A 72,089-nucleotide genomic window follows, 5' to 3' on the forward strand; every position below is an offset into this window, starting at 1 on the left:
TCATGCAAAAAAAAAAAAAAAAAAGATATAAGTGTGTGTATGTATGTGTATTTATGTGTATATGTATATATGTATGTGTATATATATATTATATTAAATGAAGGGGGAAGTGCAGAGTGGAGACCCAAGGCCCAAGTGTCAGCCAATGGAGATCCCCTCATAGAGGGGCTTAGGAGAGGAGATGGGTTAATTAGGGTGTGAGGTAGTATCGATGAAGAACACAGCTTTCCCCCAGATCCTGGATGCTTCCTCCCCCCAACTACCATGATCCGAATTCTACCTTGCAGGGCTGGATAGGACAGAGGCTGTACACTGGTACATAGGAGGGTTGGAGATACAGGGAATCCAGGGTGGATGATACCTCCAGGACCAAGGGAGTGAGGGACGATGCTGGGAGAGTGAAGGGTGAGTGGGTTGGAAAGGGGAAACTGATTACAAGGAGCCACATGTGACCTCTTCCCTGGGAGAGGGACAGCAGAGAAGGGGGGAAGGGAGACCCCGAATAGGGCAAGATATGGCAAAATAACGAGGTATAAATTACCAAGGGCATATGAGGGAGGGGGGAAAAGGGAGGGAGGGGGGGAAAAAAAGGAGGACCTGATGCAAGGGGCTTAGGTGAAGAGCAAATGCCTTGAGAGTGATTGGGACAGGGAGTGTATGGGTGTGCTTTGTACAATTGATGTATGTATATGTATGGATTGTGGTAAGAGTTGTTGGAGTCCCTAATAAAATGTAAAAGAAGAAAAAAAAAAAAAAGAAAATGATTAGGGCAAAATATGTACAGATGTGCTTTATACAATTGATGTATGTCTATGTATGGATTGTGATAAGTGTTGTATGAGCCCCTAATAAAATGTTTAAAAAAAAAAAAGAAAATAAATAAATAAAATTCAAAAGACAAGCATATTTTGTAATTTTTTTCCATTTGAACACATGCTAGTTACTTTTCATTCTTTACCTTTTACTTCACTGTATTTTTGTGTTTTGAAGTGATGGTCTTGCAGAGAACTCATTGAAAAACAGATGAACAAAATCACTATTCTTGATTCTATTACTACTCATAATGACTTTACAAGTAGTTTCTGAAATTTTATGAATCTTTATAAGATCAGACTGCCTCATATTTCCATGAAGTGAGTGATGAGTTTGAACTGTTAACCTTGAAGTTAAAAGTGCAATACTTAATCAATGGCTCTGCCAGGATTCCTAGTTTTTACATATCTATTTTTTCACAATCAGTAAACTTCTCACTTTTAATTGAAGAATTTCATACATTTGCACTAATTATAAAAATTGCCCTGCTTGGTATAGTAATTTATTGGTTAATCCATGAGTTTTCTATTTAGTTAGGTAGCTTAACGTTTTAAGGTGAATTGGATGACAGCTACAGATCATATAGCACTTTTGCATTCAATAGTTTATACATATTTTGTTTCATCTCATTCACTCCGACCCTCTCCCTGATCCTAGGCCCCCTGATGCTTCCTGTTTCCATGCTTCCATTTCTTGACCTTTCTGCACTTTCTTTGAGTGATCGCTGCCATCTTGACTCCATATGATTATCAATTTTCTGTCTGTTTCAACTACTTTCCTCCTGCTCCTGTTTTGCTCAATTATTCTTTCCCTGATTTTAAAAGCAATTGAATATTTTGTTAATATTCCATATTTGTATATTTTATTTACTTTGTAACTAGACCTCCCTTCTTAACGTTTAGTCGTAGATCAAAAGTTAATGTAGGAGTTTGTGATAAGCTGGCTCCAACCTCAGCTTCTTGTTTACTGTTCTCCCCTCCTGCCAATTTTCTTCTTCATCCCTGTCCTTAGAAACCACTCTGCTGGGGGGAGAGGTGAGCTTTCTCCATCTGTCGGTCTCATGTCTGACAGACCCTCTTCTGCATGTTGTGCACGACAGACTTCATCTAGACCATCTATAACACATGGGAATAGAGAGTGGTGTGCTATAGTCTTGTGCATTTTATATTATACCCTCTTAGCTTCAGAAACAAAGATTTTAAAAATGCAATCAGGAACATTATACAACACAAATTATTCATTAACTGGTGTTGCCATTGTGGGGCAGAGACATGGTATGTCTTGATCAGCTGCATAGGAAAGATCATTATTCTACTCTTTAAGAAAGAAAAAGACAAAGAAAATTTAAATTAAGACTACTGTCAAGTTCAAAGAAGAATCTTCTTCTGTCTATCACAGAGCTCTCAGCATAAATAGGATAAACACCGGTAATTTAAAAATGTTAGAAAATGTGATTACGCTGTGTGATTAGCTTCTGGATCCCAGAGTTGGAGTTAAACCCCAGAGAGATGATTCACAGTGGGAGGCTCCTCACTGCGGCTCTGCAGTTCTTCTGAGATTTGCTGCTGTGAGCAGGACTCCCCTCCCTCATCCAACTATAAATATAATTTCATTTTGCAGCAGAGATAGGCATCACGAAGGGTCCTTAATGAGAGGCTGAGGAATTCAGTGTCTATAAGAACTGGAAGTAAGTCTTTGGGTCTTTATTTCTTTTACGTTTTAGTTAAAAGGCAACTGCGATGAAGGTACTCTGAGGCCTACAACATCATATGCGTTTTCATGCTTAAATACCAAGTTTTTGTGGATTCTGCAAGTCAATGGGGAACAGAAAAATGATTTTTTCTCTCTACAGAAGAACACGTGTTTCTCTCGGTGTTTATTGGTAAAGAACTAGAGGCGGTAGAGAGAACTATTTGTGAAAGTGTTAATTAAGTCTATCTCTAATAGCGCTCAATATGTTCTTACTGTATGTAATGCTTCAGTGATAAGCCTTACTTTATCACTCAGTTAAAAACCAGTTTCCATTATTTTAGAGCTGAGAATACAGCAGCAAGCCAGGTTAAGTTCCTTGCCAATTACAGATAGTTCAAAACTGGTAGAAGTAGAATTAGAATCATGGATTAGAATTTGATTCATAAAAGTTTGACTTTCCAAATACTGAAGTGCTGACTTTTTCAACATTCTGGATTTTAGATTTGGAGCTGCATAGCATAATCTAATTTGATTAATATATTTGACAAATGTCGGTTCTGAAGTAAATGTTACTCAAGTTCACCCAGCGTTGCCTATGGAAACAGCTGGGCATAGTTCTTAATTCGTTCTAGATCTTTTGTTTGCTTGAGGTAATTCTTCTCTTTGCACAGATCTCTGAGGAAGCACACACCCTCCTGCACACACACAAACACACATCACTATCTAGTACCAAAGGTTGAGTACACATGGTGTCATTTCACCTGTTATGCATTCCTCAAGAATATTTGTCTATAGCTAGAATTATTACTCATTTTTCTTCTAACTGTGATTTTTTGCTTTTAAAGTCACCTTTTCAGTGAGCCCCTTTGTGATGCTCCAAATGAAATTTGAATCCTTTCGGGCACCCACACTCTGGTTTGTTTATTTCCCCATTGCTTGTGCTATCACTGAAGCACCATTTGCTCACCTACTTACTTACTTCCTTGTTTATTGAATGAAATATCCAGAAAACAAAAGAGCTTTTTGGATTTTTTCACTTCAGAAACAAGTCTATTGAAAAATGTTCAACATCATGAAAAAGCAATAAACACTTAAGAATATCCAATTTGAAGTCCATGATAACTTACAAAATTTAGGAATGCTATCATTATACCCACGTATACTTGGAAGAAAATAGTTACTTTTTCATAATCAAAAAGCCACTAAATTGAAGTAACACTATCTTAATGCATAGGTTCCCATCCTAATCCCAGTCTTTGTCAGTGATTCTAGGTATGGCTCTGGTAGAAATCCTTGCTCTACAGGCGATAACAGCAGTGAATCAACAGCAGAGAATTACATACCCATGAATACAGAGAAGGGGGGTGATAACATCTGCTTCATAGTATCCTGTGTTAAGACGTCACATTTGTCCTTGCAACCCTCTCTTCCTTATCTTCTTAATCTGTAAAATGTGCCGGCTCTGTTTATGGAATCATTCAGGTTCAGGGAGGCAATACTGTAACTTACAAAGGAGGTTCTCAAGTCCGATGACTGAAATCTGCACTCACTGGCAGTATGAGCTTGCTCCAATCACTTCATCTGTCGGTACTTGACTGTAATGAGCACAGAATAACATCTGCACAAACAGGCTTGAAAACTTAAGTCTATTATTGCATGCTAAATCTTGGAGGAATATCCATGTTTGTGGTTAGTGATCAAAACATGTTAGTATCCCAAAATTACAAATGTATTCAACAAATACTTATTGATTGTTTATTGTTCTTCATGATGGAAATACTGGCACAAAAAGACTTGGTTTTGACTGTAAAATGAGAGCTATAAAATAAGATGAAAGTTTGGCAAGTAGGGGATTAAAGAATGGAGGGCATAATGGAAGGACAGTACATATATTGAAAGAAAGAAGAACAGGTGTGAAGAAGAAGAGATATAAAAAGACAGAGGCAATAGCATAACCGCAAAGTACTCAAAACGTGAATTCTTTGTGGTGGTGTGATTATGTGTTGGGCTGCTAGCCTCAAGGTCAGCCCATTGAAACCACCAGCTGCTCCACAGTTCAAAGAAGAGGGTTTCTACTCCCCTAAAGAGTTACAGTCCGGGAAAAACACAGGAGAAGTTCTAGTCTGTTCTCTAAGGTCATTATGAGTTAGAATTGACTTGATGGTGGTGAGTTTTTCGGGAAACGAAAGCTCAGTTTCTTTCTTTAAAACCATGTTCCCAATGCTGGAGCCTCATTCAAGTAGGTTATGAGAATCCATTTGATGTCAGGATATTTTGTTAATTCCTTTACTATAGGTTTATTAGAGCACTGTTGGTTGGCTCTGTTTTCTAGATGTGGTTGTGGAACACCAGCTGGGTTCTAGATTAGAATCCTCTGAGTGATCGACATAAAGAATCATGTGTTTCATTGCTCATCTCCTACTCTCAGAAGCAAGTGATTATAGTGGGCTGCTAATTTGCTTGATTAGCAATATTCCCATTTGACAGCTTTGCACCTTATAGGCTAAGTAAGCACTACCGCCTAAGTATGTGCCATCATATACTCTAAGGAAATATATATGAGAAAGATGCAAGAAAAATATATATTCTCATTCAGTCATCCATCCATTATTTCTTTTTAAAAATATATAAATATGAAGTGATGAATCATAATAAAAATGAGCTACATACTATCTTTTACCTTGAATAGTTACCATGCATTGATGAAATGCACCATTAGCCTGAAATATGCTTACGAACAAATTAAAGTAGAGAGAAGTTCTGAAAACGCAGAACAAAAAGTTATTCATTCCTTTTGAAGAATGAGGGAGTAGAGTGAGGTGTTCTCCACAAAGGTGGGGATTTTCCATGGCAGCTTCATAGGAAGAATAAAGTGTGCAGTGTGTGAAGAATAAAGTGTGTAAAGCAACAAATAATGCAGGAAGAAAGGACATGTGTAACTTGATTTCTTTGAAGGTATAAGTGGAAGTAGAGGTATTGGCATAGAAATAGAAATAACACATCATTAATATAAAAACCCACTGCCATAAAGTAGTTTCTTATTCATATGGGGCTTGGAGGCTATACATATATACTGGAGTAAGTAACTTTATCTTTCTTCCTTAGAAAGCTTGTGCATTTGAATAGACATCTGGTATATTTGAATAGGTGACCTTGCGGCGAGTAATTCAAAACTCAACCAATGAATCACCACTCTCCTACTTTAAAGCAAAATTAAATAATGATTTAATATGGGTAAGAAATTATTTTATAGTATAATAAGAGTGAAAGATATTATTGACAATGTATGGAGATATGTCGAGAGAGAAATTATTGCATTTACAAATCTGTCCTTTCAAGAATGATATTTTTTTTTTAGGTGCAGGCACATACTCTGGAAATGCCCATTGAGAATGGCAGTGTGATCACAGAATTCATTCTCCAGGGACTCACAGATCGCCCAGAACTCCAGCCTCTCCTCTTTGTGGTGTTCCTGGTGGTTTATCTTGTCACCCTCACAGGCAATCTGGGCATGATCACATTAATCAGACTGGACTCTCGCCTTCACACCCCCATGTACTTCTTCCTCACTAACTTGGCTTTTGTGGATTTGTGCTACACCACAAATGCGACCCCACAGATGCTCACTAATTTCTTATCAGAGAAGAAGACCATTTCCTTTGCTGGCTGCTTCACACAGTGTTACATTTTCATTGCTCTTCTCCTCACGGAGTTTTACATCTTGGCAGCCATGGCCTATGACCGCTACATGGCCATCTGCAGTCCTCTGCGCTATACTGTGAAAATGTCCAGCAAAGTCTGCATCTGCTTGGCAACATTGCCTTATGTCTATGGTTTCTCAGATGGTTTGTTCCAATCTATCCTGACCTTTCGCTTGACCTTCTGTAAGTCCAATATCATTAACCATTTCTATTGTGCTGACCCACCACTCATAAAGCTTTCTTGTTCTGATACTTATATTAAAGAATATGCTATGCTTATTTCAGCTAGCTTCAATCTTTCTACCTCCCTCACCATTATCATGGTGTCCTATGTCTTCATTATCGCGGCCATCCTGCGGATCAAGTCAGCAGAGGGCAGACACAAAGCCTTCTCCACCTGCGGCTCCCACATGATGGCCGTCACCCTCTTTTATGGGAGCCTCTTCTGCATGTATGTAAGACCACCCACAGATAAGACCATTGAGGAATCGAAAATAATAGCTGTCTTCTACACCTTTGTAAGTCCAGTCCTTAATCCACTGATCTATAGTCTTCGGAACAAAGATGTAAAACAAGCCTTGAAAAATGTCCTCAGATGAAATAACGTCACTAAGATGGGAATGCCTTAATTTCCCAATAAACCATGACTCTAGAAGTTTGGCTCAAATGTGTTCATATGATGAGGATGAACTTTAGATTTCTCTATGAAATGCAAAACGATATACAACCATATATTGCTACTCATATCCACTTTATAGTGATCTTCAATTTATCCCAATTCCTAGTCAATATGTAACTATACTGATTATTGAAATGCACCACTGTACAGCACATTTCCCCACTTGTGATGTCCTAAGAGTTACTTGCAGTCAGTCAATAGTATCTCACTGGTCTGTTGAAGAAGATTTAAAGAAACACATCCTTCTGAAATACCGTATTCTGACGATCTGTATTAAAATATAACTGGAGAGTCATGATAGCAGTTGATTGCTCCTTACCAATGTGGTTGTGTATTTGGTAGGTTGAAAATAAAGAGAAGAGAAGAGAGAAATCCGTTTCTAGACTAGAATTTATAGATCCATATCTCTGAGTTACAGGCACCAACTCCATCCCTCTACACCTCCAGCCTAAAGAAAAAGGATATTCTTTCATATTGGCTTTCATGATTATTGCTCAAAATTATAAAGTATAAATAAAAGGTTCTGCTCTCCCACACACTGAATATTTTCTTACCCATTACAATCAAGTTGATACATGTACTCTCATAGGACAAAGAAGAATTGGGTTTCTATGAATGTATTCTTTATGGAATCAAACTGTGATATTTTTCTTCTAAAGATTAGCTTAGATTTTAACTACCATGTCACCAAGGATTCTAATGACTTCTTACTATCCCAAATGCTCTTCCATTCTCAGAAGACAAAGCTTATCATTCCATCAGTATAGAATAGAACAACATGAAATGCAATATCTACACGTAGATAGCTACTAACTTGAATATAAAATAATATGTAAGGTCTCTGTATATATCTCTATGTATTCTTTCAGCTAACAAAAATTCCTTGAACTATGTAGACATAAATGACTTTATTATTACGTAGTATATAGCAATATATCATAACTTCCAATTATAGAAGTCCACTGGGTCTTAGACACCAAATCACATGGGAATTCTACCACCATGAGAGCATTTATATGTTAATATTTCTCCCATATCTATTTGTTGCTAGGAAAATTGATTTTCTGATATGGACTTTGAATATTGGCCTATTATCCTACAACTTCACTGATTTGTTATTGATTATAATATATTTTATTTTTATATATTTAGTATTCCATCTTGTTCTTAAAAAAGAGAGAGAAGTCCTTACATAATTTTTTGTTGTTTATGGTTCTGTATAATTTTCTTTTTACTTCTCTATTTGCACTGACCTAGCCTGATAGTTGAGTTTTGAATAGAAGTACAAAGAACAAATACCTATGCCTTCATTTTCAATTTATAGGAAACATTTCATACATACTCAAATATTATTAAATTAATTACATATTGTTCATAGGTATCATTTATTAAATTGGTCATCATCTCCAATTTTTCTTTCTTTTTTCATCTTAACCATGAGTGGATGTTGACATTTGTTAAACACATTTCCTGAACTTAATATAATTTCTCTGCATTTATTCTCCTTTATTCTTCCAATGTGGTAAAATGTCTTAAACCTATCCCGCATCCTTGAGATTAAATCAAATTGGTGATGTTTACAGCATCATTTTAATCTGTGATTTAGGAGGTGTGTTTTGATATATTTGGTAATTTTTCATCTATACTTAGGAAGATTTGTCTATGGTTTTCTTTGTTGGTAATTCTTTTGTGATGATTTACTATTAGAATGCTACTAGTCTCATAGGATAATTTGGTGCTTTTTATTCATCTGCTTTTGAAAATGGTTGAGTAGCGTGAGTGCTATTTCTTTCTTAAGCAGGAAATTGTTAGAATTCACCAGTGAAATCACTGTGTGCTATGATTTTGTTTTATTTCATTTTTAAATTGGGAATTAATACACATATCATATCATTCCACAGTTCAATCACATTGAGTAGAATCAAACAATTGCTACCACAATCAGGTTCAAAACATTCTTTTCATACATGGACTCCTTGACATCATCTTCCTTTTGCCCCCGCCACCAAATCCCAATCCCCCAAAGCCCTTTTCTACTTGCTACCCCTATAGGTTCATCAATCTTGGGTTTCATATACTGAAAAACGTAAAAGCATATAACACATCTTCAAGAGGGTGACCTCAAATGACATGACACCTCTGAGATACAGTCTAATACGAACAACAAAAAATGCAAACCAAAAATATCGAAAATTTTGGAAACCAGATTAGGCTCAGCCAGTACAATATGAGGGAATCTACTGACAAAGTTTTAACTGTTGAAATCAGATGTATGCTTTTGATCTTCTTTATGCCTCTTCCCAAGCACTCTTGTTTAGTGACCACTTTCTTCCCATCCCTCAATCATAGAGTGGAGAGTTCTCTGGAGGTTTATTCCTAATGTAGTTCCACAAATGAAGATTGGGCTTCCCCTGTCATCCACTGCTTTCTGTGTACCAGATTCTCACAATTTCACCTCTGACACTGAGCCCTCCTTTGTCTTCAGGTTATATGGTTTACAATCCTCTGTTGACTGATGATGGTGTGCTTCTTCCATGTGGACTTAGTAGACACCCCACATAGATGGCTTCTTGTTTGGAGATAAATTTTAAGGCCTCAGATGCTATTTTATCTGATAGTGGGGCACCATCTAAATTCTTCGCCACATTTTGCTATAGTACACTCAGTTTCCTAAATTGGAGCTAAGATTTAGTGTGAGCCCAAAGCCCATTCCTCGATCTATGATTTTTTTTCCCTTTTCTTTAAATTTGCTGTAACCTGGGAGTTGATGCATATGTCATGTCATTCCATAGTTCAATCACGTCAAACAGAAGTCTACAATTGCTTCATAAACAGTCTCCAAACATACTTTTCCTTCCTTTACCCTTTGATATCCTCTCTCATTTTACCTCCCACAGCCCCTCTTCATCTCCCTCCCTGGAAACCCTTGTTCTATTGCTTTCACTTTAGGCTCAACTCTCCTGGGCTTCATTTACCGAGAAACAGAAAAACAGATAACATAATTTCAAATTATTTTATTTCATTTTTGCGGAAAACTTAAATTGTGAATTCAACTTCTTAAATGCCTGTGATGTTAATGAGGTTTTCTACATTTTCTTATGTGTGTTTTGGTCATCTGAGTCTGTTAAAGAAATTGTCTGTTTAATTTACATTAGCAAATTTATTTGTATGCTTTTTTCTATGATATTTCTATCACCCGATGAGATGATATTAAATAATTTTTCCAGCTTTCTTTGATGAATGTGTTAATTCGGGCTGACTAAAGAAACAAATTCATAGACACTCATATGTGTATAAGAAAGAGCTTTATATAAAGAGTAATTACATATTAAGGAAACATTCCAACCCAGTCCAGATCAAGTCCAAAAGTCTGATATTAGCCCATCTGTCCAATAACAGTCTGTAAATTCCTCTTCACACTCATGCAACACATGCAATGATGCCAAATGAGGGAAGACACAGACCAGTGCATGGAAAGTTTTCAGGATCTAGAGGTGGTGGAAATATCTCAGTGCTGGCGTGGGTCTCCATGTGGCTTCTCCAGCTCTAGGGCTCTGGCTCCATCAAGGTAGTTGCATGTGGATTGTGAACAGGTGTGTCTCTCTAGGGGAGTATGTGTCCCACCTCCCAGGAGGAAGACTGGAGTTCCCAGAATCCTCAGGAGATGGCAATGCATTTACAGAGACTTCATTGGCTACAACCTGATTGGTAAGCTAGACTCTGCCACTTCGCTCAAATTGACAGTAGATTATGTGACTGCCACAATGAGCAATTTGTCTTCTCACTCTCTGTCTCTGCATTTTCCTCTCTTTCTTGATCAGTGTGATGAGATTTATCTATTTACAATTTTCACAGAATCAATATTTTTAAAATGTCACTGAGTTTGCTACTTAATTTCTTCAACTACCTTGATGTTTGGTTTCATCTCCTCTTCTAGTTTTCAAAAAGGAAATTTAAATTTTGATTTGTAATTGTCCTCTTTCCTCAAATAAATATTTAAAGCTATGCATTTCTGCTTGAACGTTGTTCAGTGCAAACCACTAATTGGCATATCTTTTTGTGTTATTATCTTTGCAGTATTTTCTAGTGACTTTTCAAACTTATGGGTTATTTAAGAAAGCATACTAAATTATCAAGAACTTTTAGTTATTTTATTGTTATTGACTTGAATCCCATTGTGCCACAGAAAATTTCCTAATGATTTTAATATTTAGTGGTTACTGAAATTAGTCTTATTAGGCTTTAGTAGTGAATGTTTTGTGCATAATTGAGGGGGACGTGCATTTTATACTTACTTACTGTCACTTTCCAGAGTCTACTTGTTAAAGTTCATTAATAACAGTGTACAAATATTCTATATCTTTACTGATATTTGGTCAACTTTTTCTAATAATTACTACTCTAACCTTTACTGTTGTTATTGCTGTGACTGTTGTTATTGCTGTGTGCTGTACAGTTAATTACAGTTCATAGCCACTCGTTGTTGTTGTTGTTGTAGTAGTTAAGTGCCATTGGTTTAGTTCCTTCCCATAGTGACTCTAAATACAACAAAGCAAAACACTGTGTGGCCTTCAATCATACTCACAATTGTTCTTATGTTTGAGCCCATTTTTCCAGCTATTCAGTCAATCCATCCTGTTGAGATCGATTTTCCCCTCATTGTCCTTCTATTAATCAAGGGTGATGTCCTTCTCTAGGGACTGGTCTCTCCTGAGACTCATGAGCACACATCCAAAATTCATGAATGAAATTTTGCCATCCTTGTTTCGGAGGAGCATTCTGGTTGTACTTCTTCCAAAACAGATTTATTTGTTCTTTTAGCGGAACGTTCAATATTCTTTACCAGCACTATAATTCAACTGTCTCAATTCCTCTTCAGTCTTCATTATGAAATATCTAAATTTCACATGCATATGAGGTGATTAAAAACATCATGGCTAGGGTCATATGCACTTTAGTCCTCAAAGTAACATCCTTTCTTTTCAGTACTCTAAAGAGGTTTTCTGCGGCAGATGTACCCAATGCAACACATCTTTTGATCTCATGACTGCTGTTTCCATGACTACTGATTGTGGATCCAAGTAAGATAAAATTTCCTTGACAACTTCAATCTTGTCTCGATTTATCATGATGTTACCTATTGGTACACTTATGAGATTTTCATTTTCTTTAATGGCGTTATAATCCATATTTAAGCCTGTAATATTTGATCTTCATCAGCAAATGCTTTAATTCCTCCTCTTTTTCAGCAAGTGAGGTTATGTCATCTGGATATCAAAGGATATTCATCAACTTTCATCCAATTTTGACTTTGTATTTTTCTTCATATAATCTACTTTTCTGATTATATTGGTCAATGCACATTTTGAAGCCTCAAATATCAAATTTTCTTTGTATATTTGTATGCTGGTTCCAAAAGTAGCACATTTTCTGCTATCAACTCTAGTTGATATACAGAATATCACACCATATGCCACTTTCACTCAGCTTGCCCATAAAAAAGTAGGATATTCCAATGTGTTAGGTTGCCTGATATAGAGGGATTGCACTATGGCTGTATTTAAAGTCATTAGTATTGTTCTAAATATTTAGGTCCAGTTATAGGTCACATGGTGCCGTTTGATCCACAGATATATCTGAACAGTGCAAATTACGTGCTTGGAATTTTCCCTGCGTGTTAATTCACCTTTATTCTGAACCAGAAATTAAAATTACTCTAAAACCAATAAGGAGTCTTGATGGCCTAGTGGATTGTGTGTTTGGCTGCTGACCACAGTGTCAGCCATCCTAGGCCACCGGGAGAAACCTGAGAGTGGCTACCATGGAAGTTTACAGCCTCAGAAGTTCCACTTTTTCCTTTAGAGTCATTATGTGTCACAATTGATTGAATGTTAATGAGTTTCAAATGTTCAGAATCCAGAGTTTGGTCTGTCAGTACTCAATCTCCTTGAAAATTCAATTGGTGCAGTATTGTTTTAAGATGGTGATTTGCTCCACAACTTCTCCACCTGGGCACAGAAACTCTTAAAAGTTAGAATTTTTCTAATAAAGAAGCTTGGAGTCAACCTTATCTCGGAATCATGTAACATGAATTTTCCATTGACTTCCTTAGATTAAAACATGCTCTGAAATGTTTACTGCATAGTTTGAAGCAAAAAATTAGGTCTTCTAAATATTTTTGAAAATTGTTATGAAATCTTGCATTTTTTACACCCTAAGTTGCCCTCCCACCTTCCTTATGCGTGTCTTTCAAATCTCCTTTTTCCTTTCCCAGCCGTCTCAAACTGTGTTTGGGCTTTGCAGAGTTCACTTGTAGTCTCTCTACATATTGCACCTCCTCTCATACCAAAAAGGAAAACTTGCTGCCCTCTAATGGATTCTCACTCATAGTGACCCTTTGGATTTCCAAGCCTTTAAATCTTTTAAAGGTTGCAGAGTGAGTGGTGGGTTCAAACCACTGACTGACTCTGTGATTGGCAGCTCACTGTGTAACCAACTAGTCATCCTGGGTCTATCTAAGGCTTCCCGTGGAATCCCTTCATAGCTCATTTTTTTTTCAAGTCTTTACTTTTTGCGGTCTTATCTTGTAATTTGTGGCTCTGAATTCTTTTCATATTAAAGTAAAGATGACTAGTTAATAAATTAGTACGACTAAATAGCTGGAATCCTAGTGTGGAACATCACAGCTGAGACTAGAGCTGACTTGGTTCATCCAGTGCAACTTTCAGAATCTGTGTTCAAATAAACACCATGAACATCCCTAAAAATCAAGACACCAAGAAAAAAAAGTCTTGTTTTTGAGCTGTGTTATTTGCTCACAGTGTTATTTGCTGTTTTATAGCACAGAGTAAAATTGCTCCATAAACTTTACTAGGTGGCAATCTATATGGCAGCAAGTCACCAATCTTTCTCTAAAAAAAGCAGTTAGTTGGTTTAAACTCCCTGCTTTTTGAGTCACTAACCTATTAACCAAGCACATAATCACTGTGTCACTCAGGCTCCATTACGCTTATTAAGAATGTTCAAGAATGTCATTCATTACGTTTTAGTCCTGGTTCATAAAATTTGAAAGTTCCTCATTAAGTGATTTTAAAAAGGGGCAATTCTATTCCATTTTAAAGGGTCACTATGAGTTTGTATGGACTTTATCTCAGTGCGTTTTGGGTTGGTTTGTTTTTTAATCACTAATTGAGGGTATATTTTAAATTTTTATGCTTTTCTATTGAACAGACTTTCTTCCACTATGAAATACTCTTCTTTGTTTCTGGCAAGATTTCTTGTCATACTTATTTCCTTTGATAATAATAGAGCTATACCAGCCGGGACAGTGTTTCGTTCTTTTGTGCATATGGTAGCTATGATTCATTGCTAATGTCAGGACCTAAGAACAATAATACCATCTTTTATATGTCCATCCATTGCCATAATTCCACTTTAAATCCATCTGTATTTTTGTACTTTTAAAGGAAATGTCTGAGCAACAGCTCATGGTTGTTTTGCTTTTGTTCTATCTATAACTGTTTGACTTTTAATTGGTGTATTTAGTCTATATTTAATGTAAAATTGATGTATTTTAATTAAAAACCAAACACACTGCCATCAAGTCAATACCCATTCACAGTGACCCTACAGGACAGGGTAGAACTGCAACTTGGAGTTTCCAAGACTGTAACTCGTTTTGGAGAAAGTCCCATCTTTCTTCCTTGAGCAGCTGGTGATTTTGACCTGCTTACTGTGCAGATTACAGACCAATGCTTAACCAGTATATGAGCAGGGCTTCTATATTGTGTGTGTGTGCGTGCATGCACACGTGTGTTATGCCTTTCTTCCACAGACTGGCTGATAGGTTTAAACCATTAATCATTGGGCTAACGGCCTAGTGCTTAACGAATGCAATACCCTGAGTAGTATTATAGAAAATTGATTGTGAAGAACGGAATGCCAGCTTAACTAACAATGCACAATTATTTTGAATCTCAAAATTGCTGTGATGTCTTGGTGCAGTTACCAAAACACACTAGCCAAACAACACCAACTGCCAGCAAGCCAATCCCAACTGATAGACCCATTCTGTAGGACAGAGTAAACCTATTCCACAGGGTTCCTGAGAATGCTAAGCTTCAGGAAAGCAGACAACCTCATCTTTCTCCCGTGGAGGGGTTGAGAGGTTTGTGCTGCTGATGTTGCCATGTTCAGCCTAATGCACAACCCATTGTACCACTCGGGATCCTATCAAAAGACACTGTGCATTTATCTCTCATACATAAGGATACTACCATTAATTTGTGACTTTTGCAAACAATTCCAGAGGGACCCCTCATGATGTCTCATGGGTTATTTTTTGATTAATTCCTCAGGGCTGACTGTCCCAAGGTATGCATACTCTCATTCAAGTATAAAAGCTCTCGTTTTGGAGAACTTTGGGGAGGCTTAACAATCGTTATCCCATAGAAATCATTATCAGGTAAGTCTGAGAGTTCTGAAACTTAAAAAAATACATAATAATTACTGTTTGAAATTTTACAATTTATTCTGTGAAACACAGACTTGAATTAATATTAACTATAAAACTTGCCATCACAGGACAAAACCATAGACAAGAATACATGGTATGGGTCTGACTAAAGAGCCCATACATTTTTATGTAGGTATTAAAAGGTCAGGCAGACATGGAAACCATCCCTGTCCTCATTTACAGAGCCAGCATGCATGCAGCTACAGTTTAAAAGAATCTGAGAGATGGTTGCTGCCTTTGTGAACTCAAAATTCAAAACATCCATAAATTAAACCTTTCTTTTCATTTAAATAGACCTTCCCTAAGCTGAGGGCTCTGGAATTTAGCTTAAGAAACCTTGCCCACACCATTATGCCTTTCATAAAGTGATACATTTATTAAAAGCTTAAGCAGAACAATGTCTAAATGGCAGGCTACTGATCAATTGGTGGTTCAAATACACCAGAAGATTTCTTGGAGAGAGATATGGCTTTCTGCTTGCATCGTGATTAGTTAATCATTAATATTGTGGAAGCTCTAATTCTTTCCATTTTCTAGCTCATGTTTCTAGAAGGAGAGTGAATCTCTCTGATACAGGTGCTTGACATTGTGAGGTTTTTTTATTGGGGGCTCATACAATTCTTATCACTATGCATACATACATCCATTGTGTCAAGTGCATGTGTACATTTGTTGCCATCATCATTCTCAAAACATTTGCCTTTCACTTGAGCCCTTAATATCAGCTGCTCATTTTCCCCTCTTTCCCCACTCCTCATGAACACCTAATAATTAATAAATTGTTATTATTTTGTCATATCTTGCACTGCCCAATGTCTCCCCCTGCCCTCTTCTCTGCTGTCCATCCCCCAGGGAGGAGGCTATATGTAGATTCTTGTAATCAGTTCCTCCTTTTTATTCCACAATCCCTCCACCCTCCAGGAATCGCCACTCTCACCGCTGGTCCTAGAGGAGTTATCTGTCCTGGATTCCCTGTGTTTCCAGTTGCTATCTGTATCAGTGTACATCCTCTGGTCTAGCCAGATTTGTAAGGTAGAATCGGGATCATGATAGTGGGGTCGAGGAAGTATTTAAGAACTAGAGGAAAGTTATATGTTTCATCATTGCTAACCTGCACCCTGACTGGCTCATCTCCTCCCCACGACCCTTCAGTAAGGGAGTATCTGGTTGGCTGCCGATGGGCTTTGAGTCTCCACTCTGCACTCACCCATTCACAATGATGACTTTTTTGTTCCTTGATGCTTGATACGTGGTCCCTTTGACAGTTCGTGGTCACACAGGCTGGTGTGTTTCTTCCATGTGGGCTTTGTTGCTTCTGAACTAGATGGCCACTTGTTTATCTTCGAGCCTCCAAGACCCCAGAAGCCAGGCACCATCAGCTTTCTTCACCACATTTGCTTATGCACACATTTGTCTTCTTTGATCATATCAGGAAGGTGGGTAACCACCGATATGATTTTTAGTTGTTTGATGTCTGATAACTGGTCCCTTTTACACCTCATGGTCAGTCAGGCTGGTGTGCTTCTTCCATGTGGGCTTTTATTATCAGCTACATGACTGCTTGTTTATCTTCAAGACTTTAAGACCCCAGATGCTATATCTTTTGATAGCTGGGCACCATCAGCTTTCTTCACTACATTTGTTTATGCACACATTTTTCTTCAGCAATCATGTCAGAAATGTGTGCATCCTGGAATGTCAATATAATAGAACAACATGTTTTTGTATTGAGTAAGTGATTGAGTGGAGGCCCAATGTCCATCTGCTGCCTTAATACTAAACCTATAAATATATGCACATAGATCTGTTTCACTACACTTTTATATAAATATATTTATATATGTACATTACAGTCTTTAGACTTCTGTAAATACTCTGTCATCTAGTTCTTTCCTCTATTTCCTTACACTTTACTCTTGTCCCACTATCATGCTCAGCCTTCATTTGGGTTTCGGTAATTTCTCTCGGTTACCTTGCCCTTGCTGAATCCCTACCAGGCCACTCACACCCTTCTTGCTACTGATTTTGGATCACTTGTTGCTCAGGTTTTTCTTTCTTTTTAAAAACTTTTTTTCTTTTAATTAATTTATTCTTCTATGGGTAATTCGTTTCCTTTTTTGTTATGATCACTGTGTTCTCACTCATTGCCTATCTTGCTATGGCTTGATTTTTGGTGCATAATATTATCTCTACAGATCTATCTAGATAAGAGACTGGATGAATAGTCTGGAGGAGAAAACAATGGGACCAATGGTTCTGGGGGACATAGGGGAGGGGGAGGAGAGGGGAAGGAGGTGCTGCTGACATTGTGAGTTTTGTGGTGATATGAAACTCAAATTTTCTAAGGCCCCACTAAGCATAACAACTTATGTTTTCATTTTTAAAGCCAAATATGTTAACAGGCAAAGATGAGGACCATGAACCCTCCTTCCCCACTTCCCACTCCAGCTCATCACTTGAAATATAACTACATCTAAAGTTCAACTTCCACAATTCTTTCTTCTTGCTCTCCCAGAAGTCAAATCCTGAGACTTTGTTCTCTTTTGATAAAAATGTGGAGGGCTTTTTCTTCCTATTTCTTGAGAGCAAGAGGACTTGAGATAGGATCATGGAGCATCTCAGAAAAATTCCTCCTTTTTAAACATTCTGAAACAAAGATTAAATAGTGTAAAGCTTAAAGTCAAATTCTAGGCAAATGCCACAGGGGCATTAATAACAGTTGATTAATGTTACCAAAGGTTCAATACATGCTTCCAACGTGAAACTAGTGTTGTTCATATGCATTGACCTAAGTGTTAGCTTTTTGAGCATATGGCTTTGACAAAGGTATTACAAGGGGGTACCCCCCAAAAATAATTTTTTTTCAAAGCTAGGTATGCAAATTATTTTACAAAACAACTTTAACACCTTCAAAGTAGTCTCCATTACACTTAATATTTTTGTAAAATCTGTGATTCTGTTCTTGGAAACATTTTTCAAATTCATCTGTTTGGATGGCTGACAGCTCCTCCTTCATTTTTATTTCACCCCTTTTATGCTGTCAGATTGCTGTCCTTTCATGTCCCTCTTCATTCATGAAAACAAAAAGAAGCCAAACAAAAAGAAGTGAGGTCAGGTGACTAAGGTGTGTGGGCCAGAGAGGCATGCTGCTTTTTTGCCAAAAGCTAGCACACAGAGATGGTTGTATGAACAGGGATATTGTCATGGTGGCTAAACCAGTGTCCTCTCTGCCACAAATCAGGCTTATTTTTTTTTTGGTCACACACTGTTACACAATCTTTTCAGAACTTCTAAATAGAAAGCTTAATCAACAGTCTGACCTGGTGGAACGAACTCCAAATGTATTACAAGTCAACACTTTTGTCTGTTCACGAAGTTGACGGACATCCAAAACAAAGTTTGTCATCAATTGACGTTTCACTTTTTTGAAAAGAGAAAACCAACGATATGCTTGAGTTTTTCCCACAGCGCTGTCCTTAACGGCTGTGTTCAACGTCACCACAGTGTCTGCAGCATTTTCCAGAGCAGGAAACAAAATTTCACAGCCACATTCCGCTCTCTCTCATCAGCCATCACACACACACACACACACACACACACACACACACACACACACACACAAATGTTGTTTGGGGGAAGCTGCTTTCACGGAAAAAATTCACGATCGCCAAAGGGAATGGTCCCAGGTGAGGCCACTGGAGCACTGCCTGAGAGAGAGTTTGTCCATGCTTGCCTAGCAGGGAAAAATGCCTACTATGAAAGCTCTGTGCTGCCTAACAATCTGTCCTTCTCTGTAGGGCATGACTCTTGCGTTCTCCTGGTTTTTCATAGAAGCAACCATAGCTTATGTGTTACCCACTTCCAATTCCCAACAGTCTAGCCTACAAGTACTAACCCTGCATTCATTCCTCAGGTGTCATGTCTACATACCTAGTCCTCCTCTCGTGTAGCCAGCTTTCTGATGGAGAGCACAGACAATAAACCTATAAATGCACGAACATTTCAGGAAGTGAGATGAGAAAACTTAATCATGGTTCATGGTTAGAGAATAATTTGGAATGCTGCTAACTTGCCAAGTAATACCTTGCAGAGGCTATATTAGTAGAAGAGAGATTTAAACTATGTATAAAATGAGGCTTCCAAAAATCCAAGGGGAGAGTATTCTAGGCAAGGGAACAAGTGCAAAAGCATGTAGGTGATAATGTGTCCCAAGGTGCAAGAAACAGCTAGTAGGTCAATGTGATCAGAGCAGAAGAAATGAAAGACAAAGTTCTAGAAGATGAGTTTGGGGGAGCAAATGGAAATAATCACCTAGATCCTTGGGAAGCAAACTAAGAAAGGTAAAATTTTGCCCAGGTGTTTCAGGAAGAAAGCTTTGAACCATTTAAGAAAGCCAGTAACAGGTATTTGATGACTAGAGAATTCCAAATGTAGAAAACCTGAGACCACTGAAGCAGCTTCAGAAGGAGGTGATTTTGTCTGCAAACTGGCTGGTAGGAGAAGAAAAGCTGACAAGTCACCTTCAGATTCATTATGAAATATGTTGAGGGTGACCCTGACAGGACAGTCTATTAGAAATCTGTGTATGAAAGAGAATGAGATAGATGGTTATAGTTGAGATAAAGGGGGCTTTTCTGTAAAATGGTGAATAATAGGTAAAGAAACAGGCCAGGTTTGCGGTTGTGAATTTGGAACAAACATTTTGGAATAAGCATAACACCAAAGGACTGGGAGAGGCTCATGATTGCTGGAGGCTGAGTGAGAAATGAGGAATAAAATGAACCTGACATGCATGCAACAGAAAACTTAGCTCCATGCCTCTCAAGGACTAGACGTTTATCCAAATGACAGGAGCCTGTCTTTATTGGCAAGGAAGGGTGTCCATTCTCCATTTGCTCCATTATCTCAAGCATTTCAATCATGATCAGTCTTTCACAGGGATCATGTCTGGGGATAAGCGACATAGCCTTAATGGGAACACCAGTGGAAGAAGCCCATTTCCATCGGGTTTCATAGCAAACAGCCAGCAAAGTGTGGTGCATGCCCTCCATCATCTCTTCTTCAAATGCATTTCGCACTATAATTCGTCCCACCACCCCAACTGATGGCAGCTATTGAAACCCTTTGATATCCGAGGAAACAGAAACTAATAGACTTTTATGGCATAAAATGTACATAACATAAAACTTTCCATTTTAACCATTATGAACTGTAGAATTCATTCACCATGTTGTACAACCAGCACCACCATTCATCTGCAAAACATTTTCATGACCCCAAACAGAACCTCTTTATGCAATTAAGTGAAAGCAGCTCTTCACTGAACCACCTTAATTTGTTAGCCAGTAATCTACTTTCTGGCTTTGCATTTGTCTATTTTAGATAATTCATATAAGTGGCACGTACAATGTCTGGCTTCTTGCATTAGGCATGAAGTATTCAATGTTCCTCCATATCAGAGCATGGATTAAAACTTCATTTTTCTTTCTGTCTGAATACTACTCCAGTGCATGTAGATACCACATTTTGCTTACACAATCATCTGGTGCTAGAGATTTGGGTTGTTTCTACCTTTGAGTATTGTGAATAGCATTGCTTTTGACATTGGTGCACAAGAGCAATTCTTATTCATCTTTGGATTTCAAAGTCAATTTTAAAATGTACATTGTTTTCTTCTTATTGTAGGATTGCATGGAGTTTATTTCTCATTTTACATATAACCAAGGGTTCTCCTTTTAGTAAAGAACGTGAACATGAAGATAGTTCCCAAGAACAATCGCACTGAAGCAACTGAATTTATCCTCCTAGGACTGAGCAGCCGGCCAGAGCTGCAGCCCATCCTTTTTGTGGTGTTTCTCCTGATTTATCTCGTCACCATGACTGGGAACTTAGGCATGATTTTACTCATCCGCTTCACGCCTCGCCTGCAAACTCCTATGTACTTTTTCCTCTCCCATTTAGCATGTGTGGATATTTTTTATTCCACAAATGTCTCTCCCCAGATGCTTGTGAACTTCTTATCGGCGAAAAAATCCATTTCCTATGCTGGGTGTCTTACCCAGTGTTTTGTGTTTGTGACTCTGCTGCTTACTGAGTACTACATGCTTGGTGCTATGGCCTACGACCGGTACATGGCCATCTGCAACCCTCTGCACTACAGCAGCAAAATGTCCAGACCTGTTTGCATCTCCCTGGTCACCTTTCCCTACCTGTGGGGCTCTCTGGTAGGGACGATGCAAGTAATATTGACCTCTCGCCTATCTTTTTGTGGACCCAACACCATCAACCATTTCTACTGTGCTGACCCACCCCTCCTAATGTTGACGTGCTCTGATACTTATATCAAGCAAACTGCCTTGTTTGTGTCTGCAGGGATTAACCTCACAGTTTCCCTGTTCATCATCCTCATTTCCTATGTTTTCATTTTCATTACCATCCTAAGGATGCGCTCCAGTGAGGGGCAACGCAAAGCTTTCTCCACCTGTGGCTCCCACTTGACGGCCGTCACCATGTTCTATGGGTCCCTCTTCTGCATGTATCTGAGGCCTGCAAATGTGCAGTCTGTTGAGCAAGGGAAAGTTGTGGCAGTGTTTTGCATATTCGTGAGTCCCATGCTGAACCCATTCATCTACAGCCTGCGGAACAAGGATGTGAAGCAAGCTTTGAGAAGAGTGTTTATGAAAAAACTTGGTAAAATAGAGAGACCTTCCATTTCTACTATCTCTCAATAAACATTGAGTCTCAAATCAATAAAAAGCACCCCTTCCCTTGTTTCAGTCTCAAAGAAATCCTCTGGCATAACATTTTTTGTACATGTACCTGGGATCAATTGGAACTCAGGAATTTATATTAATTTCCACCAGACAAGTTAATAGGAAAATCCTTATTTTCACTCCTCATGATTGCTGATAAGTGCCATTGAGTCTCTTCTAGCTCATAGAAACCCTGTGTGTACAACAGAATTAACAGCTTCCCCGTTCCGTGCTATCCTCTCAATTGTGGTCATGTTTGAGTCCATTGTTGCAGTTCCTGCTAAAATTCATCTTTTTGACTCTCCACAAGTATGAGTGGTGACCTTCTCCAGGGACAGAGTCCTCCTAATCGCATGTCCAAAGTAAGCAAGATGAAGTCTTGCTATTCTCACCTCTAAGGAACATTCTACTTGTACTTTTTTCAAAAAGAGATTTGTCCATTCTTCTAGCAGTCCATGGTGTCTATTCAGTATTCGTCCCCAGCACCATAATTCAAATAAGTCCATTCTTCTATGGTTGTCCTCATTCACTGTCCAGCATTAACATGCGTATGAGATTTTTGAAAATGCTATGGTTTAGTTCATGCGTACCTTATTCTTCAATGCTCCCTTGAGGGCTAAGGTGTGCCTCATCCAAGACATGGTATTTTTATCTTGTCTTACACTGCCCGGCATCTCCCTTCACCCACTTTTCTGTTGCCTATCCCCCAGAGAGGAGGTTATATGTAGATCCTTGTGATCAGTACCCTTTCTCTTTTGTTTGTTCATATTAGGGTGTATCTCAGAAGTGTTATGAAGAGGAATTTATAGACTGGTATTGGACACATGGGCTAATATCAGACTTATGGGCTTGATCTGGACTGGGCTGGAATGTTTTTTTTAATATGTAATTACTCTTTACATAAAGCTCTTTCTTATACACATAGGAGTGCCTATGAATTTGTTTCTCTGGTCAGCCAGAATTAACACACTAACCAAAGGAATGTTGGAAATGATATTTAATATCACCTTATCTACATGGGGTGTCTACTAAGTCCACATGGAAGAAGCACACCATCATCAGTCACCAAAGGATTGTAATCCATATAATCTGAAGACAAAGGAGGGCTTAGTATAGGAGTTGAAATTGTGAGAATCTGGTGCAGAGAAAGCAGTGGATGACAGGGGAAGCCCAATCTTCATTTCTGGAACCACATCAGGAATAAACCTCCAAAAGAACTTCTCCTCTCTATGATTGAGGGATGGGAAGAAAGTGGTCACTAAACAAGAATGCTTGGGAGAGAGGCATATAGAAGATCAAAAGCATAAATCTGATTTGAACAGTTAAAAGTTTGCCAGTAGATTCCCCTTATTGTACAGGCTGGACCTGATCTTGTTTCAAATATTTTCTGTATTTTTGGTTTGCATCTTTTTGTTGTTGTTCATATTAGAGTGTATCTCATAGGTGTCATGTCATTTGAGGTAACCCTCTTAAAGATGTGTTATATGCTTTTATGTTTTTCAGGATATGAAACCCAGGATTGATGAACCTATAGGGGTAACAAGTAGAAAAGGGCTTTGGGGTTTGGTGGGGGGGGGGGGGTAAAAGGAAGATGATGTCAAAGAGTCCATGTATGAAAAGAATGTTTTGAACCTGATTGTGGTGGTAGCAATTGTTCAATTCTACTCAACGTGATTGAACTATGGAATGACATGATATATGTATTAATTCCCAATTTAAAAATGAAATAAAACAAAATCATAGCACACAGTGATTTCACTGGTGAATTCTAACAATTTCCTGCTTAAGAAAGAAATATCACTCAAGCTGCTCAAGTATTTTTAGAAGCAGATGCATAAAAAATAACTTCCCAAAATATCCTATGAGACTAGTCGGATTGTAATAGTAAATCTTAACAAAAGAATTACCAGCAAAGAAAACACTGACAAATCTCCTCCCTAAGTATGGATGAAAAAAATTACTAAAAATATCAAATCACACCTTCTACATCAAAGATTAAAATGATGCTATAAACATGACCAATTTGATTTAGTCTCAAGGATGCAGAGTAGATTTGATACATTTTGCCACATTGGAAGAATAAAGGGGAACAAATGCATAGAAATGATTTTAAGGGCAGAAAATGTGTTTAACAAATGTCAACATCCATCATGATTTAAATGAACATTAAAGAAAGAAAAATTGGAGAATATGATCAATTTGATAAAGAATATCTATGAATAATATGTAGTTAACTTAATAATACTTGATTATGTATGAAATATGTTTCTTATAAATTGAAACCCAAGACATGTGTATCTGTTCTTTGTACCTTTATTCAAAACTCAACTATCAGGCTAGGTCAGTGCAAGCAGAGAAGTGAAAAGAAAATGATAAAAACCATAAACAACAAAAAATGATGTAGGGGCTTCTCCTTTTTTAAGGAACAAAAGGGAATAAGAAATATATAAAAATAAAATATACAAGAATCAATAGAAAAATCTGTGAAGTTGCAGGATAATAGGCCAATATTCAAAGTCCATATCAGAAACTCAATTTTCCTAGCAGCAAGTAGATATGGGATAAATATTAACATATGAATAGTCTCATCACTGTAGAATCCCCATGTGGTTTGGTGTCTAAGACCCGGTACACTTCTCTAATTGGAAGTGATGATGTGTTAGAATATACTAATAATAAATTCTCATTTTGCATACATTGTTCAAGGAGTTTTGTTAGCTGACATATGTAAGAAACAGCACATAGAGACCTATACATATTACATATTATTTTATATTCAAGTTAGTATATATATCTATATGTAGATATTGCATTTCATGTCCTTCTAGTCTATACTGATGGAATGAGAGGTTTTGTCTTCTAAGAATGAAAGAAATGGCATTTGGGGTAGTAAGGAGTTATTAATATCCCTGGTTACATGGGGGTTAAAATGCAAGCTATTCTTTAGAAGAAATATATGGCAGTTTGATGCCATAAAGAATACATTCATAGAAACCATATGGAGTGATTCTTCTTTGTCCTATAGGAGTCTATGTATCAACTTGATTATAATGGGTAAGAACATATTCAGTGTGTTGGAGAGCAAAACCTTTTATTTGCAGTTTAAGTTATAATTTTGAACAATAATCATGAAAAAAAACCTAATTTATTCCTAGGTGTTTTAAAAGTAAGAGCAACTTCCATTTATCTCTGAGAACATATCCTCATGTCTGTGGTACATAAAAGTTAACCATCTACCTAAATCTATGCTCAGGAAAGAGAATTAATATTACTTAATTTTAAGAATAGCAAATAGAAAATTAATATTCAAATCAAGATAGGTCCTCCATTTGATATGCCTCATTACTTCCTCAGCTCTCCTCTTATCCCACATGTTGAGTCTTTCCTCTCATGTCACATTCTTCTAAAAATTCCAAGTGCAAGTGAAAGCACATCCTTTTCCTTAGGCTGGAGGTGTAGAGGGATGGAGTTGGTGCCTGTAACTCAGAGATATGGATCTACAAATTCTAGTCTAGAAATGGATTTCTGTCTTCTCTTCTCTTTATTGGCAACCTACCAAATACACAACCAAATTGGTAAGAAACAATCAACTGCTGTCATGACCCTCCAGTTATATTTTAATACAGATCCTCAGATTACAGTATCTCAGAAAGATGTGCTTCTGTAGGTCTTCTTCAACAGACCAATGAGATCCTATTGACTGACTGCCAGTAACTGGTCTGAGAACATATTTCTCCTACTCTTATTTATAAATAATCCAAGCACATTATGTCTTAGGATGTATCAAGAGATAAAATGTGCTTTACAGTGGTGCATTTCAAACTAGGAACTGGGATAAAATGAAGATCTTTATAAAGTTGATATGAGTAACAGTATACAGTTATTTAACATTTTGCATTTGCAATGAGCTCCAAGGTAATGCTAATGCTGCTGAGCCATAGAGCATCACAGAGGGAGTAGAGTATTACATAGAGTAATAAATGGTTCCATTTTTCCCCAAAGTGTAAGACTTCCAGGTGAGATACATGCTACATATTCATAGAGAATACTAAAGTTCATCCTCATCATATGAACACATTTGAGCCAAACTTTTAGAGTCATGGTTTATTGGGAAATTAAGGCATTCCCATCTTAGTGACTATATTTCGTCTGAGGACATTTTTCAAGGCTTGTTTTACATCTTTGTTCCGAAGACTGTAGATCAGTGGATTAAGGACTGGACTTACAAAGGTGTAGAAGACAGCTATTATTTTCGATTTCTCAAAGGTCTTATCTGTTGGTGGTCTTACATACATGCAGAATAGAGTCCCATAAAAGAGGGTGACCGCCATCATGTGGGAGCCGCAGGTGGAGAAGGCCTTGTGTCTGCCCGCTGCTGACTTGATCCGCAGGATGGCCGCGATAATGAAGACATAGGACACCAGGATGATGGTGAAGGAGGTAGAAAGATTGAAGCTAGCTGAAATAAGCATAACATACTCTTTAATATAAGTATCAGAGCAAGAAAGCTTTATGAGTGGTGGGTCGGCACAGTAGAAATGGTTAATGACATTGGACCTACAGAAGGTCAAGCGAAAGGTCAGGATAGATTGGAACAAACCATCTGAGAAGCCATAGACATAAGACAAAGTGGCCAAACAGATGCACACTTTGCTGGACATTTTCACAGTGTAGAGCAGAGGATTGCAGATGGCCATGTAGCGGTCATAGGCCATTGCTGCCAAGATGTAAAACTCAGTGAGGACAAGAGCAATGAAAATATAACACTGTGTGAAGCAGCCAGCAAAGGAAATGCTCTTCTTCTCTGATAGGAAATTAGTGAGCATCTGTGGGGTCGCATTTGTGGTGTAGCACAAATCCACAAAGGCCAAGTTAGTGAGGAAGAAGTACATTGGGGTGTGAAGGCGAGAGTCCAGTCTGATTAACGTGATCATGCCCAGATTGCCTGTGAGGGTAACAAGATAAATCACCAGGAACAGCACAAAGAGGAGAGGCTGGAGTTCTGGGCGATCTGTGAGTCCCTGGAGAATGAATTCTGTGATTACACTGCCATTCTTAATGGACATTTCCAGAGTATGTGCCTGTACCTAAATTAAAAAAAAAAAGATCATTCATGAATGGATAGATTTGTAAATGCAATAATTTCTTTCTCTATGTATCTCCATACACTGTCAAAACATCTTTCATTCTTATTATACTGTAGAATAATTACATATCCATATTGTCATTATTTAATTTTGCTTTAAAGTAGGAGAGTGGTAACGTATTAGTTGAGTTTTGAATTACTCACTGCAAGGTCATCTATATAATATATACCAGATGACTATTCAAATGCACCAGCTATTCTAAGGAAGAAAGATAAAATTCTTTATTCTAGTATATTGTTATATCCTCAAAACCCCATATGAAAAGAATTTACGTGATGGCAGTAAGTTTTTATTTTAACATTCTGTTATCTTTCTATTCTATGCCTATACCTCTACTTCCACTTATATCTTCATAGACATCAAGATACAAATGTCCTTTTTTCCTACATTATTTGTTTCTTTACACACTATATACTTTATTCTTCCTACAAAGTCACCATGGAAAATGCCCACCTTTGTGGAATACACCTCACTCTCCTCCATCGTACTTCAAAAGGAATCAGTGACTTTCTGTTCTGCGTTTTCAGAACTTCTCTCTACCTCTAATTTATTGCTAAGCATATTGCATTGCAGGCAAATAATATATTTCCTTTCCCATGTGTGCATTGTAAGTATTCAAGATTAAAGATAATACATAGCTCATTTTTGTTATGATTCATCACTTCATATTTATATATTCTTTTAAGAAGAAATAATTGATGAATATAGATTTCTCATATAATTTCTCATATATATATTTCCTCTGAGAATATCATGGCACATAATTAGGAGGTAGTGGTTATTTAGCCTTTAAGGTGTAAAACTATCCAATGGGAATATTGCTAATCAAGAAAATTAGCAGCTCACTATAATCACTTGCTTCTGAAAGTGAGGAGATGAGCAATGAAACGTGCGATTCTTTATATCGATCACTCAGAGGATTCTAATCTAGAACCCAGCTGCTGTTCCAGGATCACACCTGGAAAGAGCCAATAAAGGTATTATTAAATGAATTAACAAAATATCTTCACATCAAATGGGTTCTCCTAACCCACTTGTACGAGGCTCCAGCATTGAGAAATAGTTTTAAAGAAAGAAATTAAGCTTTTGCTTCTCCAACACTCGCTGCCATCAAGTCAGTTCTGACTTATAATGACCTTAGAGAACAGATTAGAACTTCTCCTGTGTTTTTCCCGGACTGTAACTCTTTAGGGGAGTAGAAAGCCTCTTCTTTGAACTGTGGAGCAATTGGTGGTATCAATGGGGTGACTTAGAGGCTAGCAGCCCAACACATAACCACACCACCACCAAGAATTCACTTTTTGAGTACTTTGCAGTTATGCTATTGGCTCTGTCTTTTTATATCTCTTCTTCTTCACATCTGTTCTTCTTTCTTTCAATATATGTACTGCCTGTTCCATTATGCCCTCCATCCTTTAATCCCCTACTTGCCAAACTTTCATCTTATTTTATAGCTCTCATTTTACAGTCAAAACCAAGTCTTTTTGTGCCAGTATTTCCATCATGAAGAACAATAAACAATCAATAAGTATTTGTTGAATACATTTGTAATTTTGGATACTAACATGTTTTGATCACTAACCACATGCATGGATATTCCTCTAAGATTTTTCATGTAATAGTAGACTTAAGCTTTCAAGAATATTTGTGCAGATGTTTTTCTGTGTTCGTCACAGTCAAGTACACACAGATGAAGCAATTGGAGCAAGCTCGGACTGCCAGTGAGTACAGATTTCAGAGTCATCTGGCTTGAGAATCTCCATTGTAAGCTATTGTATTGCCTCCCTGAATGTGAATGATTCCATAAACAGAGCCGACACATTTTACAGATTAAGGTGATAAGGAAGAGAGGGTTGAGAGGACGAATGTGACATCTTTACACTGGATAATATGAAGCAGATTTGTATCACTCCCCTTCTCTTTATTCATGGGTATGTTCTTCTGTGCTATTGATTCACTGCCTGTGATCGCCTGTAGAGCAATGATTTCTACCAGAGCCATACCTAGAATCACTGACAAAGATTGGGATTAGGATGGGAACCTATGTATTAAGATAGCGTTACTTCAATTTAATGGCTTTATGATTATGAAAAAGTAACTATTTTCTTCCAAGTATATGTGGGTATAATGATAGCATTCCTAAATATTGTAAGTTATCATGGGCTTCAAACTGGATATTCTTAAGTGTTTATTGCTTTTTCATGATGTTGAACATTTTTCAATAGACTTGTTTTTGAAGTGAAAAAATCCATAAAGCTCTTTTGTTTTCTGGATATTTCTTCAGTAAACAAGCAAGTAATTAAGTAGGTAAGCAAATGGTGCTTCAGTGATAGCACAAGCTATGGGGAAATAAACAAACCAGAGTGTGGGTGTGAGAAGGGATTCAAATTTCATTTGGAGCATCACAAAGGGGCTCACTAAAGAGGTGACTTTAAAAGCAACAAATCACAGTTAGAAGAAAATGAGTAATAATTTAGCTATAGACAAATATTCTTGAGGAATGCATAACAGGTGAAAGGATACCATGTGTACTCATCCTTTAGTACCAGATAGTGATGTGTGTTTGTGTGTGTGCAGGAGGGGTGTGTGCTTCCTCAGAGAGCTGTGCAAAGAGAAGAATTACCTCAAGCAAACAAAAGATCTAGAACGAATTAAGAACTATGCCCAGCTGTTTCCATAGGCAACGCTGGGTGAACTTGAGTTACATTTACTTCAGAACCGACATTTGTCAAATATATGAATCAAATTAGATTATGCTATGCAGCTCCAAATCTAAAATCCAGAATGTTGAAAAAGTCAGCACTTCAGTATTTGGAAAGTCAAACTTTTATGAATCAAATGTCAATCCATGATTCTAATTCTACTTCTACCAGTTTTGAACTACCTGTAATTGGCAAGGAACTTAACCTGGCTTGCTGCTGTATCCTCAGCTCTAAAATAATGGAAACTGGTTTTTAACTGAGTGATAAAATAAGGCTTATCACTGAAGCATTACATACAGTAAGAACATATTGAGCGCTATTAGAGAAAGACTTAATTAACACTTTCACTAATAGTTCTCTCTACTGCCTCTAGTTCTTTGCCAATAAACACCGAGAGAAACACGTGTTCTTTTGTAGAGAGAAAAAAATCATTTTTCTGTTCCCCATTGACTTGCAGAATCCACAAAAACTTGGTTTTTAAGCATGAAAACGCATATGATGTTGTAGGCCTCGGAGTACCTTCACCGCAGTTGCCTCTTAACTAAAACGTAAAAGAAATAAAGACCCAAAGACTTACTTCCGGTTCTTATAGACACTGAATTCCTCAGCCTCTCATTAAGGACCCTTCGTGATGCCTATCTCTGCTGCAAAATGAAATTATATTTATAGTTGGATGAGGGAGGGGAGCCCTGCTCACGGCAGCAAATCTCAGAAGAATGCCAGAGCCGCAGTGAGGAGCCTCACAGTGTGAATCATCTCTCTGGGGTTTAACTCCAACGCTGGGATCCAGAAGCTAATCACACAGCGTAATCACATTTTCTAACATTTTTAAATTACCGGTATTTATCCTATTTATGCTGAGAGCTCTGTGATAGACAGAAGAAGATTCATCTTTGAACTTGACAGTAGTCTTAATTTAAATTTTCTTTGTCTTCTTTCTTAAAGAGTAGAATAATGATCTTTCCTATGCAGCTGATCAAGACATACCATGTCTCTGCCCCACAATGCCAGCACCAGTTAATGAATAATTTGTGTTGTATAATGTTCCTGATTGCATTTTTAAAATCTTTGTTTCTGAAGCTAAGAACAGAGGGTATAACATAAAGTGCACAAAACTATAGCACACCACTCTCTATTCCCATGTGTCATAGATGGTCTAGATGAAGACTGTCGTGCACAACATGCAGAAGAGGGTCTGTCAGACATGAAACCGACAGATGGAGAAAGCTCACCTCTCCATCCAGCAGAGTGGTTTCTAAGGACAGGGATGAAGAAGAAAAATAGGAGGTGGGAGAACTGTAAACAAGAAGCTGAGGTTGGAGCCAGCTATCACAAACTCATAAATTTACCTTTGATCAAGACTAAACGTTAAGAAGGGAGGTCTAGTTACAAAGCAAATAAAATATACAGATATGGAATATTAACAAAATATTCGATTGCTTTTAAAAATCAGGAAAAGAATAATTGAGCAAAAGAGGAACAGGAGGAAAGTAGTTGAAACAGACAGAAAATTGATAATCATTTGGAGTCAAGATGGCAGTGATCACACAAAGAAAGTGCAGAAAGGTCAAGAAATGGAAGCATGGAAACAGGAAGCATCAGGGGTCTAGGAGGAGGGAGAGGGTCGGAGTGAATGAGATGAAACAAAATATGTATAAACTATTGAATGCAAAAGTGCTATATGATCTGTAGCTGTCATCCAATTCACCTTAAAACGTTAAGCTACCTAACTAAATAGAAAACTCATGGATTAACCAATAAATTACTATACCAAGCAGGGCAATTTTTATAATTAGTGCAAATGTATGAAATTCTTCAATTAAATATCAGAGATTTACAGATGGTGAAAAAGTAGAAATGTAAACCAACTAGCGGTCCTGGCAGTGCCAATTTAACTTCAAGGTCAACAGTTCAAAATCACCACTCACTTCATGGGGGAAATATGGGGCAGTCGGAGCCTATAAAGATTCATAAAATTTCAGAAACTCTTTGTAAAGTCACTATGAGTAGAAATAGGCTCAAAAATAGTGGTTTTGTTTGTCTGAGTTTCAATGAGTTCTCTACAAGACCTTCACTCAAAACACAAAAATTACAGTGAGGTAAAAGGAAAAGAATGAAAAATGACAGAGCATGTGTTCAAATGGAAAAAAGATTACAAAATACGCTTGTCTTTTGAATTTTATTTATTTACTTTCTTAAAGATCATCTTATTGGCAGATCTTACAGCTCTAATAACAATCTATATATCAATTGTATCAAGCATATTTGCATATATGTTTATACCATTATTTTATGAACATGTACATTCTATTTGAGGCCATGGTATTAACTTCTCCTTTTATCCTCCATCTGTCTCTTCAACCCTTGTGACCCCTTGATAAATTATAAATTAGAATTATTTTCATATCTTATACTAACCACTGTCTCCATTCCCCCATGGTTTCTCCCCCTACCTTCCCCCTACCCTCCTGGTATTGCTACTCTCATTTCTGTAGCTAAAGGGTTTATCTATACTGGATTCTGTGTGACCTGAGCCCTGGATTCTGTGTGGTCTGAGTTCTGCTCTGTAACTGTGAACATGCTCTGGCCTAGCCCACAGTGAAAGGCAAGATTAGGGTCATGATAGTGAGGGGTTAGGAAGCCTCAAGGAACCAAGGAAATATTGCGTGTTTCATCGGTGCTATACTACACCCTGATGGACTCATCCCTTCCTTGCAACACTCCTGCGAGGGGATGTTGTATTGACTACAGTTGGGCTTTGGGTCTCTGCTCCAACCCCCTTGTTCTCAACAATATTTTTTGTTTGCTTGTTTTTCTTCTGATTCATGTTACCTGATTCTGTTGACATCTCACGATTGCACTGGCTGGTGTGCTTCTTCTATGTTGCCTTGTTACTTCTCTGCTGGAAAGCTGCTTGTTTAATTTCAATCTGTTAAGACCCCAGAAGCTATATCTTTTGATAGCTGGGCACCATCAGCTTTCTTTACCACATTTACTTATGCACCCATTTTATCTTCAGCAATCATGTTGGAGGCTGAGCATCACAGAATTCTAGGTTGTTAAAACAAAGTGTTCTTGCCATTGAGGGAGGGCTTGAGCAGAGACCCAAAATGACTTTTGAATTTTATAAAGAAAAAATAACCAATGAAGATAAATATGACCTTAGGCCAGTTGAACAGTTTAATATATTAAGTAACTGTTAGAAAGCTTCGGTAGTTGAATCTATCAGTCACCCATGGGACAAAAGAATTGCCAATCTGTTCCTCTATATATTTAAACCTATGAAACCCAATGGGACAATATACATTTGTCATATAAGGTCACTATTAGTTGAAATTAACTTTATAGTTGTGTTAGACAGGGTTCTCTAGAGAAACAAAACCAGAATGCTAATAATTTTCTAAATATTTATACAGATAGATAGATAACATAAGAGATAAATATTTAATTAAATAATAAAGCAGTACAAATGGCTCAGAGAAACTCACTCTCCCAGAGATAGTTGTGAGACACTGGCAGTTTTTCAAATCTTGAGGACCGCCAGGTAAAAAAATTCAGGCTATCCGGGCACAAGCAGCAAACAGCAAGGCAGGTCACCAAGAGTCAGCTAGGTGACAGGATCCAACAGTCCCCCCAGCTCAAGAGATGTAAATTCCAATAGTGTAGAAAAGCAGATCTTGAAGGAACCTCAAATAACCGTGATGAAATCCACAGGTTAGGTATCCCACAGGTAGTGTAGCTTGCAAATGGAAGCACAGAACAAGCAAAGCAGGCACACACTGGTTTGATGATCAAAGAGCAAGAGACAAGAGAGGTGAGACTCACCGAGCTATTTATCTCTCCGCTCCTCAATTAATTCCACATGGTTTCATTGGCCATGTTGGCACAATAAACATTAACTATCTCAATCCACCCCTTGTCCACTTGGCACCTTTACACAATTCTATAGCCATATATAATTTCCAGACATTAATGAAATCACACTTATACTTAACATCAAACATGTATCATACATATATATGAAAACACACTGAGTCCAATTGTATCTGATATATCACACATGAATAATTGAAAGATATTCAATAAGCACATATAAAGAAAATACACTGACAATTATAAACCTCACGTTTGTAAATGATCACAGGCTTGTAACCGATAGGTAAAACTACCTTCTTCTACTACCCATTCTGTATAACCTTTGCCCTTGGCAAGAACCTCATCTGGCTGTGGTTTTTTGCCTGGTAGGGTGACCCAGACCTTCATTCCTGAGGAGTCTGGATGATTGTACATCCTGTCAGAATTGGGTTGCTGTAATTTACCATTTATGTTAATCACAGGGTATGGCAGCACTAAGATTCTGCCTATGGGATCTCCTGGATTCCAGACATATTTTTCTTTAGCTCATTATGTAACACCAGTCCAATTTCTCCTTGGTAATCAGGATCAGTCACACCACTTAGTATAGTGACACCCTTCCTGACCTGTGGATCGAAAGGCATGAGAATCCCAAAGTGACCAGGGGCCATTCTCAGTTGCCAGTTCAGTGGAATTAGTGCTGTGAATCAGTGAAATCAGTGCTGACATTTCAGTGGAATCAGTGCCAGTTCCTTCCTTTAGGAACAGGACTTTCAGGCCTGAAGCACACAGGGTTTCTGGGACAGGTAGAAAAAAATGTTGCAATTGGATCACTAGGAGTAATAGTGAGTGGTGCCAGTCTAGCTTCCACCCCTTGGTTCCTGAAGCCATGAATTCTGGCTATTGGAGAGTCAGCTCCATATATAAGGCACTGGTTTAAAGCAGTTTAGAGTGTATACAGCTTCCTGGGGAACATTGCCCCAGCCCTGCTAGTTGCTGCCTCCTAGTTGGCACCATAATTGTGTCTTTAGGAGCCCATTTGATCATTCTATCAAGCCAGCAGCTTGATGATGAGGAACATGATACAACCAGTGGATTCCTGGGACATGAGCCCATAACCATACGGCATTTGCAGTGAAGTGAGTTCCTTGATCTGAAGCAATGCTATGTGGGATGCCATGCCGGTGGATGAGGCATTCTGTAAGTCCACGAATAGTACTTTTGGCAGAAGCATCGCATGCAGAGAAGGCAAATCCATATCCAGAGAAGGTGTCTATTCTAGTTAGAAAAAAAAACACTACTCGCTCCATGATGGAAGTGGTTCTGTATAATCAAGCTGCCACCATGTTGCCTGTTGATCGCCCTTAGGAATGGTCCCATATCTTGGACTTAATGTTGGTTTCTGCTGCTGGAAAATGGGGCACTCAGCCGTGGCAGTGGCCAAGTCAGCCTTGGTGAGTGGAAGTCCATGTTGCTGTGCCCATGCAAACCTCCATCCCTGCCACCATGTCCACTTTGTGCATGTGTCCATTGGGTGATAACAGGAGTGGTAGAGCAAAGAGGAGGACCAGTCTCCACAGTGAGAGTCTTCTTATCCACTTGCAGGTTAAAGTCCTTCTCTTTAGAGGTAACCTTTGATGAGCATTCACATGAAACATGATTACATTTACTTTCTTGAACCATTCATAGTGGTCTATCCACATACCTCTACCCCACACCATCTTGTCACCAATTTTCCAATCATGGTCCTTCAAGTTCCCTGACCATCCATCCAAGCCATTAGCTACAGCCCATGAAGCAGTATATAGTCTCATACCTGGCCAGTTTTCCTTGTAGGCAAACTGAACAGCCAGGTATATTGCTTTAGGTTCTGCCCATTGGCAAGTTCACTTGATCACTGTCCTTTAGGGAGATCCCAGAAAGGGGCTGTAGTGCTGCTGCTGTCCACTTACGAGTGGCACCTGCATATCGTGCAGAGCCATCCGTAAACCAAACATGACTTTTATAGTCTTCAGTTAAAGTATGGTAAGGAACTCCTCAAGAGGCCATAGGTGCAGACTGGCAAAAAAAGGTAATGTGACAGGAGTGGAGACTGCGGGCATTTGGGCCACTTCGTCATGCTGCTTACTTGTCCCTTTAGGTCCTGCTTTGCCCCAATCTTGTATATACCACTTCTATTTAACAATAGAGTGTTGCTGTGCACGTCAAACTTTATGATTCTGTGGGTCAGACAATACCCAGTTCATGATAGATAGTTCAGGCCTCATGGTGACTTGGTGGTCCACGGTGAGGTGTTCAGTTCACAACAAGGCCCAGTAACAGGCCAACAGCTGTTTTTCAAAGGGGGAGTAGTTGTCTGCAGAGGATGGCAGGACTTTACTCCAAAATCCCAATGGTCTGTACTGTGATTCACCAATAGGGGTCTGCCAAAGACACCACACTGCATCTTTACCTACAACTGACACCTCTAGCACCATCAGGTCCACTGGATCATATGGTCCCAGTGGCAAAGAAGCTGGCACGGCAGCCTGAACCTATTGAAAAGCCTTTTCTTGTTCTGGGCACCACTCAAATTGGAGGCTTTTGTGTCAATTGATAAAAAGGTCGAAGTAGACACCCAAGTGAGGGATATGTTGCCTCCAAAACCCGAAGAGGCCCATTTGGTGTTGTGCATCCTTTTTAGTCATTGGGGGGTGGGGGAAAATGCAATAGCTTATTCTTCACTTTAGTAGGGATACTTCAACATGCCCCACACTGCTGGACCCCTAGAAATTTTACTGAGGTGGAAAGTGCCTGAATCTTCATGGGGTTAATTTCCCAATGCAGATGTTGTACCAATGAATCTTGAGCCTTTGCTACATCCTCCTTAGAGGTTCCAATCAGCATGTCATCAATATAATTGACCAGTGTGACATTTTGTGGAATAGACGGGCAATCAATGTCTCTTCACACTAAATTATGGCACAGGACAGAAGAGTTGATGTCTCCCTGGGGGAGAGTTGTAGAATATATTGTTGCCTCTGCCAGTTGAAGGCAAACTGCTTCTGGTGGTCCTTCAAGACTGGTATTGAAAACAAGGAATTAGACAGATCAACAGCTGCATACCAAGTACTAGGAGCAATATAAGTTACTCAAGCAATGAAATCACATACAGAACGGCAGTTAGAATGGGAGTCAACACCTGGTTAAGTTCACAATAATCCACTGTCATTCTCCAAGATCCATCGATCTTCTTTACAGGCCAAATAGGTGACTTAAATGGGAATGTAGTAGGAATCACTACCCCTGTGTCCTTTAAGTCTTTGATAGTGGCACTGATCTCTGAAATCCCTCCAGGAATGTGGTATTGCTTTTGGTTTACTATTTTCCTAGCCAATGGCAGTTCTAATGGTGTTCACTTGGCCTTTCCTACCATGATAGCCATTATTGCACATTTCAGGGATCCAATTTGGGGGTTCTGCCAGTTTCTAAGTATGTCTATTCCAATGATGCATTCTGGAACTGGGGAAATAACCAGAGGATGGGTTCAGGTACCCACTAGACCCACAGTGAGGTGTTCCTGAGCTAAAATTCCATTGATAACTTGACCTCCATAAGCCCCCACTCTGACTGGTGGGCCTTTGAAATATTTTGGTTCTCCTGGAATTAGTGTCAGTTCAGAGCCAGTGTCCAGTAATCCCCCAAAAGTTTGATTATTTCATTTTCCCCAGTGAACAGTCACTCTGGTGAAAAGCCTCAAGTCCCTTTGGGGAAGGCTAGAAGAAAGACTAACATTATAAACCTTCGGTGATGCAGCAGGGTTCCTCTTGAAAGAGACCTGGCCTTCCCCTCATTCAACAGGTTGTAGGTCTGTAAACTGGCTCAGGTCTGGGAATTGATTGAGTGATCATGACTTGTCTATTCTCCTGTTCACCTGATCTGGCATTCTTCCATCTGTACAGATCACATAAATATTTAGTAGGTTTCCCATCTATTTAATTCCTAGGGACACCACGGCTAAGTAGCCAATGCCATAATTCCACACAAGACAGGTTGCTATGATTACTACAGAAACCTTGTTGTCTATTATAGCCATGACCACCCTGTCTCTGTTGATTCAGGGCTGGCACCTGCCATCTACCAACACAGGGACTAATCAGCCCCATTGTGGGAATATGTCAGAGTTTGCTTAGGGCAGTTCCCACTATTAATCTTGGTGCACATAAAATAGCAATTACAGGGGTCTTAAGAGATGCTGGGGCCCACTTCATAAACTTGTTCCTTATGGTTGTGGTAAAGGCTATGTCCTCAGGACACCCTCTTTTTGGATCTATGGGAATATCCTGATAGATCCATTCCAACATACCAGTTTCTCTAAGCTTTTGGATGCCTTCTTCTGCATGTACCAAGGTAGGTCAGGTACTTCAAGTTGGTCTAATCTAGTCCATCTGGCAGTCCAGGCTTCAGTGAACCAACCAAATAAAGAATTATATCCTCTTTTATCCTCTCTGACAGAGACATTGAAAAAACAATCTGTGCTTAGCGGTCCCATATCCAGAAACCCAGACCACTCTAATATAATGTTTCATGTACCATTATCCCACAACCTTAGTAACCATTCCAGGGATACCCCAGGCTTCTGCTTGCAAGTTTTTGAAAACTAGAGGAGATCTTTGTGAGTATAGCACACTTTTTCTTGGGGAATCATTTCAACCTCATATTCAGGGGCTTTCTGGGGCTTAATTTTGGTGACAAGTCTAGAGGAAATTATGGGTGGTGAGGGTGTTTCCTGGTTGCTGTCAGCAATATCTTGTCAGGCATCTCCCTCAGGCAATGCCACAGATGCAGCCCCACATCGCATTTCAGCTTGAACAGTTTAGCTAATTGGCTCAGGTGTGGATTGTTTTATTGACAGCGAATTAATACCTTCAGCTGTTGGGGGAGGGAGGCTGGATCTATTGACTGCGGAGGGTCAATTGCTTCTAGGGGCTCAATATCCTCCTCTCCTGGATCATCAGCCCATGTGTTCCAACCCATGTTTGCGAGTCCCAACTTTTACCTATCAATGCCCTCACTTTGGTATCAGACACTGCTCTAGATCTGCAACTCAGCTGATGTAATTAAGCCACTTGCATAATGAGACTCTCTGCATGGTTCTCAACAATGTCAGCTCTTTTAAAAAAGGAGAGAAGGCTCTCCTTTGTAGCACAGATGGAAGCTTTCAAATTTGTTACTCTGCACCTAAGGCACACTTCTGAGGCTCTGAGACCATCCCTCTCCTTAATCACACTCTCCATTGTAAGAAGGGCCGGCCAACCAGCTTCCCTGTACTTGCCATCCTTTCAAAACTCCTGGAAAATAGCAAACATACGATCACTCAGAGCCTCTCCTTTGACCAGCACCTCATCTATCGGTGACGCTACTGTAGGTATTATCTTTGATATTTCACACCATGGATTAGGAAGATAGCAAACTTATCCATGCATTTGGGGTTAGAAATAGCGTTATTAATGCTATTGAGACTAATCAGGCTGAAGAGCCAATTTAAGAAGCCCATATTTATGATTTTATTACTCTGGAAGCACTCCTATTACCAAATGTGTTAGAGTTCTGTAGAGAAACAAAACCAGAATGCTAATATATATATATACAGATAGATAGATATATAACATAAGATTAAACAGTTAATTAAATTAAAAAACAGTACAAATGTCTCAGTGCAACTCACTCCCTAAGACAGTTGTGAGACACTGGCAGTCCATCAAATCTTGAGGGCCCCCAGGCAGTCCTCTGTAGAGCAATTCAGGCTATCCGGGCACAGGCAGCCAACAGCAAGGCAGGTCACCAACAGTTAGCCAGAAGACAGGGTCCGACAGTCACCAGTCAAGAGATATAAATTCCAATAGTGTGGCGAAGCAGGTCTTGAAGGAACCTCAAATTACCGTGATGCGGTCCACAGGTTAGGTGTCCCACAGGTAGTGTAACTTGCAAATGGAGGCACAGAACAAACAAGGCAGCCACATACTGGTCTGATGATCAAAGATCAAGAGATGAAAGAAGGGAGACTCACAGAGCCATTTATCTCTCCGCCTTTCAATTAATCCCACATGTGTTCATTGGCCAAGTTGGCACTATAAACTTTAACTATCTCAATAGTGAATTGTAGTTACAGTAACTTTTTGAAAAATTAGACAAAGTTCTTGTAAGATATAAACTATTTATAATAATAATGAACTTTACTTAATTGAAATTTATAAAAAATAACACCAAAAAACCTTCAGAAGTCATGAAATGTTCACTGCTAATGACCTTAGGCTAAGTCATAAAACTAAGCTCAATAAATTTTGAAGATAGCAATCATTAAAAGTATGTTCCAAAATAAAAAGTATGTTTTCATACAAAATATCATTAAATTAGATGTCAATAGGAATAAAAATAAGTATGCATTCCAATATATTTTGGACATTAACACGTTACTAAATAGTCCATAAAGTAGTTAATTTAATAGTCCTAGTGGTACAATGGATAAGCATTAGCTGATAACTGAAAAGAGGAATTAGAAACCACCAACGACTCTGAGGGAGGAAGATGAGACTTTCTACTACCTTGTAGAGTTAAGGGCAGTTAGTTCTACCCTGTTTTACAGGGTCATTATGAGTTGGAATTGACTCAATGGAAGTGAGAGAGAGGTTAATTAAGAAATGACTGCAAAACGAATAAAGATAACAAAACCCTGCCAAAATTAGGAACACTCAGTGAAATCAGGGATTGCATGGAAATGCAGAGCTTTACATACTTACATGAGAAATGAAGCAAATAGAAAAACAAAATTAAACTTACATTTTAAATAATAGAGAATATATAAATGCTCTCTGAATAGATAAAAGCAGAAGTCAGTAAAACACAAAATATAAGAACTAACAAAAAATGAACATAAAGGTTGACTCTGATAATTTTAATTAAATTAATAAACTCTCAGCAGACTAATTAAAGAAAAATATAAAGAATGTCAAGGCAAAGTAATTATCTCAGGAATAATAGAGAAGATATTTAAAAATGTAAAATATTATATTAAAAGGGGAAAAGAAAATGTAAAATATCTTATACCAATGTATCAGTGAACATAAATTGAATGTAAAGAATATTTGAGAAAGTAAAATTATCAAAAAAGGTCTTTTAATAATACAGGACATTTGATAGGTCATATCTGCTTGAGAATTGGAAGTTACAAAAAGAAAACGTGGCATAAGGAAAATGCAAAATGAAAACAATCACGGAGGTAGTCTAACAATTTCCTATTTAAGGTGGATAAAGCGTTTATGTTACCCAACTTTTTCCAAAATGAAGAAGTACAGGAACCCACACACTCTTTTTATGAGAATAGCATAATCATAATCATAAAATCTGAAAATGGCATTAAAAGGCAGATCAATCACCCCTCCTAAGTATAAATGAAGACAGTAATAATTTAACAAATTTAGTACATAAATAGAAAAAGAAAAAAAATCTTAACAATTTTATTTATTTTCAGGAATGCTAGTTCTGACTTATTTTACTACAGTGACAAAACCAACACGCAATAATTGTGATAGATACATGAAATATATTATGAATAATGAACATACATTCAATTAAAGTAAAAACTGACAGCATGATAACATTTTTAATCAGACAAATTGTTAAATATACCAGGGTCTTAGGGAATTACACTTGCGTAACTGTGACTTAGATTATATATTGCAAACATTAATGGGCTTACAAATTTTCTGGGCATGTGGATAAAATGCAGGTTTGGATTGAGTAGATCTGATGTACAGTACACAGATATGCATTTAAAATAAATTAAAGATGATACTATTTGCCCATGGAGCACATTTCAAGGAGGAAGGGTCTAGCGTATGAGAATTTTGCCTGAGATAATTGAGACATAGCCATAGTACTGAAGATCATTCTCAAAACACATAAGGCCACTGGAATAGGACATTGTCAGACTACCTCTTTTAGAGTCATGGTTTATTGGCCAGTGGAGTCATTGCCATCTTAGTGGCCATATTTCTTCTGAGGACATTCTTCAAGGCCTGCTTGACATCTTTGTTCTAAAGACTATAGATCAGTGGATTAAGGACCGGACTGACAAAGGTGTAGAAGACAGCAATTACTTTCGATTCCTCAACAGTCTCGTCTGTGGGTGGTCTCATAATTGCCCAAAAGAGAGTCCCATAAAAGAGGGTGACGGCCATCATGTGGGAGCCGCAGGTGGAGAAGGCCTTGTATCTGCCCGCTGCTGACTTGATCCGCATGATGGCCGCCATAATGAAGACGTAGGACACCAGGATGATGGCGAGGGAGCAGGAGAGGTTGAAGCCAGCTGAGATCAGCATGGCATGTTCTTTGATGTAGGTGTCAGAGCAAGAAAGCTTTATGAGTGGTGGGTCGGCACAGTAGAAATGGTTAATGACATTGGACCTACAGAAGGTCAAGCAAAAGGTCAGCATGGCCTGGAACAGACCATCTGAGAAGCCATAGACATAAGGGAACGTGGCCAAGCAGATGCACACTTTGCTGGACATTTTCACAGAATAGCGCAGCGGATTGCAGATGGCCATGTAGCGGTCATAGGCCATGGCTGCCAAAATGTAATACTCCGTGAGGAGAAGAGCAATGAAAATGTAACACTGTGTGAAGCAGCCAGCAAAGGAAATGGTCTTCCTCTCTGATAAGAAATTAGTGAGCATCTGTGGGGTCGCATTTGTGGTGTAGCACAAATCCACAAAGGCCAAGTTAGTGAGGAAGAAGTACATGGGGGTGTGAAGGCGAGAGTCCAGTCTGATTAATGTTATCATGCCCAGATTGCCAGTGAGGGTGACAAGATAAACCACCAGGAACACCACAAAGAGGAGAGGCTGGAGTTCTGGGCGATCTGTGAGTCCCTGGAGAATGAATTCTGTGAACACACTGCCATTCTTAATGAACATTTCCTGAGAATATGGAAATACTGCTTCTAAATCAAATGAAAATAAAACAGGTTGGAAAGCATAGGTTATGTAAATGGATTAGTTTTTCTTTAACCCCCTCCATATATCGTTCAAATTTTCATTCTCTTAATACCAACCGTGTGAATTTTGTACCTCATCCAACTCATTAGTTCATTTGTCTTTCTATTGAAATATTTACCACTTTCTAGTTCTACACCTGGGATAAAGGACGGGCTTTCTATTCCCTTGGGCAGTTAAATGCTTGGAACCCCACAGGGGAGTCGCTTCATATAGTTATTGAGTCAGTGACAATGAGTTTGGTTTTGGTGTTTTTTTAGCTCTATATCTAGAACTCTATACACGTGACAATAAATCAGAAGGTATTTCTACAAAATCATAAAGTCCTCATTGCACAACCACAGAAAAATGTGAAACTCTTCTTTTTGTTCTTACTCTACATTTGGTCTGAACATTGCTTAAGACTGGGTTTTCATCCCTCAAAGGATCATCTGTCAGGGATTTCATTTTGATCTCAGTGAAAACTCAGGGAAGAAGCAGCCACACAGTCAAACAGCACATTGCCTTGGGAATGTTTACTGCAAAGGACCTCTTGACAGGGTTAAAAACTGAAGGTATTATTTTGCGAGTGAAAGTGTGCCTGCCTGATCTGAGACAAATTTTTTTCAGTCACCTCATATGCATGTTAAAGTTGGATATTAAATAAGAAAGAGTGAAAATCATTGATAAATTTTAAGTATGAGACTGGAAAAAAATATTGAAGATACCATGGTCTGACAGAAGAACAAACATACCAGTCTTGGAACAATTATGGTCATATGTTCTTTAGAGTTGAGGATGGAGAGACTTTGTTTCACACATGTTGGGCACGATATCTGGAAGCAATGGTCACTGGAAAAGGGCATTGTTTTTGAGGAAGTAGAAGAGCAGGGTAAAAGAGTAAGATCCTCAATGTATGGGTTGACTCATTGGCTTCAACTATGGCCTCAGACTGAAAAATGGCGAGAATGTCAATGACTGGGAAAGTGTTTCATTCTGTTGTACATAGGACTGCTGTGAACCCAAGGCACCTCACAACAACAACCGTGTCTCGGAGAATTCTGGACTCTTAATTTATAACGTGTTTGAGAAATCAACAGTTTTAGGATTTACAAGGGATTCAAAATCATGTACCTTTGAAATGTTCTTTGAGGTTTGTTAAAAAAAAATAGAAGTCTGAAGTACATTACAATGGTTTGGTTAAATTTCCCAATGATATTATCATAGCTATTTTTACACAGGAAAAATTATCAGCTACATTGTTTTAAGAGATAAAAACAAATTAATTTCGATGGAAGACTTTCCCTGGTCTTTTTCTTACCTATACTGTTTTCTCAAGCATAAGAATAATTATGAACCAGGCATTGTTTCATGCTCTTCTGCATAAAATTGCTATGGATAGTCAGAGGAGTTAGTGGAGTCAAGTAATTTGAGGGCACAGAACATCATGCTGTTTTTAATTCTCTTAATTTTTTTATAGTAAACCCACGTTGATTCCTTTTGTCCTTTGAGAAATTTTGTCAAGATAATCCCTTGAGAAGCCAAAAAAAGTCACCAAAAATATCTAACCCTTTGCCTTAAATCTAATTGGCCCAATTGATACTATTGACAGTAGTTTTTTTTATTGGATATGGATGATATTGTTAAATCCAAGATAGCAATTGGATTTTCTTGCGTGAAATCACCTTTGATCTTGATTAAAAGATTGATATCTTCAGGACCAAGGGTGTGAGGGGCGATGCTGGGAGAGTGGAGGGTGAGTGGGTTGGAAAGAGGGAAATGATTACAAGGATCCACATGTGACCTCCTCCCTGGGAGAGGGACGGCAGAGAAGGGGGGGAAGGGAGACTCCGGATAGGGCAAGATATGACAAAATAACGATGTATAAATTACCAAGGGCAAATGAGGGAGGGGGTAGCGGGGAGGGAGGGGGAAAAAAGAGCACCTGATGCAAAGGGCTTAAGTGGAGAGCAAATGCTTTGAGAATGATTGGGGCAGGGAATGTATGGATGTGCTTTATACAATTGATGTATGTATATGTATGGATTGTGATAAGAGTAGTATGAGTCCCTAATAAAAGGTAAAAAAAGAAAAGAGGGGAAAAAAAGAAAAAAGATTGAGCTACATGTCCCAGCCACGCATCTGGCAATCCTCTGAGTGAAAAGCTTACAGAGACTTAGACTTTTATTTAAATTGAAATACTGAAGAAGGTGAAGTCTCACCATCAGTAGATATCAACTCATTGGCAGAATTATGATATTCTCCTAGTATATTCTGATTTCAGCCACCATGTCTTAACTCATCGAAGTTGACAATCTTCCCTCTTTGGCTTATGTTTGAGATCCTCTCATTCTTCCTTAGGATCTCTGATCCATTTAAAAACTTGATTAAGTGATGCAATATTTGTCTAAACTTAAAAACTTCAAGGATTTGGGAATGTTTACACTTGAGGTTTTTATTTATTTGATTTTAGCTCTGACTTCAAAATCATTTTTTCCATTTGGCACAAAAAGTATTCTTTTTTGAAGGCATATACTGCACCCCACACTCCCATCCCCTGCAACTCACTGCCTTAGAGTCAAATCTGACTCGTAGTGACCATATAGGAAGAGTAGAACTTCCTCCATGGGTTGCTGATGCTGTAAATCTTTATGGAGTGGAAAGCGACCTCTTTCTCCTACAGAGTGGCTGGTGGTTTCAAACTGTGGACCTTGCAGTTAGCAGTGCAATACATAAGTCACCATGCCATCAAAGCTCCTTTTTGAAGGCCTGACAAGTGATGTTAGCAATAGAATTTGTCTTTAGTTATTACTGATCACAGAGATGTGTTAAAATGTTTGTTTGGGATAAATCTATATAGGTATCAACTAGAATGCTATTAGGATACATTTTGATATCCTCTCATATAGACTGTTGAATGACATATTCTTTGTCTTCTTTTACTATTTTGTGTTTAACAAACTCTATTTATCCTAAAAAGTTCTGATTTAAGAGCTCCTCCTTGAGAAACTTTTCTCATTATATTCCCACTTTCATGAACTCAAATTAATAACGTGCTTAGCTGTGTTTCCCCCAACTCTACATACTTTTATTTTTTAACATGCTACATCATAAAACTGTATCTACTTTCCCTCCTTATATATTATGTTTCCAAGCAATTAATCTAGTTTATTATTGCTGTGACTTCTCACAAATTTTTATATATTAAATATTTTAAAAGGAAAGAAAAGTTTTTGAATGAAAGAATAAATAACTTTCAATGATTTACTTTCTAAGCAGACTATGGTGTCATATGATGAGAAAAAAGGTAATTTAACCTTTAGGATACAAAGCAATGATAGTTACAGCCACTCTGGCAATCTATCTTGTCAGATTCCCCTCTTTTACACTGCTTCTCCGCTTTACCAAGCATAATGTCCTTTCCAGGGACTGGTATTTCCTGATAACCTGTCCAAAATGCATGAGATGAAATCTTGCCATCCTTGCTGCTAAAGAGCATTTTGTCTGTATCTCTTCCACGACAGATCCGTTTGTCTTTTGTCTCTCCGTGGTCCTTTCAATATTCTATGCCAACACCACAGTGCAAGGACATAATCTTTTTCAGTCTTACTTATTCAAAGTCCTACATGCATGCCAGGCAATTGAAAATACCATGGCTGGGACAGGCACTCCTTAGTCATCAAAGAAACACCCCTGCTTCGCAACACCGTGAAGAGTTCTTATGCAGCAGGTTTATCAAACACACTGCACCTTTTGATCTTTTGATTGTTACTTCCATGAGCCTTGATTGTGGAACTAAGCAAGATGAAATCTTACAATTATATTTAATTACAATTATATGCTGGCCAATTCTGGTCTAACTTCAGAAGACCTTTTTGTTGTTGTAACCAAATTGATTTTTACAACTGTAGTTCTGTTATCCAGAGTAGTAAGCCCTTATTTGATGAATAAAGTAATCATAGGAATTGAAAGGACCTCTGGTGGTAGAGAGGGTTACACATTGAATGGAAAAACCACAGAAGTTCTAACCCATCAAGTTCTTCATAGGAGAAAGGCGAGGCTGTCCACTCCTGTAAAGATTTAGTTTCAGAAACCCAAAGAGGCAGTTCTACTCAATTCTAAAGGGTCAACATAAGTCAGAATTAACTCAATGGCAGTGATATGAGGAACATCTATTGACCACAAACAACAGGGTTGCTATGGGTTGAAGCTGACTCAATGGCACCTTACAAATAAGTTGTGGCTTTAAGAGTTAATAAGAATCCTCTCTGGTTTGTATTATTCCAATGTTACAAATGAGAAGAGAAGTACAGAAAGTTCAAGTACTTGAACCACATGATCACATGTGCAAGTGAGGATGTATCTGGGACACAAACTCAAGTCATCTAACTTGAGAACATCCCTTAGTTTAGTTGCAATGCATTTTCTCCCTGAACCTTAACTATGGCATGGAATTCTGTATATAGACCTGGAGGTACTGAAGATTATGATGATAAGGAATAAATGGTGACAAGGATACACATGACATTGATATACAATATGTAAAACTAGATTCAGATCAACCCCCCCCCCAACCACACAAACACCTTTTCCCTGTTCATGGTATTTTCTTTTCTGCAGCTGGCTCATAACCTGTGGTTCTCTATATGCCAATGTCTTCTATCATACATAGAAGCTATACCAAAATTCAGAATTAATAACCAGTCAGGATCCCTTGGATTAAGCTATATTTTCTTTCACCAAATAGAACTTAAAAAGCATTAATTTTCTTTATCAATCAGTGAGAATAAGATCCATCCTAATTCCTCAGCAAGTTTCTGTGGATAAAGTACTGAATTTTTTTAAAACCAGTAATTTTTGGTACTCACTGTCATTTGCATTTAGACATTGAATCGACCAATGTGGACAAAACCATAAAACTTCCTACCCCCTGGAGCTTACAGTCAATAAGTAAACTTCAAAGGGTCTTAAATGTTATGGAAAGAGATGAGAGAAGCATAGAACTGGAGATCTGGGGAAAGGGAGCTGACGTTTACAATAGAAACACCAGGAAAGACCTCACCAAGAAGGTGACTCTAACTTAATAATAAGCCAATGTTGGATGAAAATAAGCAATAAAACAAACTCGAGGAGTGTCGTCTAGTAAAGAAGAGTAGGAGTCAACCAAAAAAATATGCTCTCAATGAAATGGATTGGCACAGTGGCTGCAACATGAGTTCAAGCAAAATTGTAAGGAAAGTAAAGCAACGGGAAGTGTTTTGTTCTTCCAGACATGAGTTTTCTGTGAATCACAATCAACCCAACAGCACCCCAAAACACCATCAGTCTTGAAGAATACATGGCAAATGCAGATATGTGATATGTTCTCATTATTTGAACCTGCTAGCAAAGCATGTATGCATTCTAATGTCCAGAAAGGTGAAGGATTCCATATGTTCATTGTGTTACAAATCTAATTTCAATCCATGGTTCTAATTCTGGTTTTATTAGCTATGAACTGTGGCATGTGGGAAGGTGTCGGCAAAGTGTATAACACATAGGATTTTTGTTTTATTAGCTGTAAAAAAAATAACAATGAGGTTGAAATGAAGATTGAAATGTTCCTTAAGTGGAGAGCAAATGCCTTGAGAATGATTGGGGCAGGGAATGTATGGATGTGCTTTATACAATTGATGTATGTATATGTATGGATTGTGGTAAGAGTTGTATGAGTCCCTAATAAAATGTAAAAGAAGAAAAGAGAAAAAAATGATTAGGGCAAAGACTGTACAGATGTGCTTTATACAATTGATGTATGTATATGTATGAATTGTGAAAAGAATTGTATGAGCCCCAATAAATTGTTAAAATTAAAAAAAATTAAAAAAAAAAGATTGAAATGTTCTTAGAGACACCAGTGCCTCAAGTAAGCATTTAATAGGTGCTCTAAGACATAGAGGCAGTGATCATAGGTGACATTCTCTAATTCCTCCACTTTCTTTGTCAAGAAGCACTCTACTTTTGAAGATTCGTGTTTCACCCTGGATTGCAAAGATAAGGAAAACGTGATTATATAGATGGAGAATTGACTATGATTTGTAGGCCTCAAGGACAGATTCTAATATGATTTCTTATCAACTATAAAAATGATAAAGACACAAAGACTTACTTCTGATTCTCCTAGACAGTGATTTTCTCACCCTGTTTTTAAAGAGGGTTCCTGATATCTCTGTAACATACAAAATAAATTCATATTTATAATAGGATAAAGGAGGTGGGGTCTGTAGGCACAAGAAAGTCTCAGCAGAATTGGTGAGCAGCAATGAGTATTACATCATGTGTTAGTAACCACTGGGCTTATGGTAAATCTCTGGGGTGATGAAGATAATGGTATGTCTTAATCATATTCCTACTCTTTCAAATTTACCAGTGTTTATCATGAGAGCTTGTGGCAGACCCATAGAAAGTCTTTATCCTGAACTTTGAAAAGAGTCTGATTTTTATGTTTCTTTTTCCTTTAAAATAGAACAAACTCCTTTCCTAAATCCAAGCTCTTAGGGATGACCTCATCTCTGTGAACATCGATATTTTGAACAGGGTCAGCTAGAAGCATATAGTTAAGGAGATGATGTCATCCAGCAAATATTTTATGGAACATTTCCTATGTGTCAAGCGTTTTCACATGTTGTAGTTTTTAGTACCACCTAGTTAGTTCTGACTCAAAGGCACTCTATGTACAGCAAACCAAATACTGCCTGGTTCTGTGCCATTCTCAAGATTTTAGTCAGGTTCAAGGCCATTGTTATCGCCACGGTGTCCACTCATCCAGTTGAGGGCCTTCCTCTTTTTGCTGCCATTCTTTAAAAAGCATGATGGCTTGATGTGATTGAACTATGGAATGATCAGATATCTGCATTAAGGACAAAAATAAAGATGAACGAAATTGGGAAAACCAGAGCAACAACAAATAACATGATGTCTTTTTCCATGGACTTGTCTCTCTCGATATGTCTGAAATACAGGAGAAAAAACCTCACCATACTTGCTTTCAAGAAGCATTCTGGATATAGTTTTCTCCAAAACATATTTGCTTGCTCTTTTAGCGGTCCACAGTCTTTTCAATATTCTTCACCAGCACCATAATGTAAATGCACCAGCTCTTCAGTTTTCTTATTTAACATCTAACCTTCTCATGTATATAATATGAACATGACTAGTGTCAGGAGCTTATAATAACATCCTCAAATGTTCAAAGTAACCTTTCACTTTTCAACACTTTAAAGAGGTCTTGGGCAGCAGATTTAACCAATGCAACTGTGTTTTGGTTTCTTGACTGCTCTTTCTATGAGTATTGATTTTGGATCCATGCAAGATGAAGTCCTTGATAACACCAATCCTTTCTTTGTACATCACAATGATACCTATTGGTCCAGTGGTAAGGATTTTGGGTTTTTGAGTTATAATCTATAAAGAAGGCTACAATTTTTGATTGTCATCATTTAGTGCTTCAAGTCCTTCTCACTTTCATCAAGCAAGATTGTGTCATTTGTGTATTGAAGCTTGTTAATAAGTCTTCTTGAAATTCTGATAAAGCATTTTTCTTTTTTAATCCATCTTTGATTATTTTCTCAGCATATAGATTGAATAAAGATTTTAGCTCAGCATAGTATGGCAGAAGGATACAATAATGATGCAGATTATCTTAAGTTTAAACTATGTAGTATCCCTTTATTCTGTTAAAACAACTGTCTATTGATACATGTACAAGTTCTTCATGAGAACAATAAATTGTTCTAGAGTTTCCTTTTTTAACTCAAGGATAGCCATAGTTTGTTATGGTCTACATAGTTGAATGCCTTTGAATAGTCAATGAAACAAAAAGTAAACATTTTTCTGGTGTTATCTGCCTTCAATCACAATTTATCTGATGTTAACAGTGTTATCTCTTGTTCTTCTTTATCTTCTAAATCTGCCCTCAATTTCTGGCAATTCCTTGTCAATGTACTGCTACCACCATTATTGAAAGATATTCAGTGAAATTTTACTTGCAAGTGATGTTTATGGTGTTGATTTGTAATTTGTACTTTGCATTGTACTTCAAGATATTTCTTGAAGTTTTCTATTTGTTGATACATGCCAAGCCATGAAGACTCATCCCTGAAGCGTTAATCAGAAAATAACCCATGAGACATCATTACATCTCCCTCTGGAACTGTTTATAAAAGCCTCCTTTTAATAGTAGAATCTTTATTTATGAGTAATGATTAGACGCAAATAGCATCTTTTTATAGAATCCCTAGTGTCACAGTGGGTTATGCGTTGGACTGATAAGTTCAATGTCAGCAGTTTAAACCCATCAGCTGTTTCCCTAAAGGTTAACAACCTAGGGAACGTTATGAAACAGTTCTCTATAGTTGCTCTAAAAGTTGGAGTTTGCTTGATGGCAGCTGGTGTTGTTTGGTTAGTGTATTTTAGTACATTTATTACAAAAAGAAATCAGGGCAATTTTGAGATTAAGATAAATGGCAGGTTAGTTATGCAGATATTCTAATCTTCATATTTACACATCTTTTCTATGGCATTACTCATGGTAGTGCAATGGTTACACAATCAGCTGCTAATCCAAATGTCAGTGGTTTGAACCCACCAGCCACTCTGTGGGAGGAAGAATAGCACTATGGTCTCATAAAGGTTTACCACCTTGGAAACCCTGTGGGGACAACTCTGCTTTGTTACATATGGTTTCTGTGAGTGAGAATCAACTCCATAGCAAAGGTTCGGATGGAATAGTCTTCCCTTATATTCATCAAATGAAATATTTTTCTTTTTTTTTCTAAATACAACAGTTTTTCATTTCTTCTTTTGTCTTATGGCACTTTTCCCTTTTCTCTAACTTTCCACTTACTGGACTACACATGTTCAGAGGAGAGGATTAGTGTCAGTTTAATGATGCTATTCATGATATCCCCTAAAGAGATTGGTGCAAAAATTTAAGTGCTCCTTTAATGTTTAATGTTTAGAAATTGAATGAACAATTAAGCAGTAGTCCTATGTATCTTGTGAATCCGGGAACTTCTCATGGAAACAGTAATAGATCCAAATTTTACTAGTAAACTAACAGTTTTTTTTCTCATGAATAAAATTCAGTGTTCCTCCAATTCTTCAAAAGCCTCAGAGAAAGTGAAAGGAAATAGAGGAAAGGAGTAGGAGGCAAAGTGCATACAGAGAAGCCTAAATGCAGACATGTACATATGTAAATATATTTATGATTCTGGGGAAAATAGACTTATGTGCATATATTTATAGGTTCAGTAGTATGGTAGCAGATGGAAATTGGGTCTCCTCATGCATACTCCCCGAATACACTAGCACCTCGCCCTGCTAAACGGTCATTGCATGATACCCACCTTCCCTACATGATCACTGAAGACAAACATGTGTGTAAGCAAATGTGGTGAAGAAAGCTGATGGTCCCCGGCTATCAAAAAGATATAGAGTCTGGGGTCTTGAAGGCTTGAAGGCAAACAAGTGGCCATCTAGCTCAGAAGCAACAAAGCCCACAGAGAAGACGCACATGGCCTAAGCAAATACAAGGTGTTGAATGGACCATGTAACAGACACCAAGGAACAAAAACAATCATTGTGTGATCACCTTCCTCACATAATTGCTGAAGACGAAGGTGTGCATAAGAAAGTGTGGTGAAAAAGGCTGATGGTGCCAGGCTACTGAGAGATATAGCGTCTGGGGACTTAAAGGCTTGAAAGCAAACAAGCGGTCATCTAGCCCAGAAGCAACAAAGCCCACATGGAAGCAGCACATCAACATGGGTGATCGTGAAGGGCAGATGAGGCCAGGTCTCAAACAACAAAGGTGGGGGTGTGGTGGGAATCACATCACCGTGAATGAGGGGGAGTGCATGATGGGGACCCAATGCCAATCTGTAGACAGCTGGACATCCCTTGCGGAGGGGTAGTGGGGAGGAGACGAGTCACTCAGGGTTCAGTGTAGCAACAATGAAACTCAAAACCTTCCTCTAGTTCCTGAACGCCTCCTCCCTCCCAATTATCATGACCCCAATTCTACCTTGCGGACCTGGTTTTACCAGAGGATGTACAGCGGTGCAGTAGGGATCTGGAGACACAGGGAATCTAGGGTGGACGAACCCCTCAACACCCGTGGTAGGATTGGTGACACCGGGAGGGAAGAGGGTATAGAAAGGGAGAACTGATCTTGGAGATCTATGTGTGATCTCCTCTCTGGGAGATGGGCAATGGGAGGATGGGTGAGGGGAGACGCTGGGTGATGTAAGATAAGATATAATAATTATTTATAAACTATTAAGGGACCAGGGGGAAGGGGGAAGCGAAAAGGAAGGGGGAGGGGGGGAAGGGAAACCAAGCTGATTCTAGGAACCCAAGTGGAAGGTGAATTTTGAGAATGATGAGTGCAACGAATGTATAAGGGTGCTTTGCTCAATTGACGTATGTATGGATTGTGATAAGAGTTGTATGAGCCCCAATAAAAAGATTTATTAAAAATTAAAATAAATTAAAGCCTCAGAATGGGATCTCAAGTCCACACAAAACAGAGACCCACAAAAGACAGTGGCAGTTGTGATATGAAACCCCAAGGTGAGAAAGGGTTTTCAGAATTGATGCTGAGAATGATGGTAAAAATGAAAATTAGGATAATGGTTAACAAACAGGTGAATTTGGCACCAGCCAATACAAATGAAATTTTAATCCTTTGGGAAACCACCAAACATTGCCAAAAAAAAAATTTTTAAAAAGACCATACAGGAAATGAATGTGAAAATTAATAAAATATCCAATTGACCCTATAATGTTAGGAAAGTGAAATAAAGGAAAAAAGAGTTGGGTGAAAAAATCATTGGGATATATAAATGATAAAAAGTAATGAATATATATATATAATATGTCAATTTGAAATTAAATATAAACACATTGCTAAATACATCAAGTAAAATCAGAATTATAGATTGGGAAAACAAAGAAGCAATTATAAGCTGTCTATGAAACAATTGATTTAAAAAATCAAGAAAAATATAATCAAAGAAAAGATAAATGGAAGAAAAAATAGTTGGGATGGACATATTATAAAGAAGTAATGGATTTATATAGATGTATATATATAATATAAACTATACAAAATATACTTACTTTGCCTTAAATATAGACTAAATACACCAATCCAAAGTCATGGAGTTAGAGAAAAATAAAACAAACAAAACAACTATTGAACTATCAGACATTTCCTTTAAAAATACAAAAATTCAGGTAGGCTTAAAGGGGAATCATGGACAATGACAGACCAGGCAACAGATGGATATAAAAGCTGGCATTGTTGCTTGGGATCCTGGAGGATGTGCTGACTCATAATGGCCCTTATCACAAAAGAAAGAAACACTGCTCCGTCTGTTATAGCTACATTGTTCTCAAACAAAATAACTTTATGACAAGAAATGTCTTTAGAAACATAGAGATATATTTCATAGTAGATAAAAGCCCCTTCAACAGAAAAAAATTAAAATTCTCAATAAGCCATCACTTAAAGACAGAACTTCAAACTTTATGAAACTAAAGCTAATTGTAGTGAACAGGAAAATACTCAAAACTTCATTGGGTATTTTACCTTCCTTAATCAAGGAGTCCTAGTGGCACAATGGTTATGCATTTGACTGATAAATTAACAACTAGAAGGTTGGCAGTTTGAGCCTAGTAGCTGCTCCATGAAAGAAAAACCCTGGTACTCTGTTCCTGTAAGCATGCTCTCTAGGAAACTCTACTGGGCAATAGTTGGAATTCACTGAACAGCCACGGCAAAAACAACAGTAACTGTTCAGATAGGCATTGTTGGAGCAAGTATGTCAACCTTCAGTAAAACTTTATCACATGTATACAATTATTATTAATAAAGTTTACTTAGCAGGCTAAATGAAAATTACACTCAGTAACTGTAAAATGCACATCCCCTTTCATTAGGCATAAACTGTTCACTACTGAATACCATATGTCAATCTTATAATTAGTCTTAGTAAGTATTAAAGATTAAAATTATTAGGAGTATTTTCTTCAACCAAGGAATTAAATTACAAATCAGCAACAATAAAATAACTATAAAATTCTTGGAAGTTATAGACACAATAAGTTTTTTAATTCACCAGGCTAAATAAGAAAATATTACAAAGATAATGATAAGAACAAAAATGTATCCAAATTAGTTACTTGCTATGAAGTAAGTTCAGCTTGAAATGCATAGCTTTAAATACTTATGTGAGAAAAGAAGCAAAACCCAAATCAAATATTAAATTTCCATTTAAAAAAACAGAAAAGCAGATGAAAGTAAAGATCTGATTGAGAAAAGTAGAACATAAAATTAGAAAAAGAGAAAACATATTTTTATATATTTATTAACATATATTTATTAACATGAATGAAATAGACATCCTTTAAAAGACACAGATAACCAAAACAGCATAGGAAATGTAGAACATCTTGATATCAGCCTAAATATAAAGGAAGTTGAAGTCATAAACTATAGCACATAAAGATTTCACTAGTGAACTCCAGCCATTTTCTAGTTAAAAAAATGTAGCACTCTGTTACTCAACTTTTTTTCAAAAGTAGATACATAAAAATGATTTTTCAAAAGATCCTATGACATCAGCATAATTCTAATAATAATTCCTTACAAAAAAAGCATTAACAGAAAAATACAGAGGAATTATCCTTCCTAAGCATAGCTGAAAAAATATCAAAAGTATCCCAATGAAGCTACTACATTACAAAATTTTTTAAATGATCAAAACACCAATTGGAATTGATCCCTAGAATCTATGGCAGGTTTGACATATTTTATCACATTCACAGAACACAGGAGAATAGATACAGAATAATTTTAAGAAGTGCAGGAAAAATATTTGACACATTTCAACATCCACTCATGATGAAAATTACCAATAAGAAGGGGAAATGGAAGAATTTGCTGAATTGGATACAAGCTATTTATGAATAAGTGATAGCTAACACTACACTCCATCACTTCTCTGTTTGTCCTACTGCAGTGGCTTTTATGTTGCTGTGGTCTGGAAGCTATGTATTTCAAATGCCACAAAGTGAATAGGTTTCAGGACAGCTGCCAGACTGAGATCAGACAATGACGAAGGAGAAAGAAAGACTTGGTTTCCCACTTAGGAGGAGGGAGCTACTGTCAACATTTAGCATAGCTTCAAAACATTGTCAATACTGAAGGCCTAATGATCTGAACTAGAATGTGGTTGGCAATATTGCCAAAGGAGAAGAATGTTAAAACACCATGGACTGTGTGATGCTCACCCTCCCAGCACAATCAATGAAGACAAACTGGGTGCACAAGCAAATGTGGTGTGAAAGCTGATGGTGCCTGGCATTCAGCTTCAGCTCTGTAAGTCAATAAACACAGTTCCATGAATTAAGTGACCATGGGTACCCCATTCCACAAGCCAGCCACTGCACAGAAGCACTTTCCTTTGCTTGTTTTGTTTGTGGGAAGTCAGTCCCTCTGTTCTATATTCTGACTCCTGGTTCAGCGGCTGCTCCTCTAACGGTATAGCTGTCTTTTGAATCCAGGAAGTTCACTACACAGAGATCTCAGGTCCAGAGGGCACACACCACTCCTGGCTTTGCTGATGATGACGTCCCTCCTCCTACTTCTCAGAGGGCTCATGTTGTACACAGAGGATGCTGCTCTAGGGACTCCTGCTCACAATCACTCACAGACAAATCCTATCATTAACTTCCCCAACCTTTTTACCAGAGACATGTAAGAAAAGGCCTTTTTGCTGAGAGTTAGTGACTTTGGCTAGAAAAGTCACATTAAATATCTCACTGCCCTTGCACCTTCTATGACACCATTTCACTCTAAAACTCACTGTCATCAAACAATGCGGAAGCACAGTGACTGCTTTTGGGTTTCCAAGACTAGAACTACTTACCGGGATAGAAAGCTGAGGCTTTCTCCTATGCATCTGTTTAAATTTTTCAGTCATCTTTTTAGAAAACAAATTTATCCCCATTCTCCTGTTTTCCTACTACTTGGAATAAGGGTATTGCTGAACCGTTCTGCATCATGTGGAGGAAAGCAACCATTTTGGGACAGAAGAAAAACAAAAAAAGAATATGTTGTTTTGTTGTTGCTGTTATTTATTTGCTTCACTGTTTGAAGAACAAGACTAGAATAAAAAAAATCTGTTCATTCCCATTGCTCATTTCAATGAAAGATTTTAGGTAGTTAGTATATTGTGACAACCTGGCTGATAAACACATGTCGGGTTAATTAAAGGGCAGAGGGATGCATGGCTCAGTGAGCCTCACCTTTCTAGTTCTCAAGTCTCTTGCTTTCTGCTGGTTGGGCCAGGGTGCAGTTGCCTTAGCCAGTTCCCTGCTTTAGCTGGCAAGACTCACTTGCAAGACATCCCAGAAGAGAAGCCACTTGGACCTACCCCAAAGCAGACCTGGGTGCTGGAGCACCCATTTGGAGACCCCTGCCAGCACTGAGATGCTTACACATTCACTGACTCAGCTTCCCCCTGCAGTTGGCATCATTGCATCTGTTTTGTGAGATGGAGGAAGACTTTGTGGATTGGTGTTGGATATATGGGTTAATGGGTTAATGTTGGACTTGTGGGCTTGGGCAGCACTGGGTTGGGATGTTTTCTTGATGTGCACTTAACCCTTTTATAAAACTCTCTCTTATACATGAGTTTCTGTGGAGTTGTTTCTCCAAAGTACCCAGACTAACACAGATTACACCTAAATTTACATTTCTCTTCTACCGCCGACACCTAGTGTGCTTCCAGATTTAGCTAACGAAGAATGAAAGAAACAAACAAAGATCCTCATGCAAAGGCATATGAATCTATTCATTTCTGCTCATTATATACTGAATGGAATTGCTTATTAATAGGGTATGTTTATGCTCAGCTTAAGAAATACTTTCAAACAGTTTCCCACACTGGTTAAATCAATTTAGGAGACCCGGGGACCCAGCGGTCAAAGTACTTGGCCATTAATTTGGAATCCACCATGAGAAAGAGGCGACAATATGCTTCCATCAAGGTTACAGTTTGGAAACTCTCTAGCGCAGTTCTAGTCCGTCTTAGAAGGTTGCTGTGACCCACTCAATACCAATAAGTTCAAGTTATATCAATTTTAACTCTCATCAACATTACATGGGAGATTTAACTATTCCATTTTCTCATTAGTAACCAATTTTATCAGTGTCCTTTTTGTCTTGGTTCTTCTGGAATGTGTGTAGTTAGGTAATAATGTCTCAGTGTAATTGTAACCCTCGTGTCCCTCATGGCTACTGAATGAACATATTGTCATATTTGTATTTTCTTATTAAAATATACTTTGTGCAGTGCCTATTCATACACTTTGATAAGTTATCTGGTTTATTTACTTAACTTGTAGATCTTTTATATAAAATAGCCTGGGTGTAAGACTTCTTTTACATATGTGTAAATGTTTTCTTCCTTCAGTGTATACTTTGACTTTTCATTTTTTTAGTGTTGCTTTTTGACTATAACTCTCTTCTTTATTTGAAGGAAATCCAGTATATCCTAATTTCTAGGTATGGTTGAAGAGTTATGTGGTATGAATTTATCTATGAGTACATTATTTTACGATTTTTGTAGCTTTATGAATTTATCTTTGATATTATCGTTGAGTGTCATAGAGTTGGTTCTGAGCCATAGAAACTCTATGTACAACAGAACAAAACACTACCTAGTCCTGTGTCAATCTTACCACTGTTTTATTGAGCCCATTGTTAATGTAGCAATGCATCTCATTGAAGGTATACCTCTTTTTCAATGATTCTGTACATTACCATTTTCTAATAAGAGTATTTTCTCGGAGCACTGGTGGCATAGTGTATGTGTTGTGCTGCAAACAGAAGAAAAACAAAAAAAGAATATGTTTTTGTTGTTGTTGTTGTTTATTTGTTTCACTGTTTGAAGAACAAGACTAGAATTTAAAAAAAAAAAACTGTTCATTCCCATTGCTCATTCCTTCTGATACCAACAGCAGCTTTGTCTAAGAAACTCACAGTATGGGTAATGTCCCCACAAATGGAGCTGCTGTGCTGTTATGGAAAATCAGACAGACAGAACAGTGAGCCACAGGGGCACCCCATCCCAACAAGTAGTGTTATCCAGGCATAACCTAATTCTTTTGGTATCAAGGTGAAAGAGACAATAATTCATGGAGACTATAAGTCCTGTACTCTAGTGTCCTTCCTGATTTTGGGGTTTCCTTTCTCCTTTGTTCAAAATGAATAAAGACCAACAGTTGTATCTTAGCCACTTTAAAACATTTAAGACCCCAGGTACTACTTACCATACTGAGAGTTAGAACATCACTTTGCTATATTTTTCCAATCAATAGATTGTCTCAAGAGAAGAAACTCCCCAACCAAAAATAACTAATCCCAGGAAAGGAATGTTATGTCTAATTAGTATCAGTATCTGTAGTCGCCATTTAATTTAACTTTTTTTGGTTATTATTGTTATTGAAAAAATATCTAGTATCTATCCACTCATCCCTTCTTTCTATGTACAGCTTATTTATATCTGTTATGATATGCAATCTTCACCCATATAAACTGCAACTTTCCTCCTATTTCTATTCACAAGGTACTATTAAATAATAGAGAATATTTCTTCCTCTGTTAATTTCCATACATCTACCCATTCACGTCATTGCTTAAATGTGGGGACATACAATATTTGCTTTGGGAGATTGCTCATCATAATATTCTCCAGACCTACCCAAACTGTCCTATGTTTGAGGAACTCATTTTTCTTTATTGCTAGGAGTATTCCAGTCTATGTATGTACCACATATTATTTATGCATTCATTCATTCAAGGGGAATTAATAAGCATGCACATGTCAGTTTGTGCCACTTCTATTAGCTCTCTGTGGCATATGTATGTGCATGTATGTGTACATAGATATAATTTTGCTTTTATATTTCTGACCCAATTCAGCAGATGTTTTTCCCTTTATTAATTTCAACTTCACATGGCACCTACACTCGAAGTCCTCGCCTAGTGACAGCTCAACAGTGGAATCCAGCCTCCCACCTGAGGCTATAGGTTACCCTTAGTAGAGCTTTTGGCCAGGGTCCTCACCATCCTTTACATGTGGGACTCTTTGAATCCATCATTCTTCTCAAAGCTAAGATATGCATTGACAATTATTTAAAAATTTATACTGCATAGTGTATATTGATGTTTTAGTCAATTGTTTTAATTTATGTAGTATATCATATATTTTTATATATATTGTTCTTGTTAGGTACTATAGAGTTGGTCTGACTCCTGGTGCCTTACAGTTAATCTAGGTAGTTTGCCTTTAGAATTAAAGTAAAGGATGGCAGATATCCCCCAATTATAGTTTGATTAATATTATTTTGTTTATAATTCAAAATTATAACAACATAATACAAAATTATACTCCAATGATCTAAACTATAGTTATAAAACTAAAGTAATTTTTGAAGTAGCCAAACATAGAGTAATAGAATTTTAAATAAATCCATTACTACAATATAAAAGAACATTAATTTTTCTCTCTGGTTAAATAATCTAAAGAGATGAATGCCTTCTTTTAATCAGTCTGTATGTCTCTGGAAGGAAGGAAGCAAGAGCAGATGTAGGCTCCAGCACTCCTATAAATGTACCTGTTAAGGATGTAAGAAACATCCATCAAAATCCTCATAATTGTAAACTTGGAGCTGCAATAACTTACACAAGATAATTATATATGGACTTAATAAATTATAATGTAAGTATAATTATAGACTGTTCCATGTTAAAGGAGTAATAGAGACCAAGAAGATAGCAGTGCAGTTAGGTAGAGACATGTGCTTCGGAAGTGATGAAGAGACACCTGGAGACAAATACACCTGGAGACTACATCACAGCATTCTCTTTTTATCTTAAGTAGAATATTAAGTCACTTGTTTTGGAGAAGCTAAATCACTTCTTACAAAATAAAGCTGCCCCTGACCATTATGACTAATTTCTCTAAAGATACAAATAATTATACATGACTTCATGTCATGATACTATTAAAAATAAATAAATAGTTTAGTCAAAAATCAGCATTTCATCAATGAATAAAATGAATGAAAACACCATGATTTATTCACAACCCCATCACTTCAAGAAAGGCATTAAAGTATGAACAAGCAATTTTTGATTAACCCCCAAGAATAATTCATAGGATATGTAAATTAAAATAAAAATGCATAAACAGTAGGTACACTGAAGTTTATTTAGAAGACAATTTCCTTCTGAACAGTTCTTTGGTCAATGCCTCTTTCACTTCCTTGTTCCTCAGACTGTAGATCATGGGGTTCAACATGGGTATTACTGTGGTATAAAACACAGCCACCATTTTCCCCTGCTCCACACTCCTCAGAGGGAGGTCTGAGATACATGAAAAAAAGAGCTGCATAGAATATGGTGACTGCTGTCAGATGGGAACCACAAGTTGAGAAAGCTTTCCACCTCCCTTCTGTGGATCGAATCCTCAAAGTGGCTGGAAATATGTAGATGTAAGAAATAAGGATGATGAGAAGAGAATAACTGAAGTTGAAACCAGCCACCACAAACATGGAGAGCTCTTTGTTGTAGGTGTCCAAACAAGCCAGCTTAATCAGTGGAGGCTCAGCACAGTATAAGTGGTTAATCTCATTGGGCCCACAGAATGCTAGGTTGTAGGTCCACATGGTCTCCATCAGGCCAGTGAGAGCCCCGTACACATAGGGAACTGTGATGATGGATGTGCAGACGCTCTTGGACATCTTGCTGCCATACAGTAGAGGGTTGTAGATGGCCATGTACCTGTCAAAGGCCATCACGGCCAGCACATAAATCTCCACGTGAACCAAGGCAATAAAGAAGTAGCACTGCACCAGACACGCAGGGTAGGAAATGGTTTTCCTCTCTGACAAGAAGATCTCCAGCGTCTTCGGAGTCACATTGGACGAGAAGCACAGGTCCACAAAGGACAAGTGACTCAGGAGAAAGTACATGGGCGTGTGGAGCCGGGCACCGAGCTGGATGAGTGTAACCATGCCCAGGCTCCCTGCCACTGTGACCAGGTAAACTGCCAGAAACAGCAGGAAGAGGATGATATGTAATTCCAGGCGATTGGTCAGTCCCAGAAGAATGAACTCTGTCACAGAAGTGAAGTTTCTGCTCATATTTCCTTGGATAGGAGATTGAACCTTTTACTTTGGGTTATGGTAGAACGATAGAAATGAAAATATATTAATGACTTCTTAACCAAATGCTTTCCCTCTTTCCTCAGTATATTTTTCTACCTTATTTCTAGTCCTCTTCAATCTTGGCAAATCCAGTCACCCTAGGCTTTGGAAATGCTCACCTAGCTCTGTCTTTCTTGGTGCATTTTCCTCCTCTCCCTCTTCATTCATATTTTGTTTTCATCTTTTTATCCTTAATCCACTCTTCCCCTTCTTTTAGGTAACCAAACTAAAATCATTACCATTTAAGTAAGGTGATTCAAAGTACCCTTCAGGACTAAAGAATTGTCTTATCCATAATTTTATGAGAACAAGGGAAATGCTGACAGAAAAGAAAAAAGAACACCACAAACTAATATTGCCCCAATTACCTCGTTTTGTTTTTGTTGGTTAATCTTTTTCCCCCAACCGAATAATTTGTATTAAGGAACTCTGGGAGCCTGTTAGGTAGCTGTTAGGTTGCTAACCAGCAGCTCACCAGTTAACTCATCGGTAACTCCAAAGAAGGGAAAGGAGGGTACCCACACTTGTAAAGATGCAGCTTGTAGGAAACTCTAGAGGAGAACACGGTGAGTCAGAGAGCCTTGCATATGGTTTGGGGTTTAAAACCCTACTCAAGAATTTGAAGTAATCTAAACTGGACCATTTTGATACATTCTTACCCCATCTACAGCTCATTAGAATTGGAAATTGTCAAATGTGAGGCAAGATGTCTGTCTTTATTTTTTTGTACAATGGATACTTATTTACATATGAGAGGTTACTCAGTAAAGTCTTTATCAATTAACACATCTTAGCACTCTGTTAAAGTCAATGTCCGTCATCAAAGAATGGAGACGTGAAGGAAATGTTCTGCCCTTACATATACACTACCGGCTCTCAGAAGAGGGACCCGATCCTAGGGAAAGATAGAAGTAAGCCGTAGTCAGGTAGCTGGCCCTCCCACCCGTTGCCCTCTCCTACCTGCAGTTAGCTTAAGTGAGTATTCAAGGGCAAAAAATATTTTACATTCAACTAACTGTTTTCAAGGATCTGCTTAAACAGGAGCTGATCCTGCAAAGGAACACTAACCCCATGTAGTTCCATAATCCAACCTGCAGACTTCCTGAACTGCTCTCTCTCTTCTTAGGTCTTCTGTTACCCATAGATTTGGAAAATAACATCATGCTTCCATTTCAATAAAGTCAAATTATCCCCATAGCAACCCTGTAGGGCAGATTAGACTGCCCCCTTCTGTTTCTGAGACAGTAATCCACATACCCTGTAGAATGCACCCCAATGCTATCACTGTGTCACCCGCAGTTCCATGTTGTCAGTGATAGTCAGAGGTGACTGATGCAGCTGACAACAGGAGAAAAAAAATGACTGGTCTTAGGGATAATAACGAAAATTTATGTTTATTCTTCTATAGGAGTATCTGTACTACGATGTTTGATGGAAGATGTTTTTGTATATAAATGACTTTTAACACGTTTCATTTGTGATTTAGACAACATTGCTTTTAATTTAGTTTTATCTGTACTTAATCAAAGTCCTGATGTTGTGCTAGACATTTTTATATGTCAATCTCCTCCTTGTTTAGGTTTCCTAGAACATAATATGGCTCTAATAGCCATAGCCTTGTTAAATCCACTAAACAACTTTCATTTTCCTGATGGGTCTGGGTAAAAAGGTGGTGAATATGGAGTTAGGATTGAGCTGCGAATGGTCCTTAACTGGGTGACTGTGATTGTTATCTTGCTGGGTATGAAATGAGTCATCCTATAATCAGGAAGAGGGGCTCTCACTACCAGCAAGAGAGGAGAACCAAGAGTGGAGCACATCATTTGGAACCCAAGATCCCTGAGCTTTGAACTTTGAGCTTTGAACTTCCTTGATCCAGGAGATTGCTTTGGTACAAGGGAGGGATGGAGGACCAGCAACAGAACCAGGACAACACAAGACAGAATGATGCACTTCCCAGTTCACAGGACCAGTAAGGATGGATGCTCTATGGAAAGAGAATAGTGTGCAGAGTGGGGTGCTTTTGGGCACCTTATTAGGGGAGTTGAGTTTTGCTGGCCAGTGGAGATGGAGCCTAATTCCTTTGGGTTGAGGCAGACAGCAGAGGCCAGGCCAAAAGGCAGAGGAAAAATCTGCCCTGACTGAACAAGTGTACCTTGAACATTTCCCAAATGGATTGTAACCTGTTAATTTCCTGCATAAACTTCTTAATGATGAGCACCATCAGTGAGTTCTGTGTGCCAGTCCAATGTATTATGGAATCCAGCAGAGAAGTAGACTGTAGGGTTAATAGACTACAGTGGGAGGAATGGTTGGCTTCGGGATAAGGCAAAAATTAACGGAGAATGGAGGATACAAGCATGTCCCACCTCACCCTCATTTCTAGAAATAGGCTGCATGAGCCTGAAGAGGTCAGCCATGGCTTCCAGGTTGCTTTCACAGTTAGTTTGCTTGCTTCTCTGCTGTAATTTTCAAGACAAAATGTATGTATAATAGAATCAATTGTATTTTATATGCACAAGACTATGTTTTGGCTGAAGGATATATCCAATCACCTGTCAAAGGTCATACCAAAGTGTCAGACTCTCCACCATCATCAAGTTGATTCTGATTCATAATCGTACTATACGATGGGGTAAAACTCCCCATAGGGTGTCTGAGACTGTGATCTTTACAGACGAAATCAGGCACATCCTGCTATCACAGAGTGACTGATGGGTTTGAACTTCTGTCCTTTACGTTAGCAGCCCAGCACTTAATCACTGCACAACCAGGATTCCTTGATAATAAACTAAACAAAACAGATTGATGTTTCAATCAAACATCTGCATTCCTAGCACAGCCAATTCAGGGGGCTTTGTTGTTACATATTTCTGAAATGTTGTTCTCCTTATATAAATTATTTCATCTGAGTTTCAGTTTTATCATTCATTTATTTAATTAATAGCCCTTTATATATTGGGTCATTATGCCAAGAGGTGGCCTACATGTTTGATAAGAATTAGCTTGTTTGACCTGATGTGTTTTCTTTGCAAGTGACCCTAATGTATTCTGCCAATAATGGATCTGGATAATAACATATTTTACTCAGGTTTGTGACAGAAAAATATAACTTTATGGATAGCATACTCATAAAAACATGTATTATAACATCAACCTGTTGAGTTCATATTGTAGCTTCAGCACTTCTTACACGAGTTAGCCTGAGCCATATTTATTCCTAGTTCTTGGTCTCATGATTTTTTCCTACAGCAAAAGTGAAAAAATAAAATCACTGATTCATATAGTGCTCTTAAAATTATATAAAATTAGAGTGTACTGTATAGATCACCATTTCTAATATATGTCAAACTATCAACTTATATGATATATTGTGTCATTTCATATCATATCATTTCTATTAAGTAATGGATTCTAGAGTATACCATACCATATAATTTGATCTCCACATCTTATATCCTCATTACTCAATTACTTTCATAAGTAACATTACCTAAGGTACAAAATGTCGATACTTTCTGTGTAATTATCATTTCTCTAGCTGGTGATTTATTTATCACAAGAATACATTAAATTCCCACAACACATAAGAAAACACAAGTAAATGGAGCTTTATGGTTATGAGTTCCCATAGAATTAATGTACTTAAAAAAACCCTACGTATAACAGAAGAGAGTTGCTCTTTCAGTGGCTTTCCATGGCTCCTAAATTAAATGAGAGCAAAACTGTATTTTGTATTTTGTATATTGACTCCAATTCCCTAAGGAACTTCACAAACATTAGAAGAGGGGATAATTATTTTGCTAGATTTTGTTTTCACCAAATGATTTCTCTGGAGAAATAGAAATTGGCACAACGCAGATTTAACATGAAAGTCAACCATTGGCTGGTTGGTTTTTTTCTGTTCAGTGTCAGAATTTTTCTTTGTACCCTAAGAAGTCAATAAGGCAGCATTGATGTCTCTGATAGATTTTCATTTGAATTATATATACCATGTATAAAGGAATCCTTGAGTTATATTCAGTGCTGTTAGCTGCAAATTAACCAGGTCAAAACCATCAGCCTTTCTGAGTGAGAAAGAAAAGGTTTTTACTCTCATAAAGAGGTACGGTCTGAGAAGCCCAATGGAGCAGATCCACTCTGCTGAATCTGGTCACTATAAGTTGGAGTTAACTCAAAGGGAGTTGGTGATGACCATGTGAAATCAACCCTAAACCACTGTCATTCAGTTGATTCAGATTCATAGTGACCCTATGCAGGGTTTCTAAGACTGTAAGTCTTTACGTCATCAGACAGCCTCATCCTTCGACTGAATAACAACTGGTGGTTGTGACCTGGGAGTTAGTCCAATGCCCAATGACTACAGCTCCACCAGGGCTCTTTATTAGCCAGGCTCTCACTAGCATTGAGTCAATTACAACTCATAGCAACTCTGTAGGACAGGGTAGAACTGCCCCTGTGCATTCGTTTGCAGACTAACTCTTTATGGGACAAGAAAGTCTCATCTTTCTCTCTTGGATTGACTGCTGATTTTGAAATTCGGACTATTTTATTAGAATCTAATGTGTAACCCACCAAGGCTCTTTTAACCATTCTAGTTACTGAAAAAATTATATATACATATATACATATATATATATATATATCAACACAATTGTCAAACTTTGTCTCAAATATCATAAACAGTCTTTTTTCACTCTCTGAACTATAAGATAAACAGTGTTTTAATATTAGAATGAAACTTTGCTTGTTTGAAAAATATTATTTTTATTAATGTCATCATGAAGTATAAGATGTTTTTTTAAAAAAAAATACACAAGTCGTATTAGTAAAATGTGTGGTTAAAGAACTGTACTGCCAGCCAAAAGGCCAATGGTTTGATCATATTTTCCACGGTCTCCTTGAGAGAAGGAATCCTCTCTCTAGGCCTGGGGCATCAGGTACATTGTCTCAGGGAACATCGACATTAAGTGGTACAACAGAGTCTACATGTTCTGCATTCCACTTCAGTGAGAAGTAACTAGAGTCCCAACACCTTGTGAGGTTCTACCTAAAATACAATTATTGTTCCCTCCCTGTTGTGAGCAAAAGAGAGTGAGGAAAATGAGGAAGACACATGGAAACAATTAGTCCAATGGACTAAAAGAAACCCCATAAACATCTGGCCCCATGACCCGAAAGACAGATCTAAATGGTGCCTCGCTGCCATTAGTTACTCTCCCCAAAACGATAACATTAGAAGGTCCTGGAACGAATTGGAGAAAAATGTGGACCATAAGTTTAAGTCATAAAAAAGACCAGGCTGTCTGATTGGATAGAGACAGGTGGGAATCCCAAGTTATAGCCCTTGTCACCTTGAAGCCGGAAACTGAGCTCAACTTTCAGTCTAACAATAGAAAGTCACTAAAGTGAAGAGTTATGCCCCGGTATTCACTTAGTAGAACAACCATGTATTTGAGATGGAAAGGGCACCCTTTGCTTAAGGACATTGTTTCCAAAGCAGGGAGAAATACAAAAGGACTAATGTAGACAAGGACTAACGGAGATGAAAATCACCGGGAGGAGGTGGGATGAGTGCTGTTATTGGGAGGTACAATCTATGGCAGGCAACAAAGTATGTATGACTTGTTGAATGGGAAACAGATGTGCCCTGTAAACTTTTGCCAAATACAACAAAACATTAAAGCAAAAAATAATCATGTGACAGTCTGTTCCTATGAAGCTCACAACACTGGAAAACTTACGGGGCAATGCTACCCTGTCCCACGTTGCGTTGTTGTTGTTAGGCATCATCAAGTCCATTCCAAGTCCAAGCAACCCTATTCACCGAAGAAGGAAATGCTGCCTGGTCTGGTGCCGTCCACACCAGTCAAGGCCATGGTTTTCGCCAGTGTGTCAGTCCACCTCTTTTGGGTTCTCTTCCTCTTTGCTGCCCTTTCACTTTTGAAGGATGATGTCTTCCTCCAGGGATTGGTCTCACTGTGTAACCTGTCCAAAGCACGTGACAAAGTCTAACTACACTCACTTCTCTGGAACATTCTGGCTTTACGCCTTCCAAGACAGATTGGTTTGTTCTTCTGGCAGTCCATAGTCCTTTCAATAATCATCTCCAACACCATGATTCAAAGGCATCCATTTTTCTTCCATCTTCCTTATTCAGTGTCCAACTTTTACATGCATAAGGGGGCGTTGAAGAAACTATGTCTTGGGTCAGATGCACCTTAGTCTTCGGAGTGGCATCTTTACCCTCCAACACCTTAAACAAATTCTGTGTAGCAGATTTTACAAAGTGCAATATGTCATTTGACTTTTTAACTGCTTCCATGAGCATTAATAACAGATTGGAGCAAGATGAAATACTGGACAACTCCAATCATCTCTCCTCTAATCATGATGTCTATTGGCCCAAGTGTGAGGATTATTGGCATTGATGAGGGAATATTTCCAGTACTTTAACAGATTGTTGAAATATTTTAATTCATATTTCACCAAATCCTTAAGCCTTGGTTTTAACTATGCCTTCATGGCAGACTGGATTTTTTTCCTTCAGTTCCCTACATTCTTGATCCTATGCTACCTCTAGAAATTTTGATTGAACAAAATATTTGGTACTTTTGGCACAATGACTCTATTTATTCCTTTAATTATCTTTTGATGCTTCCTGTCCCTTTAATAGTTTTCCATAGAATCCTTTAGTATAGCAAGCAAGGCTTACATTTTTCTTCTTTTCTGTCAGCTTGAGATATGCTGGTGTTCTTCCTTTGGCTTTTGAACATCAGATCTTTGCACATTTTGTCACAATATTTTATCTTCTTCAAGCACCCCTTGGAAAATTATGTTCTGTTCTTTGAATTCATCATTTATTTTTTTGTGGTTTAGTTACTCTACATTCAAGAGAAGATTCAGAGTCTCTGCTGACATTTACCTCGGTAATTTTTTCATTTCTTATATTTAAAAAAACTTTAATTTCAATTGAATTATATTCTTGATATCATCTACAGTTCTTCAGGTGTTATGTGATTAGGATTCAGTGTGTCAAATCTATTCTTGCAATGTTCTCAAATTTCAGGTAGGATATATTCAAGGTCATATTTTGACTCAGGTACAATTGTTTTAATTTTCTTCCAACTTTAATCTGAACTATGAGCAATTGATAACCTTTTCCAGAGTCAACCTCTAGCCTTATTTTCACTGCTGATATTAAACTTCTCCATCATCTCTTCCCACATGTTTAATTAACTTGACTCCTGAGTTTCAATCTATAGAGGCCCATATATATGTTCTGTGCTACTGAATTAATATTCTCTACTTTATCTCCCTGGTTTCTAATATCCATTGAATGATCATAAGAACTCATAGACAAAAGTTATGATAAAAATATTTATTGAGGTTAACAAGTTGTAATACCAGTAAGAAATATTCAGTGTGGAGTTGTGTGTCAGGACATGTTACAAAGTTCTGTTGAGTCTGCTGCTAAATGCCCAAAGGGCATGTCACTCTGCTATACGCTTCAACCCAAAGGCACTCAGCTCCAGCTCTGTAGGTCAATAAACACAATTCCATGAATTAAGTGTCCATGGGTACCTCATTCCACAAGCCAACCACCTGCACAGAAGCACTTCCCTTGACTTGCTCTGTTTATGGGAAGTCCATCACTCTATTCCACGTTCTGGCTCCTGGTTCTCCTGCTGCTCCTGCTGTCTTCTGGATCCAGGAGATTCACTACATGGAGATCTCAAGTCCAGAGGGCACACTCCACTCCTGGCTCTTGCTGGTAATAAGATCCCTTCTCCTACTTCTCAGAGGGCTCATGTTGTACACAGAGGATTATGTTCCAGGGAATTCTGCTCACAATCAATCACAGACAAATCATATCATTATCTTTCCCTACCTTCTTACCAGACACATGTAAGTAAAGGTCTTTTTGCTGAGACTTAGCGATTTGGGCTAGAAAGTCACACTAAATATCACTTCCCCTGCACCTTCGATGACACAACATCATTCTAAAACCCATAGTGACCCCCTGTGGGTTTCCAATACTGTAACTTTTAGGGGGAATAATAAGCCAAATCCTTTCCCATGGATCTGCATACATTTTTAATTCAACTTTTTATAAAACAAATTTACCATCATCTTCTATCTGGCTTCCTACTGCTTTTAATAAGGATGGTGCCGAACCATTCTGGATCCTGTGGAGGGGAGCAAACATTCTGGGATTGAAGAAAAACAGGAAGGAAAGTTTTCTGTTTGTTTCTTTGCTTGCTTCAATGTTTCAGTTTGAAGAACATGATTATCATAAGGAAAAAATGCTTATTTCCCTTGCTCATTTTTGAAAAGGACATCAAAATTTACATTTTTTGGTACTGTTGACATTTAGTGTGCTTCCAATTTTTAGCTATTACAAAAATTTTAAAAAATTCAACAAAGTCCTTTTGCATATGTCTTTATGAATCTATACATTTATGCTCGTTGGAATTGCTTATTTACATCGTATGTTTATACTCAGCTTAAGAAATACACTCAATCAGTTTCCTACAACTGGTTCTATCAATTTAGGAGACCTGATGACCCAAGGGTCAAAGTTTTCTTAGGTCCAACTGAGTGAAGAACAGCTCCCAGCTACTTACAAACGTCTTTTTCCATTGCTATCCTTGTCTCCCATATTCCTGCCCACCATAGAATCCCTATTCTAGGAAAATGCTGTATTCCTGGGCTCATTCAAACTTCCAAATCAGGAGAATGCACAGTACTTCTAATGAAAGCTAAAACACACAGGGGGGTCTTTGTCTACCTCTCTTTAGCTCCTTTCCCGCTTCTCTCTCTTCTACACCCTGCCTGCGTTCCACCACCTCAGTGTCTTCTCTGTCCCTGGCCCCACCTAACTTCTTAGCGACTCCATGGTGGTACTGCTTCACTTTTCTCTTGCTCTCTCTTTTCTGCTTCTTCTGGGTTTTCTGTTTCCGCTGTGGCCCCTAGGCCCTCTGGCTTCAGGCTTAGTAGCGGCTTTAACCTCACTCGACAGGAGTACCCTGAACTTCCTTGCACCCTGCTTCCTTTTAAATTCCTCTAGTTTGAATATGGCCCTGTATGTAGGTCCTGTTCCACAAAACATGAACAGATACTTTCCCTCAGTCTACTCTCTAAAATCTCTTACTTAACAGCGGCGCATTCTGGGACAGGGTAGCGAGAATAAATGGAGCGAGTATCTTAAAAAGACCTAGAGATCTTCCAACGACATGTTAGCAAAAACCTGGGCTAGTGTTAATATTTTTTGGCTTTCAACCTTGGCTTTTCTGTTTGTTTTCATATGGCGCATCGGAAAGGTGCACGGGATCAGATGACTCCCACCTGTGGGCTGGGGCAGCAATCAGCAGGGGACTCTTGTCTGTTTTGGTCGTCCTTGTGTCCGCAGGAGGAAGTTACAGAAGAGACTGACTCCGCCCCTTTTCACTATAAAGCAGAGTTGGGTATGCCTGGTCTTGGCAAAAGGGACTCCATTTTGAATCTGGTGCCTTCAGCTTGGCTCTCAGAATTCACCTCTCATAGACCTCCCTTTCACTGATCTCTCTCTCTCACTGATCTCCCCCTCCCCTGCTCAGCCTTCAAATTCCTGGAGCTGGCTCCTCCCGGAGCCAGAATGTTTTCTGAAGATATGCACACTCCACTTTATCCATCCTTGGCATATAGATAAAGTCAAAGACCTTCTCCCTTCTGAAGCACCTGTGTGCACAGATCCTCCCCAGCTTGGACCCTTCCTAGCTGTGCCTGCCAACAGGGGTATAAAGATGCAGCCTAAATTTCCCAAAGTGCGGTTTCAAAGGCTCAATTCCCTGAGTTGCTGAATCCACCTGCAAGTCTCCCAATAAAGCCTGCTTCCAAATTTTGCCGATTGGATCTTTGGT

The 72,089-nt window shown here is 38.1% G+C and overlaps 5 protein-coding genes across 5 annotated transcripts; 2 read left to right on the forward strand and 3 right to left on the reverse strand.

The window, feature by feature from the left end:
- The first annotated feature begins 5,884 nt into the window (after nucleotides 1-5,884).
- LOC142446375 (olfactory receptor 5M11-like) lies at nucleotides 5,885-6,805 on the forward strand. Its single transcript, XM_075548129.1, has one exon. The coding sequence runs from the start codon at nucleotides 5,885-5,887 to the stop codon at nucleotides 6,803-6,805; it is 921 nt and encodes a 306-aa protein (XP_075404244.1).
- Nucleotides 6,806-19,076: 12,271 nt separating this feature from the next.
- Nucleotides 19,077-22,131, forward strand: LOC142445692 (olfactory receptor 5M5-like). Its single transcript, XM_075547630.1, has 2 exons — nucleotides 19,077-19,086; nucleotides 21,140-22,131. The coding sequence occupies exons 1-2, from the start codon at nucleotides 19,077-19,079 to the stop codon at nucleotides 22,129-22,131; spliced, it is 1,002 nt and encodes a 333-aa protein (XP_075403745.1).
- A 4,136-nt stretch (nucleotides 22,132-26,267) lies between these two features.
- On the reverse strand, nucleotides 26,268-27,218 carry LOC142446376 (olfactory receptor 5M11-like). The gene has a single exon (XM_075548130.1). The coding sequence runs from the start codon at nucleotides 27,216-27,218 to the stop codon at nucleotides 26,268-26,270; it is 951 nt and encodes a 316-aa protein (XP_075404245.1).
- Nucleotides 27,219-41,931: 14,713 nt separating this feature from the next.
- LOC142446377 (olfactory receptor 5M11-like) lies at nucleotides 41,932-42,810 on the reverse strand. The gene has a single exon (XM_075548131.1). It carries the CDS (start codon nucleotides 42,808-42,810, stop codon nucleotides 41,932-41,934), a length of 879 nt encoding a protein of 292 aa, XP_075404246.1.
- An 18,377-nt stretch (nucleotides 42,811-61,187) lies between these two features.
- On the reverse strand, nucleotides 61,188-62,124 carry LOC142446378 (olfactory receptor 5M8-like). Its single transcript, XM_075548132.1, is given in 2 exon segments — nucleotides 61,188-61,329; nucleotides 61,331-62,124. Coding segments are annotated over 2 exon segments (936 nt in total).
- Between the last annotated feature and the right edge of the window lie 9,965 nt (nucleotides 62,125-72,089).

The sequence above is a fragment of the Tenrec ecaudatus genome, chromosome 4 (genome assembly GCF_050624435.1).
Source record: "Tenrec ecaudatus isolate mTenEca1 chromosome 4, mTenEca1.hap1, whole genome shotgun sequence".
Lineage (NCBI taxonomy): Eukaryota > Metazoa > Chordata > Mammalia > Afrosoricida > Tenrecidae > Tenrec > Tenrec ecaudatus.

Coding starts and splice junctions, on each gene's coding strand:
- LOC142446375 (XM_075548129.1), top strand. CDS start 5,885: ATGCCCATTGAGAATGGCAGTGTGATCACAGAATTCATTCTCCAGGGA.
- LOC142446376 (XM_075548130.1), bottom strand. CDS start 27,218: ATGTCCATTAAGAATGGCAGTGTAATCACAGAATTCATTCTCCAGGGA.
- LOC142446377 (XM_075548131.1), bottom strand. CDS start 42,810: ATGTTCATTAAGAATGGCAGTGTGTTCACAGAATTCATTCTCCAGGGA.